Source organism: Filicampus tigris, chromosome 14, assembly GCF_054856515.1.
Source record: "Filicampus tigris isolate MCC_2025a chromosome 14, RoL_Ftig_1.0, whole genome shotgun sequence".
Lineage (NCBI taxonomy): Eukaryota > Metazoa > Chordata > Actinopteri > Syngnathiformes > Syngnathidae > Filicampus > Filicampus tigris.
Window position 1 is genome coordinate 12,730,099 of NC_141230.1, and position 72,089 is coordinate 12,802,187.

The window sequence follows — 72,089 nt, forward strand, 5'->3', positions numbered from 1 at the left end:
GATATTGTTTTTTTTTTTCTTTCTTTTTTTTTTTTTTTTTAAAGATTGAGCCATTTTACCACTGCAGCACAGCACACCTGCAAAAAGCCATAACATGATCTCACTCTTAACAACAGACACTTCAATGGCATTCTTTTATTGAAGGTGATGCATCATAGGTGGTAATTACAGTCACCACTGACAGACTGATGAATAATGACGACAACGGCATCTTCGTCTATAAAACCTTCCGAGGGCCGAGCTGCAGTATTTACTGCAGACGCGCGCGAGGCAACTTTGCCAGCAGCCAAACTGTGCGGCATTTGCGATCAAAAGGTAAGCTGGGACAATTCATTTTATAATTGCCTTTTGATCACTGTATCAAGTTACTTTGCTGCCAGACTCCTAGCAGCTCTGATGCTAATTACTCTCATTTCTAACCCAGTGCTGGCAAACGCATCCGAGGGCCGTTTTTGAAGAAACCGCAGACAATGTGGGCTGTCGCTCTGCTTCTTTGTCTGGGAAATGTTCTCATTAGCAGCGAGGCCGACGATCAGCATTCCCAGCCAGCCGCTGGTGCACAACTCTCCGAGATGGACAACCATAGATCCAACATCTCTGCGAGACCTCCTCCTATGTGCCCCGACTCGGCAGGAATCCAGGCTCCCTTAAAGTATCTCTTTACAGCCATCTCCATAGTGTCTTTTGTGCTGGGAATTGTGGGAAATTCAGTACTGCTGAGGATCATTCACAGGAACAAATGCATGAGGAACGGCGCTGACATCCTGATTGCAAGTCTGGCTTTGGGAGACCTGGTCCACATTGTGGTAGACATCCCAGTCAACACCTACAGGGTGAGTTATTTGCCCCACGACATGTAATTACAAGGCCAACGTAATGCGCCGCCTTATCGGCCTCCTTCACACACGTTCTATTCATTTCAGGCTTATCTTAAATTGATTGTTATTACAGCGAACACGTTTCGTTTTGGGTTTTTTTCTCTCACACGTAGCTCATGGCGAAAGATTGGCCCTTTGGCTTAGTGCTGTGCAAGCTGGTGCCCTTCATCCAGAAAAGCTCAGTTGGAGTTATCGTGCTGAGTCTGTGTACGCTGAGTGTTGACAGGTAAGGAGATGAGAATTTTCTGTTGTCAGGGTGGATAAAAATTCTGATTTTAAAACCAAAACACTTCAGTTAAAGTTTATCTTGTCTTTTTCTTTTTATTAAGCAGTTGTTTTCTCATTAAAATACTACTAATTTAATACTAACATAATAATAATAATATATAAATATATATATATATATACATATATATATATATATATATATACATATATATATACATATATATATACATATACATGTGTATATATATACATATATATATACATATACATGTGTATATATATATATATATATATACATATACATGTGTGTATATATATATATATATATATATATATATCTACATATATATATACACACATATATATATATATCTACATATACATGTATGTATATATGTATGTGATATGTATATGTGCTGTTGGCGACAGGTCTGCGACACATGCCATGCACACATCAGGAATTGTTGCCGCTCTGATCGGTCCATTATGTCACATGCTGCGATGACATACAGTTTCCCACACGGAGAGGAGGAGAGCATGCAGCACGCAGATCGTTGCTGCTGCAAAGCAAACTAGTTTGGCAATAAAATTAAATGCATAGTCAAGTCATCTTGGTTCCTTTATAGTTGTAGCAGGCACGATATCCATTGTTGTCGCTGTCTTTTTGAAGCGACGCTCCCCGACTTGGAATGCAACTGTTTCAAAACAACTTGTGTCCGGGAGTGGAGCTGCGCACACTCAATACTTTTTTTTTCTTTTTGGGGGCCGGGGGGCGGAACGGGGCGGGGAGGTGATAGTTTTTATGAATAAGGGCAGGGGGTCGCGGCCGGAAGGGTACATATATGTATATGTATATATGTGTATATATATGTATGTATATATGTATATGTATATATGTGTATATGTATATGTACATGTGTGTGTGTATATGTATATGTATATATATATATATATATATATATATATATATATATATATATATATATATATATATATATATATATATATATATATATATATATATATATATATATATATATATATATATATATATACACACACACACAGTATATATATATATAAAACCACACCAAAGAGACAACAGAGGCACTGGTTAGCCCATTCCATCCAGAGAAAATGCTGCCCCTCTGGGCCCCCACTGCCCATGCGCACGACATATGCAGACAGTCACAGTCCATCGCATCAGCTCACTGCATCAATCATTTAAAACCAACAAGCAGATGTCGCATAGCTCATCTTTTCTTCAACTTTTTGTGCATCCAAGTTAATTCTATTACGTCATGAGTAACATCAGTGAATAACCGTCCAACGGGTGCAACTATTGCTGGGTGATATCAGCTTAAAATAAAATTCCCGTTTTTTCCTTTGAAATTCTGATTTCTGATATTAATCAATTTTTCCCCCTTTCGATGAATTATTCAGAACTTGGAGGAACTGACTCTTTATCCATACGCACACGCACATGCGTGACACGCATGCATGCACACACTACTAAATACGACTACTACTACTAAATAGCATCCAAATAGTTTGTAAAGTTTGTCAAATGTAAAATTATTACACTGGTGATTCATTGTAAATACATTATGTTTGCATCAAAAGCACATTTTCATAGTTGTCTTGGTGAATTTTTAGGAAGAAAAGACTTCAGATGTTTTAGGCGTCACTCAAGCAAAAATTATTTAAGCTTGTGTTCTGCATTTTTTGAACCAAAATAGGTGATTTGGGTGAAATTAACCTTTGTTTTACGGCTGAGTACTAAAAAATGGAATAAGGTAGAAACAAACCTTTTTTGTGTTTGAAAGATTCTGTAAGACTTAAAAGATCATTCAGAATGCTTTAAATTGGCTGTCATTCAAGGGGTACTGTTTTTAAAAAATGGTTGACATTGAAAGAGTTGATAATAAAAAAGAAATCTTTAACCATTTATCAATAAAATAACGAAAAATCCCTTTGAGGTGAATATTTAACAACAAAACTGTCACTGAACATAACATGAATTAATTGTGCTGGCTCCAAACAAAATGAAACTTTGTCTTGAATATGTCACAAAAATCTTGCATACAGTATTTAGCGCCCGGGTACATGTCAGGTAGGTGGCACAGAAATTAAGCCTGTCTCCAAAATGAAACTTAAAGCAATGCCATGTTACATGTTAAAATGTGGCCCCTAAACTGCAAACTCTGCCTGACGGGGCACTTTGGGATAGAGAGGTATTTTTGGGCTATATTTTTCAGCCATGGGATTTTTATTTCATATTGCCGTAATGTTTGGTGAACTTCCGGATGCTCTTATCGTGAAGTCTCACCACCGGAAGTAGTCAGGTAAAAAGCAATAAACTGTGAGTTGATGAAAATAAACCCCAGTGAAGTGTGTAATGGATTTGGCTAAGCTATAGTACAGCTTGTATGTAGTTTCTCACTACATCTGCTACCACCATTAAAGTGGATCAGTGTGTGGATAAATGGCAGCTTTTGCAATGTAATATATAAACGGGCACCCTGTCTTTGGAAATGTTCAGCGTGGTCAACTCCGTGATTGCCTTCCTCTGGGCTCCTAACAATAATTCCAACAATCGTGTGTTTAGTTGCATGAGTTTTCCCTTCCGTGCCCCTTGCTTAGGTTTTAACAGTTTTTAAAATTTACTTGGCAGCGGACTGTTTGTTGATCTCTGTCTGACGCCGCAAACCAGAACCAATTCCAAATGACTGACAAAACTGTGCTTCTATAGAGGAGTAGCTCATCGCTGTTCGCCGCCGCTATGTCTTCGGAGTAATGAGTGTGCGTCAGCAGGCTACGAAAACTGCTTAGGGGAATTATTTTATTCAATTTTGTTTTGTTTCGTTTTGTTTTAATCATAGGTTACCTTCACAGCAGAGAGTGATGCGTGATTTATTTATTGATTTTTTTTTTGTTAAATCCAATCTTTTTATGTACTGTAAAAAAGATCACACAGCCCAAATCAAAGCACTGGATGTACTTAAAACCTCGACATTGTTGATCTTATATACAGAGCTGGGCACATTTTTGTCAGACTGGTCGGACTAGCAAAAACATTTGAAGATTTCAGAGATGGGCACTTTGTCCCAGACGGACGCCCATTTTGGGGGATGGACAGACGGAGGACGATACGTTTTTTTTTTTAAAGGACGGACTAAGCAAGAACGAAAGTGGGTTTTCGTCTGTCCCTGTAATCGTCCCTAATCGGATCAAGTACTGACCTACGTGTTATGCTGGGTTCTTTTAAAACGAAAGGTCACTGTTCTCTTATGCGATACCACGGAGCCATCTTTATTAACTACCTGCACAACACTGGAGTCCTTTTTTTCTTTTTCATGCAGTAACATTGTACTCACGGGCATAGTCTGCCCTCCAGTGGTTCAACACATGTAATACCATGGATTACGCCCCACAGGACTAATGGAGAAAATGGTAGATAGCATTTTTGTTTTATTATCTAACTGTTAACATTTAGTACATACGTCCAGTTTTAATCTTGAATTGGCAGCACAGCACAGTAGTGGTTAGCATGTCTGCCTCACGGTGGAGAGGTTTTGAGTTTGAAACTTGGGTCGGGTCTTCTTGTGTGGAGCTTGCATGTTCTCCCCTAATGAGGACCAACAATAATGTAACAAGCAGAGCTGGGCACTTGACCCTTTTTTGCCCGACCGGCCATAACCCTCCACCCTTGACCTGGGTACCCTTCCGGCCGCGACCCCCCAGCCATATTCATAAACATTGTCGGCCCCCGCCCCGGACTAAAATCCACTTCCGGCCATGTCCAGCTATTTTTTAAAATGTGTCACCCCCCCCCCCCCCAACCCTCCGCCCCAAAAATGGGCATCCGGCCGGGCCGCAGGGTCCGACTGGTCCGGCCCAGGGACGGACTGCCCAGCTCTGGTAACAAGGTTTACTGGACTGCATATTCTTCATGAAAATGTTGGTGGAACTCCAAATTGTGCAAATTGTGTTAGAACAAGATTTGAGGGATCATTGAACATGTTATAATATTTTGTATGGCATTACCGTTTGAGGGCTGAAAAAACAAAATGCGTGTTGTAGGTACCTCGCTATCATATCTCAGCAACGCCTCAAAGGAACCCAAATGTGTGTGTGGATGTTTCTCACATGGCTCCTCTCCATTACGCTGGCCATACCTGAACTTGTTGGCTTCAGCGTGATAAAATGTGAACTACAAAGAGCGACATCTGAGGATTTGTCTGCTCCATCCGGTGCAGACCACACCGTTTATGCAGGTGACCTGATGCAACCCGCCAGTAACAACCTGCCTTTGATGTCACTTCCTAATCCATTGATGTAATACAGTACTGTGCAAAACCACTGGCTTTGTTGTTTTAATGACAGCTTTCAAAACAGGTATTTGGTAAATAGTAACACAGTGAATTGTAAAGAAAAAACATTTCTTTACATTATTTTTTGCCGCTAATGTCGCACTCAAAGGAAGCTTCCATTTTGCTATTTGTATGCATTTACTTGGTTCAAGCAGTGTGCACAACTCAAAACAGCAGTGTTAGCACAATGCTACAGCTAACAGGTGTCCTGGATGATTCTACACTAATATTACGGATCCTTCTATTATGTTTTTGATGGTCATTATTGCAATCACAGAGCTATTATTCTCTGTTATTAAAAGTATTTACTTATTTGCTTTGTTTAAGCAATAGATACTGCTCTACAGTAATATTAGCACAAATGCTAGTGCTAACCATTGTTATAATAGTTTCAGATTTTTCATTATAGTTTGTTTTTATTTAATTTTGACTTTTGTTTTTTAAATTCAGTTGGTTAATGGCTTTGTTAGGTTTTTATTATTTTTTCATTTTTGGAAAATGTTTCAGTTTAGCTTAGTGTTGGCAATTACCCAACTGTCACTGTCCTCGTAATAAGCACAATACATATGTAGCATAATTTTGATGCCGTTTATAGGGAGACTATAACATGTTGTATGTTGAATGTTGGAATACAATATGTTCATTTCCTGCTTGTATCTTTTTTGGTGAGCAGTCGTATAAAGCCGTCAAGTACTGGTGGCTATTCAGCTTCTATTTCTGCATGCCACTGGCTTGGACTGCCATCCTCTACGCGCTAACGAGCTGGACTGTGTGGAAGAACAAAGACAACACATTCATGCGCGGCGACACTAAGCAGGTATGCGTGTCTTTCATCATTTTTGACTTAACCGTCATTGATAAAAGTGTTGCATTTTCAGAGGCAAGGAGTATCAAGGAGTGTTTTATACTTGGTGCTTGTGTTTGCTGTTTGCTGGTGTCCACTCCACCTCAGCAGAATCTTAATGGCAACCGTATACAATGACAACGATCCAAACAGGTGCCGGCTACTAAGGTGAGTTTAGGTAATATAACACTTTCTGTTGTAAGCATTAGCTATACTGTACTCAAATCGTCCCTTTTCTAGTGTCTTTCTTGTGCTGGATTATGTTGGCATCAGTCTCGCGTCCCTCAACTCATGCATCAATCCTGTGGCCTTGTACGTAGGCAGCGAAAGATTTCAAACCTGTTTCAAGGTGAGATGTTACCTTCTTCCTCCAAATGATGTGGCTCAGTAGAATTATTTTTCTGTAGAACTCAACTTTTTTCGACACTAGAGAAATATAGTAGAAAATATTCATGGAAATATATCGTATAGCACTTCTGGTTAAATTCAATTTGTGGTTTCATTATCTTGCAGCTTTTTTCTTAAAACCTTTATTTTCTTAGTATTGATTCATCTAAATAATAGCATAGTATGATTCCCACCACTCCACAAAAGGTCATCCTAGGATGTTGCAACTTCATCTTTGTAAAATCATGACGCTCATGATGACATTCAAATTTTATGTTGAGAAGTGATAATACGTTTTTAAAATGTACCCTTCGTGTAAAGCTACTACTTTGTCATAATATTTTACACACTTAACTTTACACTCACAAATTGAATTTTTTTTCAAATAATATAACAACTTTATCCCCCTAAAAGTGTTTGTTTTTCATATTCTTTATTTTATTAAAATTAAAACATTATTCCTGTAACATTACGTATTTTAAAAAAAATAAAATGACACCTTTTTCTTGGGAAAATTCTCATTTTACTTTCATAATGTTGCAACTTTATTCTTTATTCTAATATGACGTTATTTTTTAAACTTTATTCCGAATTTTTTTCAACTTTTTTCTTCTCATATTATGACTTTATTCTTGTAAAATTGCAACAACATCCTCATATAATTACAACGAAAATTACGACTTCATTCTCCTAATATTATGACTTTGTTTCCCTCCTCAAACATTGACTCTGTTCTCTGCTTATGTTCTTTATTTATTCATCATAATGTCATGACTATTTTCATAGTGTTAATTTTTGTAACTGCAATTTTATTTCCTTTATTATAGAATATCCTGAATTTATTTTTCAAAGAAATGGCGAATTTAATCTTGTGCAACAACTTCCGCCCACACACACACAAAGACACACCTCTTATCTATAGCAACATGCAAGAAACATCCCTGCCTCTACAAACTTTATTCCAACTTGCAACCCGTTTTTTACTAATTAAATGGCTCGAATGGAACCAAGACATATCCAAACATTTCCAAGGAACGTTTACGGTTTCTCAGCTTCATGAAAGAAAAAAAAAAATGTTGCTGAGGAACATAAATCCTCATTTTTTTCCGCGCTTTCGTTCGGTGTCAGCCATGGCTTCTCCTGTGCTTTATTGTTTGGATCTTTGGTTAGATCAGATTTATAAGGTGTTTTATATGGCGCTGTGATATAATGCTTTTTTGATTTACACAGTTTTTTGCACAAAGAAGTCCGGCAAGCATTAAATGTGCATTGAAAATGTGAAATGCAACACTTTGGATCGTAAATTCAGCGTGAACTGTCGCCGCCTTTTGCCTTTATTTGATATTTGATTTATGGATGTTTACTCTTGCGCTTGTGCAGTGGTGTTGGATTTGCACTGCATCACACCGAGAGCCATACCTAAAATGTTGCCCTCAATAAGGGCAGTAAAATAACACAAACACATCTGTTGTGTAGCCCTACACCTGTGCATGAGCTTCATACATCCTCTGCGTTGTACTGGCTCTCATTAAACAGCCGAGACGTGCCTGAAGAAGTGGCCGGTGAGTGTACATTCCTCCTCCCAGCCCATACACATTGAGTCATGTCCATAAAATGGACTGCAGACTGCAGTGAGCAAGCACCCAGGGGTGCAATAAGTGAAAATGGTCTGGAAAACCATTGTGAGAGGGAAGATGGGGGGGGAAAAAAAACACATCAGCAGATACCCTCACAGCAAATTCCAAGGGACATATTTTAAAAGCTTTTATTTTATATAGCTTTCCAAAAAAAAAGAAAGAAAAAAGAATGCGCGTGTTATGATACACTTTACTGCCAAAGAATCTCTTCCTGGATTTGCACTGCAGGTCCAGGTGCCCACTTCCGATGTAAATATATCCAATATATCCTATAATTTGACTATTTCCATATATGCTGTTATTTAAAGCGGAAGTCAATGCGAACATGTTTTTTTTCAAGAATATGTTCTATGCAAGTCAACTAGTTGAAACAGGGCATTCTGATAAATATTGCGTTTGTGGAATAAGTGTTAATCCACTCGTTTTTAGCCATCTCCTTGGGCGGCTATTTTGTCTTCTGTCGACTGAAAATGACATCACAACTACTCACAACGACCAATCACGGCTCAGATTCAGAAGACAGGTCAACCGTATTTGGTCGTTGTGAGCAGTGGTGAAGTCATTTTCAGTCGACAGAAGACAAAATGGCCGCCCCAGAGATGGCTGTAAACGAGTGCATTTTGCTGCTTAATTTATATTCCACAAACGCAAAATTAATCAGAATGCCGTGTTTCAACTAGTGGGCTTGCTGGGAACATATTCTTGAAAAAAATATGTTTGGGTTGACTTCCGCTTTAAGTGACACATCCAACATCACAGTTTTTACACTAAACACATGAAAGACAACTTTTGAGCAGAAGAGTCCTGAGTATGCGTGGTGGGAGAAAAGACGTAGAAAGACAACCCAGACCACAGATTTCCGATGAAATTTGCACCGCAACTGTTGGCAATCTAATCAACCATATGCTGACAATGAGGGAGGCTGCCAATAGCGCCATGCCTGCTGCCATCTCCAACAATGGGGTCCTCTGCTACATCCCGGCCATTAGTCCTTTCAGCATGGAAAACCTCATCACCTTGCGCAATTCACTGCCGCACAGGCTGACTCTACCTGGAAAGAGGAGCCCGTCCGAGACCTGGCATGACTTCTTATGTCATCATTTGGGACAGTTTTGCCTTCCACCACCTTGTGAACGAATGGTTAGCAGTGCAGCCCCATTTTCATAATACAGTTCCTGCCGGCATTCTCCTGTTTCCTCAATCCCATTGAGGAGTTCACCAGCCATACTGGGAGATGTTCCTGCTGGATGCAATGAATGCAGGTTGTCTGGCAATACATGCGGAGGCCTGTCAGGGAAGGATAAGACATGCGAGAAGATTCTTTCCAAGGTACATCAAAAGAGAAGACATCCATTGCGATGTGGATGAAAACTTGTGGCCTAATGCTCAGGCGCTGCTTGACTAGTTTTTGTGTTAGATATTTCCAGCCATAGGTTGGTTTTGGTTTTATTTTATGATCATTATTTACAATATTATGTATGTCTGAGTTAGTTATTTTTTTTAAATCATAAAAAGATTTATTATTCAAAATGTGTGTCTCAGTTTGGATGTCATTTTCTGCAGCACTTGATATTTTTTCATGCAGATGACGTATTTCAACAGGGCATTTCCAAATATAAAACAGTACAAGTTTATTAGCTTTTGTGAAATAATCAATGAAGAAGAAAAAAAAAAAATCCAATTTTGTGTGCCCACTTTCAGTGGGTTTACATGGAGTTGATACAGAACAAAACAGTACTATTTACATTTTTTTCAGTCCATTGTGTAATCATTGACTCCACGACCTTTATTCCAACACAGGTCATGTTGTTTGAGGGCATCACTTGCACTTGCTGCACATTTTCAATGTTAGTGTGGCAGCATTTTGACAACAAAATCATTTTGTTTCAAACACAATTATAGGAGCAGTTTTGGCCCAATAATAATAATAATAATAATAACAATAATAATAATTATAATGATAATTTTGTTGGTAAATGCACTTTTAACAACAAAATGATTCATTTTGATGATAAAAGTTTACTTTAAATATTTTAAGAATGCACCAGCTGTAGTGCAAGTAGTGATGATGATTGAAAGCATCAAAGGATTGAAAACATAATTGTTTTTCTCTTGTGTAAAAAGAAGTTAACCACTGTAATATCTTGTGAGCAACTCACCTGTTTTCTAAAGCTAAGTTTGCTGAAGCCTCCTGGACGCCTCCCTGAGGTGTTTAAGGCATTTCCCTCCTTGGAGGACGCCCTGGTAACAACCAAGGGCAGACTGTCCCCCGGTTGGATTGGGAGCGCCTCAACTTTCACCTCACAGCAGCATTTGTGCAGGCGAAGTGTTAAAATCATTCATTGTTGACGTGTGTGTGTGGTTCTCCAGGCATGCCTTTGCAGTTGGCGTCTGCCTCTCAACAAAGTTCCTCATGGCGACCCGCGGAAGAGACTGTCAGATCAAACCTGCAAGCTGAGTGATTGCTTGCCCGGCCGAGAGGACGCCTAGCAATGCCAGCAGCTCACAGAAAACACGGCAAGCAAGCATTGGGTGTGCTCTCATACATTTCTAAGTATACGGTAGATATCAAAGCATTTAGAATAGTGTGCTTGGAAACCTTATGGATGACAACTAAAACTGCCTGGGCCATCTTGATACCATCAGAGACTGTCCAAAATCATTAGGGTTCAAGAGTTGGACAGTAAAGTTGAAATATATTCCAAGAATAAAACTGGAATATGAAAAAAAGATTTGTAAAAGTTTGTAACAATTGTAAAATTACAAGATGAAAGTTTGCAATCAATTTCAAGTCTTTCTTTCTAGTGTCTGAATGTTATTCAAATGAGGGTGCGGTCATGAGTGTGTCTTGGGTTGAACTATTTGCCTACTGGGTAGGTTGATGGTGCTCGCTGCACTGACATATTGATCAACCAATAGGCGAATAGCCCAACCCAAGACACACTTTGGACCTCCTTTGAATAAAATGTTTTTTCTGCATTGCAGGACCGAAACTGCCAAAATAAAAAATAAATGAATAAAAGTGAAAATAAAAAATAAATTGAAAAAAATATATATAATACAAAATTAAAGTAAAGATAAATACAAAACTTAAAAAAAGATTTAAAAAATTAAAAATAAATAGCGAAATAAATGTGGATATAAATGCGAAAATAAATATATAAATGCAGCTAAATATCTATTTTTTTTACTTTTTATTTCAATTACTTATTTATATTTAGTTTTATTTTCACTGTTACTTATTTTTGATTTTGGCAGTTTTGGTCCTCCATACTACAACCTGTACAACTCAATTGAAAAAAAATCAAAACATTTTGAGAGGGGAAGAAACAAACGACTGAAATAAAGTGCAAACACCCTCGCATAAATGACGATGTGGCCTAATTCAGAATTAACAAGTTACATTCAAACTCCTGTTAAATGGGAGCCACCTGCCGCCATATAAAGTGCCTCTAATGAACTACAAATACAGTTCAGATATTCTAGTAGGCTTTTCCAGACATTTTTGTATTTACATTTTATAGCTCAAGCGCTTCCATGAAGTTATAAGTCAGGAAGGAGAGGGGTACAAAAGATATGTGTGTTAAACAAACAAACAAAAAAAAAACATTTGGAATATTAAAACAGGAACATTGTTTTTTGCAGAAAAGAAAAAGTTGAGAATTGAACATTTGACCTCAGCTTCCTGGGTTTCCTTATTTCAGACTCCATCCAAAGTCAATCGTTTACTTGCTTTCCTGCCTGAGAGTTTGCCAATACCCCTCTAAATGCAAAGATGGAGCATCCAGGGAAAGTGTCAGTTGTGCCAGGGAGGATAAATGAGAACATTTTGCAGTGTTGATACAATAAAGGCCAAAAAATAACAGAAAACACGACACGATTAGAATCAGCAATTTAATTCTCCTTCCCTTTTGTCGACGCCTGGCGAGCACGCTGGCGGAATGCGAGAATCTTTTCAACTGTCTCAACTTTTAATTGGCGTGGCGACTGACTGACATAGCATTAACGCTCTTATTTGCGCTCGCCTCGTCCTGTGACAGCGAGACCTATCAGGTGCTGGCGTCTACCAAGCCCCCCAACCCCCGCACACATCCATCTCTGCTCCTGACCTCATTCTGTCATCTGCGCTCTTCCTTCCCCCTTTCCACTCGCAGGTCTTTCATAAAGTGTCTCCCAGCATTACACATTTAACAATGCATTAAAAATAGGACGCCATCAATCAGTCATTGCGCGGCGGGCGGAGACGCCGTCGACTTGTGCAGCACAACAACGTATAAGGGGCCGTCAGGGGTGTAATTCAGGATTACCTTTCCTTACACTACTGAAATGCTTGCCTACACACTACTGTAACACTGTCACACTCACCACCAATTTTTTTTTCTCACATAAACTACTAAAATGCTTTCATACGCTATTGAAACGCAAATTTCTGAATATTATATGAGCGCATTCAATATATTATGTGAGCGTATTTCAATATGATGTGTGAAAACATTTCAGTAGTGAATGTAAGAGTGTTTTAATTCAGGGTGAGTGGTACAATAAGGTGTGAGAGGCTGACTGCATTTCAATTGGGTGTGAGAGTGGTTCAATAGTGTGCGTAACAGCATTTCCGTAGTGTATATGATTTGGGGGGAAATCATTAGTGTGTGTGATTAGGAGTGTTTCACCTTTTTTATGTGTGTGCAAAACAAACTTTAGCGTTTGAGAGTTATGTATGAGAGTATTTTAAGTGTGTGTGAAAGTGTTTCAGTAGTGTGTGTGATAGAGTTTTAGTTTTATGTAAGAGTATTTCAGTAGTTGGTGTGAAAGCGTTTGAGTGATATGTAAGAGCATTTCAGGTGTATGTGAGCATTCTACGGTTGTATATTAGTGTGTGTCAATAGTGTATGTGAGTGAAAAACATTCTGTAGTGCATGTGAGAGTGCTTCAGCCATGTGTATGGAAGTGTTTTAGGTCTGTACACTGAATTTTTTTGGGTTGAATTTACTCCATTTTTTTTTTTTCGTCAAATGGTTGCACAAAATAAAATAATCTGGATCCAGAGAAATGTTCTAAGTAGACTATACAAAACAATTTAAAATGTATCTGGACCCAGATGATTTTATTTTGTTCAATCACAATTGAATAAATTCAACACACCATTTTTTTTTTCAGTGTACGTGCAGGCATAAAAAAAAATCAGTACTGTGATTGTGTTTGGGTAGTGTGCGTGTGAGGTACTCCTGAATGATGTCCCTGAGGGCCCCTCACAGCGCAGAGACAATCTTGACACAGGTGGTGGAAGGTGTGACGAGATTAACGGTGATGGGTGCCACGTTAACGTCGCGGCCAAAGGAGTGATTAGAGAGCGGCGACGCATGATATGTGATTGACACTTGCTCCGATCTGATGTCATGGCTGCGAGTGAGTCAAGGGCCTAGCTCAGGGCAAACTGTGTGAACACCAATTCCAGGTTAGTCATGCCAAAGCACATGTTGCCTTGCAATCAAGACAGTCTATTTGACATTGTTATTGTGCGTGGGGGCTGTTAGTGTTTCAAGGTTGCTTCGCTGCTATTCTTAACGCGGAATAGCTAACAGCTATTCCAACAGTGGAATGCTGACTTACGACTTGAATTTGTTCAGTGACCAAATTGCTATTCAAATGTTCTCATAGACTGACTTGTGTGCTTCAAATACCAGAAAATAACAGTTTAGTTTTAATGTCGGGTTGCTAACTTAACAGCATATGCACTAGTCTGTTTTCCTCATACATACATACATATATACATACATAGATAGATAGATAGATAGATAGATGGACAGACAGACATATACATATATAAATATAAATGTCTTGACTACCCTTTAAGAATTAAATTGAGATAAAATGTCTTTCCTCCCAAGAATAGTCTTCAGAAAAAAGTAATATTGAAAGTAAAGTTGAAATATTATGAGGAAACATGTTTTTGAGAATGTTTTTAAAAACTTTTTTAGTCTTGATAAAGATAATAAACTTATAATGTTACGCTATAAAAGTCATCTGCTCATGAACAAAAGACCAACAAAAAATGTAAAATTAATGTTTTAACATTACATGAATACAATTGTAATTTTATGAGGTAAACATTTAGCTATTTTGCAATAAAGTCAAAATATTACAAAAAATAAATTGGTAATATGAGATCAGAATCATAGCTTCTTGAGAGATTGTATTTGTTCCATGAAAAGCCACATTATGACAGGTGGTAATTTTAAGAGAAAAAGAAAATACAAATTTTATGAGGATCTTTACTGAATGGATCACAGAATCAACTTGATTCTCGTTAACCCGATGAATAAGAAACGAGAATGGACGTGCACCATATAAATGTGTAATTGAATATTCCAAACCTCCCCTGTCGATGCCAAATGAAAGCAGCTACTGTTGTTGCTTGTGATTAAAGATCCAAAAATATGTTCCAAAAATATGTTTCAAGAGAACAGAGAGAGCGCGTCGAGCATTGAGGCCCACACACGCAACTTTCCCGCTGCGCCGCAAAAGGCACAAACCTTGTTGCTATCTACAAGACATGCGACATCAGTGTGACTTTGAGCCTTTGACTCGACAACAATGGTGGGCACAATAGCAACTTCTATTGTTTCGTTCACTCTGATGTCAGTCTGCTCCACTGAACAATGTTGGATTGTTTTACAAGCTTTTCTGTCAATCATAGACACACAAATAGTATAACACATACAAACCAATGGCAGTTGAAAGATATTTTTCCAGGGTTAAACAACAGCTAATGTTAGCCAAAATACTCACTACAAATGGCACATTAGCCAGTAAATCTGCGGCTTGCACTGGTGGCTAATATTAGCAGTGGCACTGAGATGCTGAAACTCACAGCTTGCCACGTGCCGGACAGTCAACCGACAACTAGCAGTTAACATAAACCGTACAGCCAAAACATTGCATCTTGCTGCAATAGCAGCCAGCCTAGCTATTATATTGATACATTGGTGATACATGTTGATATAGACTACAATGATGAAAAATAAAGCAGTATGGATACAATAAAGTAGTGTGGATACAAGGGTATAGTAAATTGGAGTATTGTGTATAGTAATATAGTTCATTTCATGTGTAGATAGATATGGATAAGTACTATACTAACAATAATAATATATACTATACTATAATATACTAATAATGAAATAAATGAAGACGATTTGATTATTTCTGTTTTGCTCTTGTTGTTTCCCCTCTTTCTATTTTGTATTTGTTGAAACTTGATATTTTAATTGTGCTGGTGTTTTTTCTTTCTCACTAGTTACTGACTTACTAATACACTCTTATTTTTATGCACGTTCAAAATAAATTGTTGAAACAAAAGTTCTAACGACTACCATTAGCAGAGTGGCTGTACTCCATCTCACACTTTTCTCAAAGCACTGTCATCTTAGAACTATATCGAAGAGAGTTGAGTTGGCTTATGGCATCAAAAAGGCAGTTGTAAACCTTTTTTGCTATTAGAAGCACGGCTGGTCTCTTTCCCCTGTGCTCCTTTTCTCAGCTAGCGAATAACTAGCCAGTCCACTTGTACAAGAGCTGCTACTAACTACGCACTTGCAAGTCAACCTGCGGCTAGCAATGGCAGCTAACTCTAGTATTGGCACCAAATGTTCATTCGAACATCTAAAGATGCATTATTCAATCAACCTGCCTTACTGTGACAGGCAAAACCGCACTAGATGATATGTTGATATATGTCGACATTTTTCCTGTAGATTATTTCTGATGAAAGATGCAAATTTTCCTATTGTGGGACTAATACGTCATCTTTTAAACCCAAGGCTAGCAGCTAATTTTAGCAGTGTTAGCTACCAAAATACTTACATAGTACTGTACACAGCTAACTATAAACAGTCAACCATTGCTAGACAAGCTGCTAATATAGCAGCCTTATTTGCCTTTAACTATTGCAAGACGCTAACTGTATCATTGGTATTAAAATAATCAATTCTCACAATTAATGATAAATCAATCAGTCAACTTGTGCCAATCTCACAGACACTGTAGCGGGTATATGTTAGCAGTGGCACTGATACAGCTGACAGCACACATAGGGCTGCCAACTGTCCCGTATTAGCCGGGACGTCCCGTATATTGGGCTAATTTTGTTTGTCCAATACGGGACATTTACTATCAACTCTTGCAAATACAGAAAACTGCAATTTACCGATCCTGTAATATAAGATGCTTTTAGTAAAGCTTTGGATGGCGATGGATTGTCAATAACGACGTACACAGACGGGTTGGCAGCTCAGTGTCTTTTACTTGTATACTTGCTCGATCATACATTGCTGGTTCTTAAACAGTGATAGCACATTACAGCGCATTTAATGGAGACTCTCGGCACTACATATGACAGATCCTAGATCAGATAAAGGGTCAATCTCAGAACAAGCGTCAATCACTCCACCTGTCATGTAAGGACTTCTCTCTGGCCGCGCTAAAGGACAGAAGACTGCTCGAGTCAGTCAAAAGCAGCCAAAATTATCCATGGAAAAAATTAATTTGGTGAGTCGCACCCCTCTTTTACACTTCAGATTTCTTACACCCGTTTTTTGATGAAAAGAGCCAAATTGGTTTCATATGAGGTGACACATCGTCGCTGTCCTGTGAAAAACACTGTCCATTTTTTTCATTTCTTATTTTTACGTGAATATGGTTTCCGCATTAACGTGAAAATTGGAAAAAAATCCCAAATTCATACGTCATGCTCACACCACCGTGCACCTGCCCCTTATTTAGGAGTGAGAGAGTTGGCAACCCTAAGCGCACTAGACAGTTAAAACTGTGGCTAGTGCTTGTCGCTTGTCGCTAACATTCACATTATTGACACACTGCTGAAGCGGCCCTTGTGTTATATGCTAAACAGTGTCAAGTGATGTCAAACATTCCATCCGCTAATGTAAATGCAGGAAGATAAGTTCCAAATGACAGTGACACTATGATGCCGCAGTGACGTCGGCACACCGCCGCGGGCAGGGTGCAGCCGTCTCAGAACCCCTTTGGTAATCTGGAGGCTCCCCCACGGTGCTGCCCAGACTGTGGATTTAATTAAACAGTGTGAAATTAATTAATCAGCGGGGTGTCAGGTAAAAGAACTCATCACTGAAACGGCTCACGCAAAAGCGCGACAAGCATTTCAAGTGTGCTGACAGTTATTAATTTGCAGCACGCGTCATATTATAGTTTTCTGAAAGTGAGATTAAAATGGTTGGTGGGGTGGGGGGGGGATTTCTTCCTTCATAAAAATCAAAGTGTAAACCTGTGTTTGATCTGTTCTATCAATTAATTAAAAAACAGGGAGTTGTATATAATAATGTGGTGCAAATGAGATGGAGATGAGATAAAATATTCATTTTGTTATCAGGGGAATCAGCCTGCGGGGCTTTTCTGTCTCGGCTCAAAATGGTGTCCATATGGCAACGGTGTACAGTATAGTTTTTTGCAGCAAGATTGGTGCGATGCCTCGTGGCGTTAGAGGAGGCCGCCTGGCTGTGACAAACTGTTGCAGGGATGTGACGTGAGATAATGAGGCTGTTGTAAGCCTTAAGTATAGAGCCAGGCCCCCGGGGCGAACCATCTAAGCGCCCAAGCTTGCTCACTCTTAAAAAGAAAAAATGAAAAAAAAAAAATGCATTGCCTTCACAAACTTTATCACAACTTTTGCTTTCATGCGACAAAACCTCTTGACATTGCTTTTTCCCCCGAACTTCTGCAGTTGTGTCGTCTCAAGCGACTCGACTTTGAGCTATTTATAGCCTCTTCCAAGCACCCCACTGGAGGATCATGTGATCTTGGGTTCTGATGGCGTATTTGATGGCGAACTTCCTGTAGCGACGCCAAGGTCTTTGGAAACAAAATTAATGGGAATGCACAGAGAGAGGTTTGTCACTCCCTTTGATCATTTCATGCCAATGATCCTTTGGTGCTTAATAGTATAAGAAATTGTGGTTTTCATAGTTACACCAAAACCCTAAATGATCATACCCTGGACGTTTTTGGAGTCACAAAAGACTCAAATGAAAAATTCAATTGTACGGCAAGCATAAAATCATGGGGTTCAAATCTTAGCTCCCGCTCCGTCAGCGGCCTTCCTCTGTGAAGTTTGCACGTTGTTCACGTGCTTGCGTGAGCTTTCTACAGGTACACTGACTTTCATTCCATACATTGTAGGCCCACCACACACCGAGTGACGTGGCCAAAACTGAACTGAACTGCGACCTAACTGTCGCAGGGTTCGTGTGCAGGTTCAGTTAATCGGTTTTCATGAGGAGTTTTTCATGAGTGGTTTTCGCCAATGTATACATATGCTTTAAAAAAAATACATATGCAAAGTATATGTTTCCATGTTTGAAGTCAAAGTGCACAGTTAGTGAAAGAGGCGATCACTCTCTGCCAAGAGCATCTCAAACTATCCACACTTTCATCTTATCGCTGATTCACTCTCCATGTGGCAGTCAGCTTCTTTGACAATCGCATTATGTTTTCATGGTTAAAATAAAAAAATAAAAACCCGATTGGCTGGCAACCAATTCAGGGTGTCCCCCGCCTACTGCCCGAAGACAGCTGGGATAGGCTCCAGCACGCCCCGCGACCCTTGTGAGGATAAGCGGTATCGATAATGGATGGATGGAAAATAAAAACCCGATACAGGTTCTTGGGCAGTCAATCGCTTGTTGTCCTGTAAAGAGTTGCTACCTGTAATCCTTTTGCGATGGTCCATTTCAGTCAAGTTGGACCACATTGCTCAGTGCGCGATAGGCTCAGAAGACTCTAAATTGTCCGTAGGTGTGATTGCGAGTATGAACGATTGTTTGTCTATATGTGCCCTGCGATTGGCTGGCAACCAGTTTAGGGTGTACGCTGGAGCTTGCTAGAGACAGCTTGGATACTCGGAGACACAAACTCACTTGCCACTCTAATGAAGACAAGTGCTTTTGAAAATGCATTCAAGGCCTGCACGTTGACATCTGCCGCTGCTCGGCCGAAGCCTCCGACACTTTGTTCAATGAACAGCACGTGCTAAAAAAAATAATTAAAAAAAAACAACCCTTTGTGTGTTCAATTTAGAGCAACAGCACTCTACACATTTTCTATTTGTGCGGTGCTGATTGCGGCACATGGAGCAAAACAATCCTGCTGTGGCTGCTGCACACAGAGAATTGCTATAATGTTTCATTACACAGGGAGTGTAATCCCACTACTGCTACTCCGACTACTGCTAATGCCACAGTATAATTGGAGAGTGCTTTGTGTTTGTTTGCATGCTGCCAACGTGCTTGATGAGTGTTGGCGTGGATACTCGTACTGCGACCTCTCGGGCGGTTATTTTTGGAAGGCAACCTTTCTTTCCCTCTGTCTTTGCCCTCATACAAATATGCCGAATGAGCAGTTTAGCCGACATTCATACGGCTAGAAAATGCAAGATTAGATGCAATACATGCAAATAACTATCAATCCAAATTTGCATTTTCAATTATATACCCATCCTACTTTTTTTGCAAGCGAAAGTATTGTAACCTTTGGAATGACGGGAATTTCTGCATAAACGGAGCATAAAATGTGATCTGATTTTGATTTAAGTCACAACAACAGTCAAACAGTCTGCTAAGACAAAACATTTTGTTTTCATCTTTTTGTCGCACAAACTACAGCATGTCAACATTCGCAAGACACACCTCAGGCCAGTGTCTCTCAACATCTGTTGACGGCACACCACCAAACAAAAATGTCCCAAAAGTATCAATAGTGAAATAATGATGATCTCATCTATCACAAATCTACTTACCTTTATGAATGGCAACAGGTGGATAGACAGGTTAATTGCACATTTTGCCATCTAATGGAAGAGCATTTCATTCATTGTTTAGCCTGTAATTATATGTTGCTGGGATAGGTATATAGATGAACAAAGTTATATTTGTAAATAATTAATTTTGGGACACATTTTGTGCTATTGGATAAACTGTCGTGGCTCATACACACACACGCACAGAAAGAAACAGCATATGGCTTATGATTGCTGTTTATTTTTGAACACCCTGTTCCAAGTAACTGTCAGCAATTATATGTTCATCATCACGAGGCGGCTCAGTGTTAAGCATGAGTTGTGACAGCGACTGTCATGTTAGTCAGAAGACCTTGTAAATTGCTCCCTTGTATATTGAACCCCTGTGGGTTCCTCTAGTACTAACCCACTGGTAGCAGTGCTACCCAGAGGAAAAATGTATAGCTCAAAGCTTGCTCATCGATGGCCCATGAGACAAATTTGACCTCCTCAGTCTCATTTTACTCTCTCTCTTTCGTCTCAAATATTTCGAATGCGTTTCTACTAAAAATCACTAGGAGAAAGAAGTGAGGCATGGTAATTATAGAGGGGAGTCGAACTTGAGACTTGATGGAGATTCCTTGGAGATCTCATTTCAAGGGGAAAATGAGCAATACTGGAGATACTATGGAGTCCTGCACTCAATGTTTGTCCTTAGTCAATAGAGGCGGACCGGCCTATAGAAAAAAAATGGAGAATGACGGACGACCGAAGGGTAGACACGCTGCAGACAGATGATGAATAACAGACGCTCAATTTTTAGTAAAATGCCCAGCTCCGGATGTTCTCATGGAATTGTAGGAAGTACTTGTATTTGCCCAAACTAGTTAAGGTTGTCCAGCAACATTTTTTTTATTATAATTTTGTAATGGCAAGGCAGGTAGTGATAGGACTTTGTGAACAAAATCTGCTCTGTATGACATCTCCTTTCTTGCAAGGAATAAACTACGAAGGCAACTTGGTGTGCTAGTTTTGAAATATTGCCACAATACTGCAACCTTTGCTAATGCCAGTCAACGGAAGAGTATCTCCTGTAGATGATGTATCGGAGAGAACACACCAACACAAGAAATAAAAGCCCGAGCTGGGATTCGAACCCTGAACCTTTTGACCGCAAGGCAGCAGAGTGGAGTACTGCCGTGGCTGAATAATAATTTCAAAATCTTCAAAGGTAGACTCTTCCAGGAAAAAGAGGAGATTTGATCAACTTCATTAAAAATGGCCACGCATGAAATGAACAATCCAGTGGCATGTTTTGTCGTGGCTTCACTGAGCTTTGGTGCCTTTTGCTGTCAGCTATTTCCTCATCTCAGCACTATCTCCCGCCTTCTCGGAATGTGTTGATACAGCGGCGCGAGACAAAGCCGCGCATCCGCACGAGACAAAAGAAGATGAAAAGCACAAAGAAAGACTGAACAAAACCAACAACCGCACACAAAAAGCCCACCATTTCACCACAAGCAACGACGGGAAAATGGCATTCAAACAAACGAGGGAGCAACAACAGTGGAATCTGTTATCCCGAGGCCCTGTTTGCAGAAAGTCTTGTTTTCCCTTTTTCGCCTCATAAGAGGAGACATATAAACCCCTATTGAGGAGAGGAGATGAATGCGTTAGAGAGCGTGCTCAGCGTGTGAGACGGTGCATCCCTCTGGAGCCAAGCTTACCCAGGCAGCCCTGCAGGCCCACGGAACAAACAGAGCTTTGTGAGCACTGACCCACTGTGCCCAGCGGCCACACTGCAAACCTCCACTTGTGTGCGAAGAGAGCAGCAAAAGAAAAAAAAAAAAAAAAAAAAACTCCGCGGCGGCGGCGGGCGGAATCCGCTCAACTCTCCACCTGCGTTTTCATCACTGGGAAACAAGAAAACGCAGGCGGGGGACGCTGCCGCTGTGACAACTGAATTAAAAAGCCACTCGGAATGCCTCTTGTCTGGGATTTATTTTGTGGCACGCTCTAATCAAGGCTCCCCTACGCTCCCTTGAGGTCCCTATAAAGACGTCAATAGCTGCCCATAAATATGCCTGCTGTTGACCAGGAGGCATTAGACGTGTGAAGTGAAGCACTCTGCTAGTCACGACGGCCTACATTTGATTGCATGTTTTCCATTACATCCAGACATGAATGAAATAAACAGTAGTGACAGTCCATTTTGCACCTTAACCACAACACAGAAAACCTTTTAGGCTTTGCTCATTATGTTTTCTTTTTTCTTCAAGAAAGCACGGTGGTACACTCAGAAATGCCGGCAACACACACACCCACACAAACTCACTTTTGCACCAGCAATAAACACCCAAACGCCAGTGATTGTTCCATTTCCTTCTCCCCTGAATAGTCCGAAATAAAAAAAAAAAAGGAAATGGGGGTGATACAAGACTTAAATGCTTTTAATCCCATGGTTGAGTGACCACTTGCAGCCCGACCACTGAGTCTGACATTTGCAGCTCTTTGTATTTCTTGAACATCTGCAGGAGAGCCCACTCGAGACCCCCATTCTCCCCTCCCTCGCTCCCTCCCTCCCTCCCTGCAGTTTTCTCTCATGCTCTACATTTAGTATGCAAGCTTTCTGGCATGTTGGAGAGTCAATAATGTCATCTTCACGCAGTGAAGGCGACATTGCTACTCAACCATGAAACACAATTGTCGCCCCGAGTACGGTATACATCTGCATACGCATTCATACAGGGTGTAGAACATATATGCCATGTATATTACGGGTTGAACCAACTAGTTGAGGCGTAACCTTCAACATTTCGCGATGACATTTCGGCAGCAACATGGACGCCTCACCGAAATCAACAGGTGGTACTAGGGCTGCTAGCGATTTTGAACCGAAACCAAATTTTCTGAATAAAACGATGTTAAAAACGTTCAAATCGGCATGTTTGATTTTTTTATTTGATTATTTTTTGGTGTATCTAAGCCACCGTAGTTTCCTCTGCATTTCCGCTTCCTCCCACCAGCGCGCAGTCCGGAAAAACTACAACACAATCGATGGCGATTCTGCTATTTGCTCAGGCAAGTGAGCGTTTGGTTAATAAATCGGGCAAAAATAGATCTGTTGTGTAGTGTGTGCCCCGCATGTACACTACAACTCGTGAGCAAGTAACTCAACGTCTGAAAGTCATCCCTTTTTTTTTCTCTTCTACAACGGAACTCTGGTCCAGCCGGACAATGCGTCCGTACTTAATCTTGACAGTGCATTATATTATTGAGTGACAGTTTTGCACGAATCATTGATTTATGTTTAAGTAAGACCAGGAAGAAAGGTGAAAGGCTAGTCACTAGCTGGTTGGCAAAAGGACTTGCTGACAGACTGGTTTACAGACTTGACTGTCTACCTTCTCTCACGTTGATGATTTTGTCTCAGATGGTATATGCGCTTTCTTCTTTCATTATTGGTTTAATTAAGAACAGATCTGAAATCTATTGTGTAAGTAAAATGCTGTCACACCCTCCTGTGACAGTGAAAAGACAGGCAATAAACTGCAGTGGTCGATCAATAACCACTTTATTGTAAAAATGAACGGTTAATGTCGATAAAGAGAACATCCAACCGGCGTTTCTCTCATCCGTCAACCTTTTACCTGCAGACAAATGCTCACAATGCTCTTCCTTCTTCTACTTGCCCCAACCCCAGACTCAGTCATCCAATCACAAATCACTGGCACCTTCAGGGTCTTACAGACAGTCAGATCTTATAAAACTCATGCAATCATTCATGTAACACAACTGTAGATTTGCTACAATACATTACAAGGCTCGAAATATTTATTTATTTATTTTTTTCCTGTGCGGAGCAGTTTCTCTAATCAATTATTTAATTTGAGGAGCAATTTAAGAATTTTGAGGAGCACATTTTTGCAGGTTAATCCCAGCAACCTGAAGCATTTTAAACAATAAAAATATGACAACATATCGAATGGACACGTGTTTTTTTTTATATAAACAGTTTCAATTTCTTAAATTCGCACTGCGCTTAACATCAAACTGTATTTTGTGTAGAAACATTTTCAGTGGAATAATTTCAAACACAAATATACATTTGCTTTCTGCTTTGTAAGACTCTCACATAGAGCTCTCTTTCACCAACGTTTATCAACAAAGCATTTGTATCTTGTTCATTTGAGTCCATCTGTGTTGGCACTGCGGTCGACTGGTTAGCACATCCGCCTCACAGTGCAGAGGTTGTGGGTTCCTCCCGTGCCGTGCGTGGGTTTTTTCCGGGTCCTCCGGTTTCCTCCCACATTCCAAAAACGTGCATGGTAGGTTAATTGGACGCACTAAATTGCCCCAAAGTGTGATTGTGAGTGCGAATGTTTGTTTGTCTCTGTGTGCCCTGCGATTGGCTGGCAACCGATTCAGGGTGTACCCCGCCTACTGCCCGAAGGCAGCTGGGATAGGCTCCAGCGACCCTTGTGAGGATAAGCGGTTTGGAGAATGGATGGATGGAATCCATCTGTTTATTCAGTTTGAAAAGAAGGAGAACTGAGTAAAAGAGTAGAAAGCTATGTTCGCTCTTTGCCTACCTCTACCAATTGCATGTGTGTCAAGTTCATTAATGACTCTTAAATTGTCCCTAGGTGTGAACGTGAATGCTTGGTTTTCCTATTTCTACCCTGCAACTGCAGTCCTGGTTGTACCCTGCCTCCCGCCCAACGCGAGACAGGATGAGGGTAAAGTGATATAAAAGAAGAAAAAAAACATGGAACAATGAATATCTCAGACAGTATACGGTTCTATTCTTTCATCTGTTGTGCTGTTTGTGAAGAAGGAGGAATGAGTAGTGGACTGCTGTGTTAGCTTCTTGTGCTAGTTGCTAGGTAGCCACGACCTAGCTGGCTGCCATAACCATTCCAACTTAGTGAAATGTTGCATGATTTTTTTTTTTGTGTGTGTATGTTTGTGTCTGTCTGTCTGCCCAAATTCAGCCAGTGTCACAGTCAAAAACATGCATGTTAGTTTCATTGAATTCTCCAAGTTGTCCATATTTGAATGTGAGTGTCAATGAGTCCAGGGCGTACTCTTGCTTAAAGTCAGCTGGAAAGCAACCTTAATGAGGACAACTGTAGAGAAAATAAATTGCAAGAGAACTCAGTCAGTATGAATTACTTCACCTGTTTGACAAGAATGAGCAGTGCTATGTAAGTTAGCGCAAGCTGCTAGCTGTCCTTCTGTGATCAAAATGTTTTGCATCTGTCGAATTGTGGTACCACCGTGTTGCGTGGCCCTACAATGCCGATTGCCCTCGTTCGGGCATGTCGTGTTTTCGACTTCTCGAGTGATCCCCTCGCATCGCTCAGGTCCGAACGGCACTGTTGTTGTGGGCGACTGCAATCTGCAGTCCACGTATAAGTCGGTGATTGAAGGGAGCAGTGTGACACGTAGCGGGATGATTTAGTTTAATGACCATGGCGGTGACAGTGCTGTGATGGAAATTGGACTCCCCCTGCAAATTTACATCACCGGAGGCTACTTCGGGGGGCTCTTTTGGCGGCTGCCATGCAGCGCACGAGCCGTCAGGAGGTCCTGGATATGTCACACTTGTCACCTTTCTTTAAGTGCATGTGCAGACGTGGGAGAGGGATTAATATTATATAGCCTACGGAAGCACAGAAGACGTCTTATCTGCGGCGCAGATGTGATAAGCACCTCTACCCCCATGAAAACCCGCACAAATCTCCCGCCGAAGAGACAAGCATCTCTTTGTGTCGTTTCCTCACACTGCTGAGTTTCAATGTGCCTCTACGTGTTGGCAGATATGATGCAATTTCACATCTGTTGTAGTCTGATGTGCCTGGATCACACTGTGTGAAATCATCCTGATCGCAACACGGCTCCTCTCAATTATTTAGAGAGGTGGCATATGGCTTTGGAGATAGTAATCAGATTTCTTTTGATTTTTTTTTTTTTTTTTCCTTCTTTTTTGTCACAGCTATTCAGAATAGCCTAAAAGCTCAAATAACAGAGGTGAAATAAAAGCCTGTGATCACATTATTGGGCCGCTCAGCATCCACACCCTCTTCTCCTTTCACCGGGGTGAAGAACAGAAAAAGGCTTAATCAAAATGTCACTTTTATAGAAATATTTTCCATCATCGCCGCGACACTCATCTCACATTAGTTCACATCAATACAGATGTCAGCATGCACAAATTGCATTGCCTTCAAACACATTGGGAGCTGTGAATGGAAGAAGCAGCAGACCTCGCTGTCACTTCGGTTTTATCGGAAAAGTACAGAGTGGAACCATGAAAACAACATGTGACACACAAAAACGCATCAAGGCCAGCCAATACTTAAATGACAATTTATTGAAGACGCTGCACCCACAAGGCTACACGATCTCACGCAGATACCTTCCAGCATGCTGCATAGTACAATAAGGCATTATAACGATACATACAATTGCTAATTGTGGACACTGTTCACCGTGTGTAGATGAGCATGCAAAACGAGAACTACTGCTTTTAAAACGGATACAGTATTACGACGAATACTGGAGATGTCATTGCCCTCCGAAGCTGCTCATGAATGCTGAGAGACACAAACACAAAGCTAAACATGCTCAAGAATAAATAAACGGACACTGGTTATTACGTCATGGCATATCACAGCCATGCAAATGTGAACACTGGCCGAGGCCGTAAATGTTGAAGGTGCTTAAAACCTATCCATCCGTTGCTCATCGATCCTACGACCGATTGTCCAACTGGCTGCCCGTTTGCCTTACTCTTCAAAATTAATTCGTATTTCATTTTGATCACATACAGTTACTTGAACTAAGGCATTCAAAAATAACTTGGGCAATTTCCCACCTGGTGCTGTTCACCAAGTCATTATTTCCGATCATAAGCATCAGAATGCTCAGGGTAATAAAGGATCGATATAGGTAGTTTCATTTTGGGTTGTTTGCGCGAAAAAAATGCTTCTACCTGCAAGCTGCGAAACCTTTTACATGTGTTGTACTTGACACATTTATTTGAGAAGAGGTGTTAAAAGGTCTTAAATTATGACTCCGTCCATCAGCAGATGACATCACTTTTATGTGATTGGATGCTTTGTAAGTGCAATGATCTTTTGGAGATTCCTTGACATGTGTGCTCGTTTGTTTCCATTACTTATTGAAAATGTTTCGCCCCAAAAGAAACCACCACGCTAATGTATGAAACGGTTACTAGCATTGGACATTGCAAATAACTTTCTCAAAAATCTGTGTTAAAGATCAAACAAACAAAAAGGCTACACAACCCTTAATCAAAGCATGTCCTAGGTTCCTTATCTAACATTTAACATTCAAGTAAAAAAATAGGACAATGAAAAATTAAAAGTAACATTTAACAACTAATGTATCATATATTGCAAGATCTGAGATTGTTCTCTCTGATAATGAAACAATTTATTATTGATTACCGATGCACAAGTATGCTTCTCGAATAATTTGAAAATGTCATTTACTTCTTGCCAGATCCACACTGTGGGTGGAGCAACCCTAAAATTAGGGCGGTCCCTGTGAAATGTGCTCTTCTGTGCATTCGCCCATTGACTAAAGCACTTTTCCTCCTACATGCTCCAGAGACTGAAGTAAATCAACCACAAGGAAGGTAAGACATCATATTGCACTTTTGGATTCAGTTACTGGCCACATGTTGTAAGACACTTCCAGAAAGCTATCAAATGTATATTGAGAGACTGAACAAAGACATTTGACTGAGCTCAACAAAGCATAAGCGGACTTATTTTCACCTACAGCTGTGAGGATTCATTCAGTTTCAACATGGCGCCGGCGGCTGGCGTTAAAAGACACGCCTTTGGAGTTTTTGGAAAGCGCGTACAGTACAATAAGTACTGCACATTTGTTATAATGGCACAGTGGTGAGCTGTACATTCAACCCTTTGTTTTTATTTGTTTCAATGCTGATCCATCACAATGGGTCCGTCCAGGTGACTCCATGGCGCAAGAAAGTTGAGGGCCACTGATCTAGTCAATGGCAGGTACACTGCATCCGCCGTGGGCGGAGCCATGGGTGGGCCTGGGTGTGCACAGGCCCACCCAGATTGACAGACTGCCCACCCAGTGAGATTCATGAAAAACATATATACTTTTGAATTTTTAGTAAATTATCAAATTATTTTCAAATTTGTTTTTCTTGAATCATTCCATTGCGTAATTGTGGTTGTCTAAGGAAGATCTGAACTTCATATTATTCAGTTGATCATTTTATTTTAATATACGATGTGTCGAGATAGGAGTATTGCGCTCAGTGAGAGAAATATTCAGGCCCACCCGGATTTTTCCAGACTCACCCATTAGCCACGTTCTGGCTCCGCCCCCGACTACGGCTCATTTTGGCTTTTCCCGAGTTGGAGTCCATAAATACGAGCCCTGGATTTCACCCAGAATGGCCCGACCACCAAATTCCGTGCCGATATTTGACATTTCAAGGCTAGAGATTGAATTTTGGGCAGCTCGTGTAAGGGCACGCTAAAATACTAAACTTTTCACAGTGATCCAAGGTAAAATGGGCGAGTTTTCGGGAATGGTGTCACCAACATGAAAACCAGGGAGCTAGATGTGTATATCAAGAAATGTTGCTTATCTTTTCAGTGGGCGCTACCGAGTGATCAGTATTCACACACTTGTGAAAATGTCTATCCTTTATCCCCTAGTATAAATGATTGTTTGTTTCTCAGCATTCACACAATTACTATCACATCCTAGTTAACGCGCTATCATTCTTTCCATGTCCCGCTTTGCAAGTAAATCTCTGCTAGTCTAACTGAAAAAGAAAGTGTAGCTGCACACAAGCGAAAAGATTTGAGACCTTTAGGGTCTTGGGTGCATTGCGTGCGCGCCTACACGATGCCCAAGATGCGTGCCACCCACCAGCGACAGGGCATAATGACTCTGCAAGCTACCTGGCATCCTCTGTAGTTGTATGGCCAGGGCCAGTGGCCGCGCAGAGGCTCGCATATTCTCTGACAGTGTGTGTAGCTGCGCTGGCATTCGGCGCAGCAGATCCCCTGGTGGTCCAGCATGGAGTCAAAGGTCACGCCGCCTCCCTCATCGGCGCCGGTCCCGGTGTCTCCGCCGCGCTGCAAGTTTTTCAAGTGGCGTTAATTTTGATGAGCGATCTTTTTTAAAATTCATGCTCATTTGCAATTTAGATCGTCTGGAAAAAGAAAAAAAAAAAAAAAAAAAAAGTCCAAAGCTCTCATCCGGCCAAACATGTGACTGGGGTTCTCTTAGGCAATATGAATTTTTATAAGCAATGGGAGTTTTCGCAGCACTTTTATAAGTTCAACAACTTTGGGTGGCAGCTGTTGCCCGGGTGACCTGCAGTTCAGGTTGCTAACGCCACACCATCTCCCACTCGATGCTAAGTGACTTACTAAACACCACACTTTCATTTACTAACAGGCTCGAAAACTTTGTCCCTTTGCATTTTTCCTTGTCGGTGCCACTTTCTGTTGTTAACGTGTCTTGTCTCTGTCTACTGACTATCAGTTGTCTGCATCCGACCGACTTATGGTCTATCCACCGAACATCACTATTCGATCTACTTACAGTATCTTTTGTCTAAACATGACTATGTCCTACTCACCGATCATCATCCATGTAGCCATCCATCCGTCCATCCATCGAGCCATCCTTCATCTCACTGTACTACCAACCTTTTTCCCGTCTATCTATCACGTAATCAAGCCAGTGTTCTGTTTATCTGTCTGTCTGTCCATCCACCCATCCACTCGTGTTCCATATGTCCAGCTGCCCTTCCTTCCATCTGTCTGTCTTTTTTTCTGTTGTCCATCATCAGTCCGTGAGTCTGTTCGTCCAGCCGTTTGTCTGCCCTACTGGCCTACCATCCAGGAGTCCATGCGTCCACGTTCAATCTTTCATCTTTCATCTTTGTGCGTTTGTCCGACCTGTTATCATCCATCCATCGCTCATATATTCGTCCATCTCTCATTTGTCCAAATACATTCCACCTGACCCTGTTTAACTGCCCTTCCATGCAACCAGCCATCGCACGCTGCCCATTGTACCGGCCTCATCCATCCATCCACCCGTCGTTATATCTTTCATCTGTCTGTCTTGTCTTTCTCCTCAATATTCTGTAAGTGTCTTGGTAACCAGGCAATTTCTTTTACACCGTTCTTTGTAACAAGGCAAGACGCCTGCAAAGCAGTCATTTGTAAAAGTGTTGACAAAACACCAAAGTTTCAATGGTTGATGTTGCTTTCAAGGGTTGCTGCAGGGCTCCGTAAATGCCTCTTGATGGCTCATGTAAAATTCAGCAGCTTTGAAGCCTTGTTTCCAGTACGACGTGCTCTACTCACATGATACGGATTCTCAGGGTTGAATCCCGATCCCACATCCGACTGAAGCCCCTCCTCTCCTCCACGTTCCCCCAACCTGGACGAGTCCTCCTTTCCCGCCACCTCCAACACCTCCGCACGGGACTGTCGCTTGGCCCGCTGTGAGTCCCTCCTCCTCCTCTTCCTCCTCACCCCATCTGTCAGGGCGGCCACAAGAGGCGAGAGTATTGGGTCAGTGTTCACAAGACGCCCACCGCGTCCTCCCAAGTGCAATCCCACACGGGCCCGAACCTCCTCAGACGTGGTGAATTATTCAATTAGCAGCAGTGATATGAAGTGGCCTTGCATATTTTATAAGTATTCTTTTTTTTTCATACAATACATCAGCCTTTGTCGCTGTGTGTTCACATGTGTTTCGCACTCTTCTGTTACTGTCACAAGTGTGTCGACATATAGCGTAAGCAAGGCAATCCACAATTCAGACCTGAATAAACCACTGGCAGCTTTCAATGGCGAGCCATCAACCACTCATGTTGAGTTTCATACCAGCAAAACTACAGTTCAAACAACATAAATCCAGTGTGATTTCTTTTTTTTTTTTTTTTTTAATTCAGCAGATGAGGGAGTATAGATCAACAGAATTGTGTAGATTAGTATTCCTGGATGATGTTAGCTGGGGGTGAGTCAATTAGTGAGATTCACATCATGTTAAAAAGTCATTGTGTACATGAATGCATCATTTATCACATTTCAGATAGTGTCAGTGTCAGTATGTGACGTTGGTGTATCGCTGCTGTACTGTAAGACATAACACTGCAGTATATTGTATCATATAGTTTAGTTTTCATAGGACACATTGTCAACTGTCAAAAGATTGGTTATGCCTTCTAAATTTGGTCCTGTCACTGGACGGAGAGAAGAACCAGGAATTGGAAATGCAAATGACTAACCAATCAACACTACAAGGATTTAGAGAAGGAAATGAATAGGCTTTCATTTCAGTAATACCTTGAAGTTCCACTGAAAGGTTTTCTTATTTAGAGTTTGACCAAAGTTTTGGTGAAACATTTGAAAATGTTAATTTTGTCTAAATAAGATCGAAGCCAAATTTAAAGGCGACGGATCTCGCCATGCCATTCATAATGCTGTTCATTGTGTATAGACTCTATAACATTTTCACACTGAGACAGCTTTAATAGGATAGAATTGATGTTTGTAAAATTTGCAGATATGAGGATAGGATGTTCAGATGAGGTATGGATGGGCTGGTGAAGAATAAGCAGAATACCTCAAATCAAATCAATTCATAATGTTTTGCAAAAGAGCTTTTCATCTGCCCCAAATTTGAAACACGCTCAATGTGTGAGGGCAGCACATCATGCCAGCCATTAATGCACCTCAGTCAACCTCTTTCCAGACAGGATTAATGCTGCGTGTTTGCCTGTTTCATTTGATTTATGACATTTATTCCGAACGGAAGCCGAGGATTTGGACAAACAGTAGGAAATTATCCATGAAGTACCCGTGAAATTAGTGAATTTACATTCTCAGTAGTAAAAGACTCTGGCGGTGTGTCAGTACTTCTGTCCAGTACCGTTGTTACTTCCCATTTTTGTAAAAAGGAATTCAATTTGGCTCTTTTGTAATTGCCACTGCGCATATGAGACAATCCTTTGTTGTTTGACAGTTACTGAGTGACTATATAGACGTCTATGTTAGCTTCTTGCGTTGTCCACCAACAAACATCGCAGATTGGAGCGCGGTCCAACTTCATGAAATGCCAAATAAAATAACGATCTAACTTCCCTCATGTAGAGCTCCACTGGGATCAACTATGAAAGACTTTTGAAATAGACCAAAGCCGGCCAATATCAGGTCATTTTTTCCCCAGACTGTGGAATGCTGTGAGTCACTTTATGAAAGCAAACCTTTGGGAATAAGTGGTTGGAGCCAGTAAATAGGTAGCTCTCCGCACAGAGCCAGAATCTTGGGGCTCAAGAAAGCGATGTCCTTCAGCGGCTGCTCTGAAGAAACCCAGATGAGGAACTCTTCATCAAACCTCACTGGCATGTCTTCGTCAGTCTGCCAGAGCAAGCAGAAGAACTCTCTGGGAAAAGCCGGCGCGACTGAAACGTGACTGATAAAAAGTGGAAATTGTGACATTCAAGAGAAAGCAGCGTGCATATACCAGGTCAGACATCAGTGAGTCTTTGTTGTGAGCTCCCAGCCGAGGAAGGTTGCCTTTGATTTGGGATTTTATATAACACTTGTCTCCCCCGAAGAATCGGATTGCAGTTATGCCCTGCGCCAAATCACAGAGATGCCATGTTTACACTCACAGCTCTGCGAAAGCACACAGACTGAATGACGGCTCGACCTTTTTTCGCAACGGGACAAAGTCACTCACACTTTGAAAGTCCCGGATCTCCACGGCCTCCTCGTCTCCGCTGCCCGTTTTGAACATCTCCACGTTGTCTTCGGAATCGATTTCCACGGAGCCCTCCCTCACCTCCCCGTTGATGTTCATGCTGTAATGAGCGCTGTACACCTGCAAGCATCCAACGCAGGACGTTAAACGACTCATTAGTCGAGTGGCAAGCGCTTGGAAGTGCAACGGGGCAGGGAAACGAGCACGGTGCTGCTTTTACTTTCATCCCGTTGGCTTGCATTCAAGAAGTCCTGCGTGCTTTGTGCTCAGCAGGACACGAGTGAGGGGGCGTGGTGGGGGTGGGGGGCGAAGCATGCCGCTGATCTTTGCCTTACAGGTAAGCTCATTAAGATGTGAGTCAATATGGAAATATGTGGTGGGCTCACAAGCATTTGATGTGCTTTGACAAACATTTCAAAATGCACGTTTCACATTTGCATTTAGGTGATTGACAGGTGGGCCTCATTATATTTTTCTTGATAAGAGAGCATTGCAATGAGAAAAAAAGATATTGTCTTTTACATTGTTGGAGTGGGGGAACACTTCGCTAAACGAACTAACTAAAACAGCTATAGATGACTACAAAGCTCTTGTAGTATCGTTCGAGCAGCACGTACATTTTCTACGCCACCCATCACTGAACAAAATGAAATGTTGAATTTACTCGATTATATTTCGTCAGGGTGCCATGGCGGTCGACTGGTTAGCACGTCCGCCTCGCAGTTCAGAGGTCGTGGGTTCGGCCCCGGCCTCCCTGTGTGGAGTTTGCATGTTCTCCCCCGTGCCTGCGTGGGTTTTCTGCGGGTCCTCCGGGTTCCTCCCACGTTCCAAACACATGCTTGGTAGGTTAATTGGACACTCTAAATTGCCCCTAGGTGTGATTGTGAGTGCGGATGTTTGTCTCTGTGTGCCCTGCTGGCAACCAATTCAGGGTGTCCCCGCCTACTGCCCGAAGACTGCTGGGATAGGCTCCACCACTCCCCTTGTGAGGAAAAGCGGTATAGATAATGGATGGATGGATATTTCGTCAGGTGGTTGCACAAAATAAAATCATCTGGATCCAGATAGTGTACATTTTTTAAGGAGATGTATTATCTACTGCAGGGGAAGTCAACCCAAACATATTTTTTTCAAGAATATGTTCTATGCAAGCCTAGACTAGTTGAAACGAGGCATTCTGATAAATATTGCGTTTGTGGAATAAGAGTTAATCCACCTGTTTTTAGTCATCTCTGGGGACGGCCATTTCGTCACTTCTGTCGACTGAAAATGACATCACAACTGCTCAGGGCTCAGATAACGACCAATCACGGCTGACCTGTTTTCTGAAGCAGTATGGTCTGCTTAAAAAAATCAATCTGGATTCAGATGATTTTATTTTGTCCAACCACTTGATGAAATAAAATTGAGTAAATGATGCACAGCATTTTTTTCAGTGTACTTGAAACTTTCAAATGTCCTGTTTTGATTCCGTGAAACTGGAGTCAGAGGCAGTTTTTTTCCCTCAAACTTTCCAAATAGTGCACCCTCTAAAATTCATAAATTTTCACCAGGTTACACACGCTTGCAAAAAATGCAGAACTTTTGGGCATTTATTCTATGGGCCAGATTGGTTCATCGAAAGAATCACAATAAACCCTATGATTCTTAAAGATCCTGCACACTGCCTGCTGCCCTAAAAACGTCTTTTTTTAGCTTGTCATGTAATCATACCTTAAGATTTGAGTCAATGTAGTGGTAAAGAGTGGGTTGCCAGCACTTGAGGCAAGTCAAGGATTTGGCCCCTCGAACAAAAGGACACGCATCATGGGTCGTAGAGTTGAAGTGAGTCAAAACAAGTCTGAGTTTGGCTTATGCATCACTCTCTCCATTGACATGCACACATAACACCAATGTCATCTCAGATGGAATAATGTGCAGAGCTGGATTGTGCCATGACTTAAAATGGTCAAAAACTTTAAGTGTGGGCAACTCTAAAACTATCAGTCCATCCATTTTCAGAGTCACGGGCTAGCTGGAGTCTATCCCAGCTGATTTGGGGCAAAAGATGTGGTACGCACTGGACAGGTCAGCCAAGTGAGGCAGACATACGAACCACAAACCCGTATTGCCCACTCGCAAATGATTTGGAAAATAAAAAAGATTGATTGAGTCTTAAAATAAGATCAAGACCCTATAGGCGATTACGATTTGATCCGGCCAGACAAAATGGCGGATAGACAGACGATGGATGGGAAGGCGATAAACGAAATGTGAAATTTTAGTTAAATGTCCAGTTTGGAAAAAAATCACAAGTTACTCACTAGTTTTTCAATACTTATGTATTTTCATCATTGAACACGTACTTATTCTTACTCAAGTCATTATTTACTACATGAGTACTAGGGATGGGCGAGTACCAATACCAGGTATATGTATCGTGCTTTAATATATTTTGCCTATCACTATACATGAATGGCAAATATAGATGAGCAAAGGTGCATTATTTATAAGTAAATACATATTTCAAAGCAGCCTTCCTTGATTACTTCAATTTCGTGTCTTCACTTTAGCTTCATCGTTATTGAAATGACATAGTGGACGCTTACGTTCCTCCCGTTGTCCTTCCTCAGAAGCAGGGCAGCCATGGAGGCGCAGAGCATCAACACGGCGCCAACGGAGAGAGCCACAGCTCCATATCTCAGCAGCCCGCCGGTCCTTGAGGGAGTTTTGACCTTTGCGGATTTCAAAAGAACCAAGTGAGAAACATCAATCAGATCCTTACATCCGCAGCGTAATACCCATGAAGGCGACGGTTTGTCTTACCCGATGTGTGAAAGGCCCGAAATTGCCACTTTGTTGAGTTTTTGGGTGTCCTTCCATTGTCGCCCTGACACTCGTCCTCCCTGAAAACTCTCCTGCTTCTCTTTGGAGAGTCCCGCTGTGCTCCAAGGTTCTTTTTGACAGGTCAGTGTGAATGACGTGCAGAGGAATTTTTTTCCCTCTTGATGCTACCTGTGGGTTTGTCGTGTAGTAGTGCCAACCGAAAACCACTTTTTTTGTGGGGCGAAAAAAAAAGACAACGAACGGTCTGAACTGAGTGATAAGTGTCATCACTGTGGAGGCGGAAAACTTGTTTCAGTTTGTGTGCTCCAGTGTGATTAATGCTGCCTTTATCCTCTTAATAGTTTAATGAGCTCTGTGATCCGCAGCACTGAGTCGTAGCGTCAGCACGCACAATCAAACACAAGCACGGGGCTTAATTCATTAAGGTTGCACTTGGAAAGCCAGCTCGGCGGTCGGGGCCAGTCGCATGGTCTCGCTCACGCTTCAAATGGAAAAGAACGGGAAAAAAACAAACAGGGTAGGAGAGTAAAATATGCAGTGCTCCTGTTGCTTGGAAACAGATTGAACCTCATTTTCTGGATAATTGGTATGCTGGAAGGCAATCAGAAAGGTGATGGAGTTATTTGACCTTTAGAAAAAAATATGCAATTGTGAAGCGCATTTGATCAACAACGCAGTATTTGCATGCAAATTGAAGGCAGTACACGGAATGACTATGACACTGTCTTATGCATGTTATCAGTTTAGCACAAGACCACATTTAGGAGCCAGATGAGGTTATTTAGCCCATTCTCACAATCATTTTATGGAGTTGCAATGCAAAAAGTAATGAACTGTAATGGTTGGGAAATGGGCATATTGAAAATAAATAAATGAATGAATAATTACAGGAATAACACATAAGGCATTTGCCATTATTCATCAGTTGAGAATTAAGTAGGACTTGGACTAAAAATGTCTTCAATAGAGCAATTTCATTTCATTCAAGTGGTTTTTTTTTCAATCCCCATTAAAGTTTTGGCAAAGTATAGCATTTCTGCAGTAAATTATAGTTTGTGGAGTCAGATGATGTTATTTTGATGGAGTGTCTTCCCTCTGTAATTTAGTAGAATTCTGTCCAAAACATAATGTGCAGTAATGACTGAGAAATTGACATATTTTAGGAGTTTGGGGTTTGTATTGTCATTTCTACTGTAAAAACGAATTGGATAAATGTAATAAGTAATAAATACTTAAATGAAATTAAAGCATTGCTCATCAGTAGTGAATTTAGTAGTATCTTGTGCAAAAAAAGAATGTGTTTATTAGAAATATATGCATTTCAGGGGTTTGAGAGTTTATGTCTATTAAAAAATACTAATGGAAATTAATGAATGGCAAACATTTTGCAGCAAAATGTATTTTACAGCTGCATCTCATTTCTATGCTCATTTAAATGTAGAAACTAAGTAAATGAAGGAATGCATATCCATGTACATAAAATGAAAATTCTGACATTTGTCATTGTTTCATCATTTAACACTTTAGTAGGATTTTGTCTGGTGTTCCACGGGTTCTATTTTGGGGCCCTTGCTGTTCTCATTGCATTTGCTGCCCCCGGGTTCCATCTTTAGAAAACACAGTATTTCCTTCCACTGCTATGCAGATGACTGTCAAATCTATGTCCCGCTGAGCAAAAAAGACGCCTTCTCCTTAAGACCACTTCTGTCCTGCCTAGAAAGAAACTGGATGTCACAAAATGTCTTAAATTTCAACAAAAAGAAAAGAGAAGTTATGGTTTTCGGTCTCCTACATATCGTCGCTGTCCTGTGAAAAACACTTATGTCATTTTTTTTTCATTTTTCTTATTTTTGCATGAATAATGTTTCCGCGTTACAGACATCGCTTTAACATGAAAATTAAAAACAATTTCCAAAAGTGGACATACGTGTTTTTCACAGGACAGCGACAATATAATGTATTTTTAATAATTATATTTATATATTATATAAATACATTTATATTTTTTATATTCATATATGTACTGTATGTTTTAAAATATATAATTTTGATTTATATTTTGATATTATGTATATAAAAGGATTTAAATTCGCAGCAACCTTTAGCCTTTTTTGTAAATGAATTGATTTTTTTTAATGCTTTGTTTGGAGCGTTTTCTCAAGAAAATTTTGTAGGATTTTATACAAAAACTATAATGATTTGGAAATTGACATACATGGAGGTTTGGGGTTTCTTTTGTCATTGAAATTGGTTAAACTAAATAAGTAAGCAAATAAATTCCTAATTATATGAAGAATGTTGCTATTGTAGCATGTCCATTTCTTCAGAGGAGAATTTAGTAGGATTTTGTACAAAATGTGGTGCCACCTATTGAACATGCATTTATGGCAAATTACATTTTGACTTTTGCTTTTTGTGACATTTTTTTAGCACAATGTCATGTTTGTGGAATGTTATGAGTTATCAATAAAAGATATGACAACATTTTTTGGGACCATATTTTATATGGAGTCTTTTCAAATACGTACGAGTTTGTGCAGATGTTCTAAATCAATGGAAATAATAATTTAAAAAAATCAGATTTAAATGGGATTACTTTTATTGCGGTGAGGCGACCATATTTGAGGAATATTTTGGGGTCATTTTAAACTAGTATATTTTTGAGCATTTTCTCTTTTTTTTTTTCTTTTTTTTTTTTAATCTTGATCAGATCGTGCAAACATCCCACAAGAGATGACGGTATTGACCAGTAAGACAAACGTTCATTTTTCACATTTTATTTGTGCAACAACGTGACTAAGAAAAAAAACCACTAACAATGTTCATATTGATTGTTTTTCACAGCATAAGAGCCCCTTGATGCCCCGTGTCCCTTTTAAATAACACATGCTCTTGAAAAGTCATAATAAAAGTCATCATCATTTACACTGAAGCCTTATGAAAAATATATTATTAATGTACAAAATTTTGCATATTACACATGATCTTACACATAAGATAGGTCAACAGACAAATGACATACAACCAATCACAACACACAGTCGAGTCACTTAAGATCTACTGTACAATGAAATGTTTTTAAGAGTTTGTGTACTCGGGAATGGAGAGCTCATCACTTTCCTGTATTCTGGCCGGTGTGGGCGGGCCGACGAGAATATAATCAAACTCCTGGTGTTGGACTTTTTCGTACACGCTTTGCAGGCCGTTGCCTTTGGGCACGTGCGACGGATAGTAGTGTTCCCTCCTGCTGTCCCGAGGAAGCGAAGCCGTCTTGGAGAAGGTTGAGAGGTTGGACCCGGAGGCCATGCTGGTGTTGGGCCTGGTGGCTGACGGGCTCCAGCATCTGTCCGAGTGGCCCAGCACTTTGCACTCGCTCGTGCACGCCCACAGAGCTGCGGGGAGAAGGACATTTATTGTTTGACCTTGATGCGAGATAATTGCCACGGCGCCGCGACGCTCACCGTTTGTGGGGGGCGAGTCTTTTTTGTGCACGTCGCCGCTTATGTCGGAATCGCTGTCGTTAAAGTCGCTGTCCCCTTTGCCGCTGTCCTTTCCGCTGATGTGAGGGTCCCTGGCTGAGATTGTTGTGAATGAATTACCCTTCCATATTGTTATTGGTCTGACGGCTTCCTTCCCGTAGCCGGGTAGAGTGGAATAGCCCTGAAAGTCACGAGAGAGATGAAATGAGCTGAGTTAAATAGCAACAAACACTTCCATTCCCTCCCAAATCCAATGATTCAACCAGTGTTAACCTCTTCAAGGTGAATGGTGAGCTTGAGTCTCACCATCTCAGCTGGGTACACCCTGGACTGGTCCCACGCCAATCACAATCGCATATAGACACAGACACTCACATTCACGGAAATCGGGAAGTGAACCACTACCAGCGATCCATGAATGCATTTCCTACCCAGCTTGTCCTGTTCGGGGTCAAGGGGAAAAGTACACTCTAAAAGCAGTTGGGTTAAAAATAACACTATTTTGGCTCAAAAATGGACCGATCCACTAATTGGCTCCGTTTGACCCACCTTGTGTAGTTTTGTACAAAACAGCCCAATTTTGGGGGTTTGGTTTGTACAAAACTACCCATTTTTGGGCTAGGTTACCCTAACCCAGAAAGTTGGGTCGAATTGGCCCAACTGTTTTTAGAGTGCCTATTCCGAAAGTTGGCCTACAACTTGACTACTCAGCCACAGGGCCCATTTAGAGACATTTAAATCATCAAAGTTAGGCGAATGTACAACTACTACATCAGTGACTTCATACCCCATGACTGACCTACCTTTAATTTGCCCTCCATGACCCTGTTGTTGGGTTCAAAGACGGCCGCCGCCTGGTGCCCGTCCTCGCACGTCATCTCGACCACGTTGCTGGCGGCCATTGGCGGCTGCTCGGGGAAGGGGTGCGGCTCGAAGGCTTTGTGGCCGGCGATCAGAGTGTCCACGCGAGCGCTCTCGGCGCTCTCTGCCTTTTTGGGCACCTCCTCTCTGTCATCGTAGCTCTCTCTCGTCTCCTTCCTGCGGCGGCTGCAAATGGTTGTGATGAGAATGATCGCCAGCAGGAGGAGGGAGCAGCTCCCCGCCAGGACGATGATGACGGCGACGGACGTGTCCCACTCAAATAGAGACTCACCGCCGTCCCGAGCGGACGAGGGCACGCTGGGGACGGTCCCCTCGATGAAATTGAAATGTATGATTGCAGTGGAGGTCAGTGCAGGGGAGCCGTTGTCGCCGACCGACACCACCACTTTGACATTGTCGGTGAGGTCGTACGTCAGCTGTCGGCTCACGTGCACCTTCCCAGTGTCTTTGTCTACCGAGAAGCCCAGGAGCCCCCCTTCTGTGATCTTGTAGGTCAACTGCGCGTTCAGGCCCTCGTCGGCGTCTGTGGCCTTTATGTGTGTAACCACGTAACCTGCAGGGGCGTCTTTAGGCAAGAAGACATCGGCAGAGCCTTTGTAAAGAGGCGGCTCGATGATAGAAGGCTCGTTGTCGTTCTGATCGATTATTTTTAATCGGATGACAGCCGTGCTCTGCAGCTGCGGGGAGCCGCTGTCGCTGGCTTGGACGTGCACGTCCAACTGCCTCATGACCTCGTAGTTAAAACTTCGTAGGGCGTAGATGGACCCTGACACCGAATTGAGTGAGACAAAAGTGTTCACGGGGGACCCCATAATCAGACTGTCCACGAGTCTGTAGGTGATTTTGCCGTTGTGGGCCAAATCGGCGTCTGTGGCCTCCACGGTGGCGAGGTAGGCGCCCGGAGCATTGTTTTCCGCTACCGACACCTCGTAAACTGGCTTGGTGAAGTGCGGGGCGTTGTCGTTCTCGTCGCTGATTCGGACGGTGTACTGGGTGATCTTTCTGAGAGGGGGCGACCCGAAGTCCTCGGCCATGACTGTGAGGTTGTACTCGCTGATCCTCTCGCGGTCTAAGGGGGCCGCTGTCACTATCATGTAGCTGTCCTCGTAGGCTTGCCGTAGTTTGAAGTGGTCGTGGCCGTAGAGGGTGCAGTGGACCTGGCCGTTGACCCCGGAGTCCCGGTCCGAGGTGGTGACCAGGGCCACCAGGCTGTCCTTCGCCGCTGCCTCGCTGATGTGCGCCGTGCCCGTGGTGATGGAGGTCATCGGGGTGATGCTGATGCCCGGCGGGTTGTCGTTGATGTCGCTGACGTGGATGACAATTTTGCACACCGAGGGGGTGGGGTTGGGGCCTAGGTCGGTGGCCTGCACGTCCAACTCATACGTACGCTTGTCCTCAAAGTCCACCGGGCTCCTGAGGGTCAAGCGGCCCGATTTGGTATCCACGTGGAAAAGATCCCGGATCTCGTGAGAAACCTGTTTTCCAAAACCATAGATGACCTCGCCGTTCGGACCCTCGTCGGCATCCACCGCGTTCAGGTCCAGTATCACGCTGCCGACTGGCGCGTCCTCTGGCAAACTCACCGAGAAACTATTCTGATCAAAAACAGGACTGTTGTCATTAAAGTCCGTCACTCGGACCGTTATCTTGGTTGAACCGGACCTGGACGGGTTCCCACCGTCTGTGGCCATCAGATCCAAAGAAAGCGATGCCTGGCTCTCCCTGTCGAGCTCCTTCATTAGTACCAATTCTGCATATTTAACCCCATCCGCTCTCAGGAGCACATCGATGGTGAAGTGACTGTTGACAGAAATCTGATAGCTTTGGATGTAGTTGGAGCCCACGTCTGCGTCCACGGCCGGGTCCAGAGGAATATGAGAGCCCACGGCTGCGTTCTCGGAGATCTCCACCACAGACTCGGCGCTGGGAAACTCCGGGGAGTTGTCGTTGATGTCTTTAACCTCCACCTCGACGTGGATCAATCTGTAGCGCTCTTTGGAGAAATTCACCACATCAAAAGTGACGAGGCACTGTGGAGTGTGTCGGCACATTCTCTCGCGGTCCATCCGCTCGCCGACGCTCAGCTGCCCGTCGCTCTCCCTCACCCGGATGAACGAGTCATTAAACTGCCTCATCATCCGAAAATTGGTCCTGGAGGAGTGAGACAGGCTCAAGGACATGTCCTTGGCCAGGTTTCCGATCACAGTGCCCGCCGCCTCCTCCTCGTTGCACTGGTAGCGGATCGTATTCCCCTCGGTCCGAGCCAGAGAGGCGCATAGAAAGGGATGAAAGGAGAGCACAAATATCCACCAGTGGTAATAAGTAATAAACAGCATATTGATAGTATCCATCGGGGCGTCAGAGGGAGAAATCGGTCCACCTCTGGAGCGAACTCGCCGCGCACTGTCACTCTGCGAGCGGGCTGCGGGGAGAAAGTTACTTTGCGCCTTTACGCACACGCAGCAGCCAGTCACGGGCACGCGTGTCGACGCGCCTCCGACACCTCCGGATTCTGCACTGGCGGGGTTTGGAGCGCTCGCCGTGCTAATAAGACCAAGTGTAGCCAATCCGCGTCTTTACAATTATATATTTATATCGAAGAAACGCACACATGCGAGCCTGTTGTTGGGGCGCATGAAGGCAATTTAAAAACGAGCACAATCGTTATGCACCGCTTTGTGATAGTTTCTAGCGCTCTTTATCGCCTTGTTGCAGCTTTTATTTACTGGAGAAAAACACATTTCTTCTCTCTTTTGATGTGCACTTATTGTCTTCAGCGCTGTGTGTACGTCTGTGTCGTCGTCGTGTGTGTGTTGCTTTTTATATTAAAAAAAACACGCTTCTCTCTGAAATTAAAATATTATCTGCAGATTTGACGATAGAGATCAATGAGGCACTATTGTGTGTTTGTATATATCAGCCACCCCAGATTAAAAAAGAAAGAAAGAAAGAAAAAATATCGAGATACATTCTCTGGTGACCGTTCAACCATTTATTGAAGGCACGGTCACTCACAAGACACACATGTGAGAGAACTGCGGCTTGTTCACACGTTATAAAACCAATATCTTTACATTCTCTTTCATTATGGTTTGATATTTTACAGTACAGTGCTACTTTTCTTCATAAAAAATGTTTAACTATACATTGTGGCATGTGACTCGTGGAAAGGATTAATGGCATTACAATTCATTTCAGTGAGGAAAATTGTAATTGAAAAAGCTTATTTTGGCATAGCTGTTTAAAATAAATGTGTATGAGCAAATTTCATAACTTCGATGTTGTCATAGTTGAGTTTGATTTAGTTTGCGCAATGTGAATGTGTGTCTGACTTCTGACCCTAACTTTAATTGCCACGTAGAGCAGTGGAGTCCACGGGCCCAAAGTTGCCATGGAAACAGCATAGTGGGCAGGAGTGACGTGTCTGATGTCACAATTTGAATGATGCGAGATCGAAAATATCATATTTGGGATCCCACCCTTGTTGAGCTCAGTAGGTATCTGGCAATGGAAGGTCGAAATATCCCCGATGATGCTGATTTTGGGCAATCAGCGGGGAACATCCTGGAATGAGGCTCCGATACATGTTTGGGTATGTATGTGTGTGAGCATGCAACATCATAGGAGCATGTGAACTCGTCAAAAGAAATGTCCATACTGAGATTCAAACCCAGGGTATTTTTGTTGTGAGGCATCAGTGCCAAACACACAACCCCCGCGTTGACCCCTCACACAGGGAAAGCTTCCCAGGCCTTCTGATGGTGGGGGGCCTTCCACAGCAATATGTATTCTTAAATAAAGAAAAAAAGATGTGCATTTGAATAAGAAGTCAGCAAAAGTCAAAAGACAGACAAAAGTTTTTTTTATTTATTTTTTTATTGAATTGCACTTTGAAAACCTCTGCATATTCACAACTTGTTTGCGCGATGCATTATTTTTGTGAAAATGCTTGGGATACTAAATAATAGTCTGACACTGACAGACGTGGTATATGAAGCAAAAGAAAAGTTTGAATATATGCAGTTACTTTATGAAACTATTCAAGGCTGGATTTACAAGGCTGGTGCAAGTGCCCACATTGATTGCCTTTAATGTTGTACATTTGGCTTTACATTTGGAAATGTTCATTTCAAGTGACATCCCGTATGGCTGGGTTTACATTGGCACTTTACTTTGTCATTGACCCACACGCGCAGATTCCCAAATTGCGCCGAGGTACAGTCAGGTCCATAAATATTGGGACATGATCTTCAAAAATTGAAAGAAACCAGCGATGAATTTGAAATGAAACGAACAAGAAGGTGAACGCTGTCGGAAGTAGGTGTTCCTCCAACATCTTAAGGGGCCAAAAGTAATGGGACAAATTATCAATTGTAAATTGTGATTTTTATGGTGCTAACTGCTGAATTCAAGCCCAAGAACTAGCAGTGCATGTACAATGCTGCGGGAAGCACCTTTCTGGGTGTTCTGGACAGCTGATGGTCTATCCCAGGGGTCATCCTCAAGGGCACCTATCCTGCATGTTTTCCATCTCTCCCTGCTGCAACACACCTGTTTCAAATGATCTGTATCTTTATCAGGCTTCTGAAAAGCTTGCTGATGAGCTGATCATTTCAATCAGGTGTGTTGCAGCGGGCAGAGATGGAACACATGCAGGTTAGGTGCCCTTGAGGACTGGACTTGATGACCCTTGGTCTATTCTATTACATGCCTCTGGCGCACCTGACACTTTGTTGACAGAAAGTAGACTAGACATTAGACCTGATGAAATCAGGTCTAAGTTCCGGCGCAGGTGGTGATTTTGGTGGATTATGATCCAGGCACAGGCAAATAGATTCTGAGCTCCATGGATTGTGCGGATGTCATTGTATTTCATCCATAAATATGACATCAGTGTGCATCCGTCCTTCTGGATCATTGTAGAAACTTCTCACTAACATGAGTTAAACCTTACCAAAACACAAAACCAAGCAAGGCCACAACTATAGCCTATTAAAATGAATGGTGTTTATTGACTTGGTTCATTAACTGCAGTGCATTGATTTGAATTAATTTTTGTCTATAGTTCAACATGAAAACGGAGAAAGGACATCATGTCCCCACGATAAAGAGGAATAAGAACGAGGCAGATGATGTCGTTGAGAGAACTGAGAAGAAGCAAGTTAAGAGCACAACAGAGAGAGAGAGAGAGAGCCAGAGGACTTGGGAGACACTGGTTTTCAAAGCGAGGACACAGAACGGGAAAAGCGAGATGTGAAGATCCTGAGAGGAGGCTGAGTATAAAGATACGGCATACCGTTAAAAACTGAGAATATATAGGTACGTGCAGCCACATGCACTGGACCATCAAAACAACAAGAACATTTGTTTTGTGTGCGTATTTGTTACATTTTTGTTTAATGACATTAACATTAACAATAACTTCATGTTTATTAAAAAGGGATGATACAAAACCTTTAACAAATGGGAAAATGTAATGCATACAAGACTTTCCGTTAATTTCTTTGACCTTGTCAGGCTTTAAAATACAATACAAGAATGTACATATACATATATATATATATATATATATATATATATATATATATATCAATTTTTTTAATTTATTTATTTTTTTTTTAAATTTTTTTTATTTTTGCTTTAATCAGAAAAATGCCTTTTTCAGTGGTGGCATACATTAAAGTATCCTGTGGCGTAACTGTTATTTTACTGGCAGGTAGTGTCAAAGCTTTTGAGAAAATGTGAATGCTAGCTCTAATGTGACTACCGGTATCTGTCCATAGTTCAAATGTAGCGTTAGTTTCTGAGGTTAGTTGCACACACAGTTATTTAACCTTTATTTAATCAGGTATGGTAATTGAGAACAGATTCTCATTTACAGTGCTTTGCTGCGCTCAGAAAAGTAATGCTGGGGCATTCAAGGTTTATGTAATAATATCCATGCTAATATACTATTAAGATCTTTTTTTTTTTCAATTGTACTAATGCGAAAGCTATTTTTTCTTCAGGTTACCCTTTTACTTATATAAGAAATGTTTATTAATTGGATGCACAAGCTCAGGTCATATTTAAGTAAACATCATCATAACTGGGAAATGCACAGATATTCCGTCAAATCTTTTTTAATCTACCTCCTCCATTTTGTACTTTTGTCAAAAAGATGAGTTGAAAGGAGTGACAAACACTAAGCATATATTTTTTTTTTACCACTTCAGCCTCTGCTTATTTGCCGCCCATCTCTATTCACACATATTTATTTTCCCCACCTCAAAAATCTTTGTCTGCTATACATCTTAATGAAAAGATGTTGAGGATGACAGATTGTGTCCATTTGGCTGCGAGTGATTCGCCATCAGTCACGGCGTGTGCACACTCACCACGTAAGACAACGACTTTGACAATAATGAAGTGAAACATCGGGAAAAGCCCACAGAGGCACAGTGAAGTGGAAGAGGATGCAGCTGACAGCCGTGTGTTGGAGCCCTTGCAATCTTCATGTTCCTCAATGAAAGTATCACACGGGGAATAAAATGTTTTGGAATAGCATTTCACAATAGCATAGTAATACCCAGAATGCCAACAATTCAGCAGGGTTGGGATGTAAGTGTCATTCGTGGACAGTAAATGAGTTCAGACTGATTCAACAGCGCCTCTGTTGGCCGCAGCCAAGTAATGCACTCCATTTTGTCGTATTTGCATGATTAAACAATCAATACTACATGAAACAGCTGAAGTCCATCACCATCGATTAATTACACCCATACCTACTACATACAAACTCATTCGAACTGTTCGTATATTGGTTTTTAATATCCAGAATGTTTCCCTTTTTGTGCTTAGCGAAGCTGAAAGTTTGACCTGACTCGATTGTTCACTATTGACTATCACTAATCAATCACAGTTAAGAGTCTAGGGCTGGGACGACACACTTTCGTCCCAAACCGATACGGATCCCGATACTTTGGTTGTGATCCGATACGTATTGCGATACCTCAATATTATAAAAATAGATATTAAAAAAAAAACTGAGGCATGTGTTTCCAAAGTTTTAACTGAAGTTCCATTTGACATTTATTCAAGTGTAACGATTGAAAAGTGCATAAACTGTTCCAGAAACTGTTCCTAATACACAGGAGTGCAATAAATAAAACACCATTCACAAAGCTCAATTCTAAGGACCTCAAATGTTCCAAAAGTATGTTATAGAACATGCAAAACACAACATAGCATGAGGTATCGAAAGCATTGATACCTCATCAACGTATCGATACTTGGTATCAGCATAAAAGGTATCACGATACATTGCGATGCGGTATTTTTTTCCCAGCCCTAAAATACCAATACACTACCACGATAAAGGTCTTAACACCGAATGACATTGTAATGGTAATGTAGGAGTCATTTATTGTCACACAAATGTGAGAAGACAACCACTTGTACGTTTAATTTTCCTTGCTTTGAAACAAGGCGTTCTTGCTAATTTCACTTGCTACGTGCAGTCTATTCTTCTTCCCCCATGTTCTTCGACAACACCGCTTCTTGACATTTGGTCCATCTTTCTGAAAAAGGCCTTAGAAAAATCACGTTGTTGTCGGGAAATACTTTACTTTATTATTGTAAAACACGGGAAAGCAACCAAGAGTCATCCTTTTTGTTCATTTTGTTGCAAGAAAGAGGAGAGATTGTACAGTGCATGCACACAAGGTCTTCTGACTAACACATCACCTGAACAGCCGCCTCGCTTATAGCAAACAATCGCTTACAGCCGGAAGAGAACTGATGAGAACAACCTTCGGCAATGAACCGCATGCTGCTTCTAAAGACAAAAGTATGATCTGATCACATGTGGCATGAGTTGGATTGCAAATTGGGGTGCTGCGTCAGAGCTTTCACGATGTATGTCATGCTCCTTTTGTAAACCTTTAAAATGAGTTCTGATTTGGATCCCGAGCAAAAGCTAATTAATTTGTCCATATGGAAGCTCCACACTAAATGTGATCAAAATCTGTTCAAAGTTTTAGTGGTAAACAAAGAACAGGGCACGCACATGCACAGGCCAAAAACGCTAGCTCCTCCGTTGTTGGAGGTAATTATGCAAATCTTAACATTAGGCAAACATTAATAGGTGATGATGTTGTCTGTTTTATATTGAGTGTATTCCCTCGGCAGCACTAATTGAGGACACGTGTAGTACAAGCATAAAATTCTCACCCTGAAACACACTTCTTCCACATCACGTGAGTTCATCTCCAAAATGAACTACAACCAGATAGGTCCAAGCGGTGACTGAAGTTGCAATATGTTCAAACCTGACGACAGATCCTTCAACATCACCGTAATATTTTGAGAACTGGCTACCATTTGAAATCGCCTCTCATTTTGTTTTGTTTGCTTTTGTTTTCGCCAACAACAGAATGCCCTTCCCCTTTCCTTCTGCAAGGAATTGACTTCAAGGTGGACTGTCCTTGCGTCATGCTCTTGAACACACAATGAAGACTATAGCCCACAGCATGTACGGTTAGTTCTGCTGCAAGCTAAAAGCAAATACCACTGCATACCAGAAAGGGAATTTTTTTGAAAACTGATAAGATAGTGACAAATAATAACATAAAAATAATTGCACATTTAAAGCATAATTTAGAGTTGTTTCTTTCACTCTCATTCCTGTGTTAGTTGCGTTTGTTAGTTAGCAAGATTTCTACCATTCTAACATTGATCTTTGAAAGGCAGCACAGTGGCACAAGGCATCCAGACTGCTGGAAAACACAACAAAAAAGAAAGAGGAGTACCGTAGTAGAAGAATAAATAGAAGAAGCTAGGCTACCTACTACTTTATCAGGAAGCTACACCGCGGTTGCAAAATCTTCACCCCAAATTCCTCACCCCGTTAATTGATGCGAATGACTTGTGAGACAAGCGGTTGCGCCTTTATTTGTGCCGGGAAAGGTGCGAGCTTCGGGATGCTTGCTAAGTGGCTATCATTCCATTTCACATCACAGTCACAGAATCCCTGGCTCACACACTTAAGAATTTACGGTGGCAAACATTGAACTTTTATGATTTGCCAGCGCGACCATTTTCCGAGCAGACCGGGGAGGAAAATCGCTCTTAAAAAAAAAAAAAACACACCACACGATAAATTACACAGGGTGATGTTTTCGAGGTATCCAGTTTCGGAAGGAGGGATGCTCAAATTTGGCTCGCTATATGTACAGTCAATACCCTGCTTTGAATAGCTAGCAGGATTTCTCCCATACCCCATAAAAACAATATCCATGCAACAAAATAGATTTTCCGCCCATGCGCGGGGGTGAAAAAACACTTTTTTTTTTGCTATTAAAGTGTCATCCATCTTTCTAGTATATACATGGTTCAAATTTGGTAGCATGGACTTTTCAGGCAAGTTTTCTTTTAGACTATTTCTTATACATCTGATATACAAGCCTACTAAATTAAAGTGCTTAGTGAAACTAGATTCAAGGGCTGAACTTTCTAGAAATCACAGGGGACTCTACCGAGACAAATTTCCAACTCCCGCAAAAGCCAAGTTTCACCACGATCAACACGCCTGCAAAATGCTGTGAGTTGTGCGGAGGGTAAGCAAAGCAAAGCAAGCAATAAAATTGTCTTAAGAATAAAAAATGAAGGATTGAATTACCGCAAACACATTACTTTTGTAGGTCTTTCCCAACATTGGCCGTCAACGGAAACGTGGCCACTCTCCATTGCCTGCTGGAAGTAGCCTGCAAAGAAATACAAGTCGATGATTTTTATTCTTATTTTTGGAACTACTTCGACATTGGCGGATGCCAGGGTCCTCCCATGTCTCAGATTGTTAACAATAGAAATAATCCCTTCTACCAGTATTCTACCTGTCAATCCATCCATATATCCATCCATCGATATTCTCTACTGCTTATCCTCATTACGGCCGCGGGTCAGCTGGAACCTATCCCAGCACTTTGGACCGGTTGCCATGAATGACGCCAACATGCATGTTTTTCGGATGCGGGAGGAAGGAAATGGGGGAGAACATACAAATGACAAACAGGAAAGCCAGAGATTCAAACCCCGAACCTCAGAATTGCAAGGTAGCCACGCTAACTGCCACCTGTCATTCCATACATTAAAAACAATTCCTATGAAAGCAACCTGCGATAGCAAGATCTTAATGTAATGTACTTTTAATGAAGTAAATAAAAGAGCAGAGTGCATTGCGGATGCTTCATTAAACAGGCTGATAAACACTCGCTGCTTGTTTCACCACCATTTAAATGCGTACGTTACGTAGGCTGATTTTTACTTTAATGAGAACAGAGGTGATTATAGCTGCGGCGTAGGCGTTCCTTTTCTTTGGATTACATTGAACCGGGTCAAACGGCACCGGCGCTCGATGGATTATCACACAACAATAGAGCATTATTTTTAACTGGTACCCCAAAGTAGTTGTGTGTGTGAATTTATAACTGCATGATTGTTTTAGGCTGGAGAGAAGCTATTTAGCAGATGGTGGTGTAAAAATGCAGCCTTTGGCGCGAGGCTCATTTGCTTATTTAGTTTTTGACTCTGTTGTCCTGCGATCTAAAATGCAGATGTACTGTATTTCACGCTATGATATTCGAGATGAATTGTGACTCACTCTGACAGAAGCGATAATTACAGCGTGGGGAGCAAACACTTAACATAAATCATTAATCAAGTGAACGACTTTTTTTTTCGTACTTTCCGTATGCCGCACTATACATTACGCTTCATTATGATCATCGAAGCATTCATCCAAATGTTTAGATTGTTCCTGGTAGAGCGATCCATCATCAAAATGAAGCGTGACACAAATGGAAAAAAATTGTGCTTAGCACTCGCAATGATCACTCTTATTTAATCGCACTATTTGTAGCTCTTTCCTTGAAAGTTAGTCATATCACGACGCATCGCCGAGCTAGTTAGGAAGCTAAGCAGCTAATGGAAAATGTAGGCTAATAAAAAAAAAGATCTTTCAAATTTACAGTTGGCCCACAGACACAATTCCACGTTTAATGGGATTGTAAATGCACTCCGTTTCAAGGGGTTGCCTTTGCATTTAAAGTTGTCTAATCACAGTGGTCCGTAATGTGCCTGAAGAAATGCCATGATAGTCTGCGTTTGTGGAGGGCACTCGGCTGCACGCTCTCTCACTGCGATTAGAACTCAGCAGCATATTACAGTGCAGGGGCTCAATTGAATATCGTTCCATTGGGAGCCGCTCGCTTTAAAGAACTCAATATTCTGGCTCTTTGAGGCGCCATAATTCTTTCTTTTTGCACATCTGTCTCCCACTTATGTGCCTCTGCATTGGCCTTCTATAATACCTCTTTTCAATACCTTTTATAATTCTTTCATGTTCAGGGTAAAGTTTGCAATTTTTATTGTATGGTACGGGAAATCTTTTATATATTACTATGATAAAAATCCAATAGAAACACACCTCAATACGAACATAAATATCGCGATAGAAGAATTTCAGACCGCATTATGTGTACCTATATACATTACTCTTCACAGATGCGATTGTGCAAAGCCCCAACTGGCTCATTCGAGAGCAATTAGGGGGATTTTTTTTCTTGCTCGAGGAAACGGCAACATGGTCTCAAAAGGAGCTGAGACTTGAGGCCATGCCGCCCCAACAGCAAATAACAGACAGAATAGCTGAATTAATAAGCATCTGACTTGTTTATGAGCAACTTCTGTTTTTCTGCAACTTGAACAACATTCCAGTTCAGCCACTTTCAACATCAAATGTTTTCCACTCTACAACAGTGGAACATCCAAAATTGACCACAATCCGTTTCATGATGCCGTTTGACTTGAAAGTTGTTGTTGTAATTAAAACAATTGTAAGTTGCCCATTTCGCCAAGTAGGTTGAGATGAACTTTGGCCGCCTCGCGAGCACGTCACACGCATGAGGGGCGGTTAGTGGGCCGGACTAAAATCGCTTTTTAAAAATTTGTCATCCCCTGTCCTCCGTCCGAAAAATGGACGTCCGTCCGGGACGGACTATTCCGTCCCCGGGAGGGAATGCCCAATTCTGAAATCAACCATTAGCATAACAAAATCTATTAAAACAGTATTAAATCAAAACAACTCACAGGTGTTTTCAGAATCACAGAGTAGCCTTTTTAAGTACTGCGTGATTTAATAAAGTCTTGTGTTGTCTGATTATATTATGTTGCTCATATTGTACGAAGCAACCAGATCCTTTCCAATAGCATTCCATTGACGATTCTATGCTTACTGTTACACTTTCTATGGTGACAATATTAAAAAAAAAAAAACACTTAGACTTCATTTCATGCACACTTGACCTCAGTTAGTGTATGTATGATAATGGTTTGAACTTCAGGTTTTGTTCCACTCTAACTATGTACTTGATTATTGTGTGCCAGTTTTGTGTCTTGCTAATAAGCTTGCTGGTTTTTGTGTGCAAATTCTCCCTTGCCCTCGTTCTCAGTCTTCACACAACTAAGAAACACATATCTGCAACAGAGTTTAATAAATCCCTTTTTTTTGCGGTTGCCATGTTGACCAGAAACATAAAATTGGTGCATAATAGAGTGAATAGAGACATGTACACAGTTCCCTGGTGTCTTAATAAAGAACTCATTCTCCGATATTTGCTGACAAACTCACCTATCTGCTGTTTTGTCCTCAGGCCAGAGCCATGTCTAACAGACACATGTGCTTTGCTACCATCTTGTGGCGTTTATAGGCAATTATATACTTTTTTAAGGGACCATCAATTACTGCAGGATTTTCACTATTCAAGGTAGGGCTTGGTCCCTAAAACTGTAATCCCGCCCCATATATCGGGCTGGGCCAATGTTACCATGATGATTGCAGCCCAAGCTTTATACATTCATTTCAAACAAACACGTCACCATGTCCAACTACATGAGCAATCAAGTAAATAACGCTTATCAGAAGCTAATTCTGTTAGCGAATGCTAATCTTTGCGTCCAACAAAAATCAATTCTGCTCAGTTTACCTTGCACCACTGGGTAATTCATCCATATCCAAAAGTCAGTTTTCCACATTTTGACACTGACTACATCTGTTCAAGTCCGCCCTTTCACCACCTTTTTTAAAAAAGCCGGACCCTTCTAATCAATGTTGTTACTCAAGACATTAGCATCATACTTAGCCTCATAGCATAAGAGCCTATGTCACTTATAAAAACTCTCACACTCAAAACAGTAATCCCCTGGATCACAATACGTTTGTTCATTGTGGCAATGCGATTTATCTCCTGTTTTTTTCCTTCCTTTTATATTGGTAACAGGTTGACATTTGAAGGGATTGTTTCAATTTCCATTACTGCCTATGGGGAATTATTCCAAAAATCAGACATTTTAGTTTAAAACCCGACGGTACCACCTTGGAGGACTTTTACTTTTGTGGTTCCACTGTATATTAAATCACTTATATGCTTGTTAGTTCAAAACTGCAGCACTGGATCACCTCCCCCACTTCCCTGCACTTTTGCTTTCTACTAGCCTCTTATTTATCCAAGCCTCAACACATCCAGTGTGTTTAAAACACCGGAGCCATTGTTGTTTGTCATTTGGTTTTGTAAAACATCATTAGGACGACCAGGACTGCTCCTGTAAGCCTCCACTGAAACAAAAACAATGTAGCTTGCAAAGTAGAACTTAACCACAGGGTCTGTAAAGACAACAAATGCGTGTCTGTGAATTTTCCCTGCGGGGAGCTCTGATGTCAAATAAAGATGTGGTGGATCTAACAGCATAGGTGTTGTCACCTTTTTTTCACCCTTAATTAACTGCTATCTTACCCGTGGTCGATTGTGTCAAAATCCATAAAGAAGACTAATTAACACAAATGAAATATGGTTGCAAAGAATGTCAAACTTTGTTATCGACCTTCTAATAAAAAAGGTATGAAGAGGCTTTTGAAAATACTGTAGCAATCATTCAACTGACATGTTTGGGCCCTACTTTTTATCCGCTAATGGGAAAAAACATTTAGTTCAGATAGAGCTGAAATGAGGTCACGACCGCCACCCCCATTGCTATTTGCTTTGTGTTTGATCGATCTGGTGGGGGCTTTATTGCCTATTGTACTGTCACGCAAGGGTTTAACCGTCGCATGACAACACTTTAAAGGTGAAAACCTGCTTGTGTCTTTACTTAAGTCAACACTCTTCATTTCATGAACACTCCATGTGCATTTTACATGCCGAGGGCATGGATTGGGACATTAAAATTCAATGGTGTGTATAAGGGCGGGGGCGAAAGAAGGTTTTGCAGAGTTAAAGCAAACATGATACACCGCCAGACTGCCGTAGCTTATTATGGGCTGTTGAAGTACTCTCTCTTCAAAACATGCGTTTAAATATGGACCGTGAAATCTCCGATGGCTTCGCATCCCAGAGGCAACATCAGATCTTTTTGTTCTGAAGATACTCTCGGCTGATTAATTCACACATCAAAACAAAACTGTGCAGTTTTTTTTTTTTCTTTTTTTTTTGAGTAAAGCCTCCAACGTCACACGGGGGATTCAAAGCCCATCGGAAGTCTTAAACTCAGAAAGAAGCCGGCGTTATGTTTTATTGATTCCTGTCCAGGAGTTTGGAGACAATAAAAGATGGAGGGTAGTTTTTCTCTGTTAGTATGGAGAGCCATGTTGCGGTGTTCAGGGTGTCTCTGCAGACATGTCCCATAGCTGCCATAAACAATCTTATCGGAGGAACAAAACAAGATGAGCGTGTTTTACAGCAAGCGGGGCCCTTTGCTAGCGGTGAACGACAGATGCTCTGTAACGATTGTCGCAATTACTCCAGAAAAAGTCATGAATCTTGCGACTATATAGAGACATATAGCGCGAAAGGCTACCCCAAGAGGTTGGGATGATGGATAAGTCAAATAGCACATCACAGGGGTTTCACAATTTATAGTTGTCCTGACATACGGGGTGGGTCCGAGGATAAGAACGTTGTGTGGTCCAAGAATATGTTGTCACATGGCACACTAGGTCATTTCATTTGATTGTTTTATATTTATTGCCCAAATGGATTTTTTTTTTATACATTACTAAAAGTTAGTCATATTTGACTTATAGGTAAAATTTCAGGATGAATCTAAAATGCATTTACAGGTGAACTTGACCTTCTCTCAACTTTTGAACGCACATATCCATCCGTTCAATTTCTCAGTGCTTTTTGCACGACTTTCTCCTCACTAACGTGGAGCTGAATAGCAATATTCACAACAGGTCTTTGATCCATTCAGAATTCCAAGGACGTCTCCTTTTATGCCATTCTGGGACTCTTCCAGTCTCTCTATAACACTCTAAACTCAGCGCATGGCCTCTTCCATCGAAGAATGAGCTGTGGAAGCCTTGCAATGGTGAGGTACCGCTGATCAATTACCGTATTGGTCTTCGGATGTCAACATGTAAACATCATGATGAAAGGGACTGCTTCATAGCAATCATAAATGAACCAGGAATCTTATTGGTTGATTCACGGATCGCACACCTGTTGTGACATTCAAAAGTTTAGAGAAGGTTAAATTAAGTTATCCTGGAAAGTTTTCGTCTATTTTAGGTCTCATCCAGAAATCTTACACAAAAGCACAATATCTCTACATTTTTGTATGTACTGGAGTGTATATAGTTCAGTTCTGACTTTACTACTGTGTCACACGTACACATTTGTGCTGTACATCTAGTTTCACATTTGCAAAGCACTTTCCAATATTTAACATGACTTGACTCAGTAATGCAAGTCCACATTTTGTTATCTGTCCAGAAGCACGCTTATTATAATACACAATGACTACCTCCGCCAAGGAGATAACAGTTATGCCCTGGAGGCATGTGGAATGGGCCAAGAAAAAAAAGAAATAGAAAGTCCCATTACACAGTCTGTTAAAGCTTGGATTTTCCTTTTTTTTTCTTGGTGGTTTGTTCCCCTTTCACATAGTTCTCTGCTAAATTGTCTGGTGTGATGTATAAAACAGCAACAAATGTTTTCAACATAAGACATCTCCCTGAGTCATGAATCTGTGAATTGTGATGAGGAACAGAATGTAGCCGATTAAAGAAGCGCCCTGACTGACAAACAACGAAGCCACGGTAAATAAAAACAAAATATGTCCTACATGATGATGTCTTTTTTGTGTAAAAATGGGTTTTCCAGATGGCAAGAAGTATTTTCCAAAGCATGCCTTTTCTTGACTATGTCATTTTTCAACGCTCCCACCTCCGGTCTTCTTCGGAAACATTTATGACGCAAATGAGTGTCTGTTGTTCTTCGTTTTTGAGACATCGCATATGGTGGCACGAGACTTCCTCTTTGGAGGCCTTGTATCCAGATTGGTGCTTGAAAAGAATCTGAATGTATGTGGTGCTCTGTTTTGAGAAAATTGGAACAGACCGCACACAATACGATCGAAACTGATCAATGCCTGATTTTCGATCTTATCTTTATGTGCGGGGTCTGTCACAGATGAAAAAAAATCTGTTAAGCCGGTAAAATTACTGATTCCACAAACAAAGGTTTCCATTGCTCTGTTGTCTTGTTGATAAAGCGATGATAAGGGTCGATTGGATTTAATGAGAAGTTATGTTTTCCAATAGAGATGGGCATAATGATCGATGCACTGACTTTTTATTCTGTCGTTGTAGATTCGCAGTCATCCAGATCATGGTAATCCTCGGCCAAACAAACGTCTTCCATATGGGAAGTTGAGATACATCCTCAATCCTCTGGGAGTCAAACAACTCGTACGGAAACAAGAGTTAGGAATATTGAAATTGCTCCAAAATAGAAATGATTGTCAATCATGGCAATATAGTCAAATACCCATTCTTATTTTTGAATTTAGTTGAAAATTTTGCATACTGAGCTTGGATCATCCTAATAACCATATGCGGCCATTTGACAAAATTTTGCTGGTCCGTCATTCGTCGGTTCGTCATTTTTCGTGACAAACTGAATTGTAATCGTCAGTCCGTCATTTAGTCCGTTGGTTCGTCAGTCGGTTCCAGAAAAAACGTCCGAAAAACGGGTGTCCGCCGGTGACACACGAGGTTAGTCACGATTACACAGACTGATAAAAAAAGCGTCCCGTCATTCGTCAGCAAAACGGGCATCCGTCAGTCTGACGGAATGCCCACCTTTGCTCATAACGTACAGTATGCCCAAAGCTCTGCTGGAATTTACCTCATATTTTCTCAGCGTACTTTGTGTGTGGATGTGCTGCATACGTTAAGAGCAACCAGTGTGGACGTGCGAGCACAGACTGACGGGTGGTGATGATCGGCACTCTATTATCATCGTTCCTCAGACTTAATCAGGGATTTTTGGGACGTTATGTGCAATATTGACACAGTGCCTTTATAGTGTATAAGCTTTTTAATTTGGATTGAAAGTGGGCAGATTTTGTCGGAGTCGCTCAGTCAGCAGATCTCATTGTATTCACGCGATGGGAGGAAAATGCTTTAACATTGTCCGTTGTCACTAATGTTAATACGGCTCCCTGCACCTCACGCTGCTGTGTGGCAAGCGGCACCGTGTTAAACGCACATGCTTCACAAAACCGGATGAGGTATAATTATGCAAATTGCATTCAAAGAATTCCGCACTAGCTCGCGTGGAATGGTTGTGTCAACAAGGTGTCCGTGTAGACAGTTGATGATTTGCTAATTAAACCAGACACACTTTCTCTCTCTCCACAACATGAGCTCATTGAGGTGTTACAGGATGCACTGTGGTGAATATCACATTCCCCACTGGAGGATAATCTTTTGGGAAGTAGAGGATTTCACTTTTGCCCCAAGAAGGGTTTCACAACAAGACAGTAATGCCTTACACATATTGTTGACATGTGTGTAATGAAAGTGCCTCAACTTCAAACAACTTGTCTGCACGGCCGCCACGGCGATGCACCGCTGAACAAAGAAGAATGATTTATTACGCCGGTTATTTGTCTGCCTCCCTAAATGCTTGAATTGCATCTGACAGCTGGAGTAGATAAAGTACTCTGGCCCATTGCATGAAAAGCGCCGTACCTGCAAAGTAAAGATTAATCGAGTCCATCAGGAAACAACAGAAACACAATTTGGCCTATTTTGTGAGCTATCTTTTCCCCACTCAGCCAGGCGGAGCAGACCGTTCCTGAGCTATTGTCAACTTAAACGTGCAGCGAACGAGCCGGGCCTAGGGGACGTGGGGGTGGGATGTGGGGGGTGGGATGTGGGGCATGAGTTCCATCTTCCCCAACTGCGGTTGAATTTCAGCCGTGGGTAAAGCACAGACACAATTAATGAAGGAGAGATGAGTGCTCGGAGGGTCTGTGAATGACACTCGAGGGCTGGCAAGCAATGAAAAAAATGAGTTTAGAAGTTTTCTTTTACCCCCACCTCCTTATGTTTGCCCAAGATGAATTGGCTTTTAAGATTTAAGAAAGTCTGCGGCTGAAATACAAAAAGGGGCTCATCTATCAGCCCCTTGAATAGTGAGAAAATCCTCTGTCTGTGTGTGTGAGGGGGGAGGAGGGGCGGCGGGCTCAGGCGAGGTAGGTTGTTGGTCTCTGATTAGACCTTGGGCAACGTCTACGTCGGGCCTCAGCGCACAAATATCAATCCTCACGTCTTCCACTTCAAAATCCTTGGAACCACTTGAGACACTTTCTTCGCAGTAAGCCTCCCTCTTAAAGATTTGCTTTATCAAAAGTGCCAGCAAGCGTGCGTCCACGGCAGGAATGCACATGTTTATTGTGCAAAAAGTCCAATTTGACACAGTCGAACTTTTAAGGATGCACCATTAAGGATGGAACGTTTAAAATAGCAACACTGATGCTTTTGGTGTAATGATTTTGTCCATCATCTTCCATATCCCTGACAGCAAAACAAATAAAACCACAAGACACATCTGCAAACTTGTTCTTTCCGACAACAGGTGATGCATTACTATTGAATGATTGAGATTATGGGGATGGGCGCAACAATCAATTGGACAATAATGCGGAATTCATTGTCTATTAATCGTGTCTTGATGAAATTGAAGCTAAATAGAGTGCACATCTTGCGCTGTTGATTCACCCTTAAAGTGGGTGTCAACCCAAACATATTTTTTTTCAAGATTATGCTCTATTCAGTCCCACAAGTTGTCCAAAAGTAGACAGAAGTGACAAAATGGCAGGAATGCACAACGTAGACAACGTAAACAACGTAGATGGCTAAAAACGGGTGGATTTTGCTGCTTAACTCATATTCCACAAATGCAATATTAATCAGAATGCCGTGTTTCAACTAGTGGGCCTGCTGGGAACATATTCTTGAAAAAATTGTGTTTGGGTTGATTTCCACTTTAACTCATTCACTGCCAGTCATTTTCAGACCCTCTTCTACCCTTCTACCGTTTGAAAAAATCTGAAAAAAATATGAATAAATTCCTGGGATTGAATGACTGGACTGTGAAAAGACAAGTAAATTCGTCAATGGCAGTGAATGAGTTAAGTAACATTTTGGAGGAATTGTACATTTTAGAGTAATTTTATAGCAACATATTTTTGACTTTAAAAAGTAACACTTTTTGATTAGAGGAAGTATTAATTTTAATCTGTTACATGGTGCTCCATTCTGCTTACTGGTTTTCATTATTGCTTGGGCAATATTTTGACTTAATTTGATCAATCAAACAGAGCTCTCCTTGGCCGCACGCAGAACACATTTTTCGAAGTGAGTAATTTATGTGATGCATGGAAGAAATCTATTATTACCTCACAGCCTGCAAATAAGAACAGCTGTGTTATGCACTGTTATCTATGTCTGCCTAAAACGGTCCACATTTCACCCTACAAAAACTCCATTTGGTACTTTGGAATCATATAAGAGACTGTCTTGGTCTGCGTTTGCAAAAATGAATGCTCTGTGGAATAACACTAGCAGGTCAACCACAGCACGTCAATTGCCACTTACAGTCCAACCAACCCACTCAGATCCATTGGAGTTCTGCGATACTCGCTATAGAAAAGATTGTTGTTGCGCATTCAAAAGGAGCAACATGTCAGCACTGCTAATAAATGTGGATGAATCCACCTGTAAAAAGGTTAATATAGTCAAATTACAGTATATGTAATCAATTACATATTCATTCATCTCTGCCTGGTGATATTATTGTGCTGTTTCATGGGTGTAAACAATGAAAGTTAAATTTAGGCTTTTTTCAAGTGGTTGAATTTGCCTTAAATCACGTTATAAAATGTATAATCATAGTTTTATTGTTTCCCAAAATCAAAATTTGCACATTACGATTTTATGTTTTTGTGGAGTGGACGTTCATGCTTAAAGGGCAAGTCAACCCAAACATATTGTTTTCAAGAATATATTCTTAGCAAGCCCACTAGTTGAAACAAGGCATTCTGATAAATATTGCGTTTGTGGAATAAGGGTTAATTCACCCGTTTTAAACATCTCTGGGGGTGGCTATTTTGTCACTTCTGTCGACTGAAAATGACATCACAACCGCTCAGGGCTCACAGCTGTCCTGTTTTCTGAAGCTGAGCCGTGATTGGTCATTGCCTGAGCGCTAAGCAGTTGTGATGTCATTTTCAGTGGACAGACGTGACAAAATGGCCGCCCCTTGAGATGGCTAAAAACAGGTGAATTTTGCTGCTTAACTCATATTCCATAAACGCAATATAAATCTACTTTTTCTTTTACTTGAGTCACACTATTGTAAAGTAACATTATTCTTGCTTGAGTACAATTTTGGGCTACTCTATCATCAGAAGATCACAGGGCACATTGCAACAGCCATTCATTCGGACTCGCACTGTCACAAAGGGAAATGAAACCCACGCTGCCTTCACATCATCAGTGACGGTCGGTTGGGAATATATTAGGTACTAATCAATCATAAAATAATACAAATTTGTTGGTTCCAACAAAGATCTACCTGCTCGGTTAGCTAATTGGAAAGTATTAGTCACAATTGTTGATTGACCTTCATGCTGATACGTTTTTAAGCAAACCTTGGGCCTCTGTAATTGCAGATAAAAAAAAACAACAACGTGTGTTGGTGCACTTCCATCAATCAAACACAAACTGTGTGAGTCAATCCTGATATTGAATAGGAAAAAAATAGCAATAAATTATAAATTGCCTGCCGTACCTTTGCCCTCTCTACACACAAAGACAGCATAGCCAATTACACCCCGAGCAGTGTAATAGAAAGCTTTTATGGTGTTTCTGGGGTGTCAAGATCTTAATTTTTGATGCCTCTCTGTGTGCATCCAGGGCCTCTCTACTTTTTTTTTTTTTTGAAGTGATAAGAAGTAAACACCAAAAACCAATAACCATCAGCCTGACGTTAAATCAAACTGACACTTCTCTAAAAAGGTAAAGCCATGAAAGATGAACTGGCGGGAGATCTGGAAGGAATGTGCTGTATTATCTTAGCTGGCATGAGCCAGTTTTTGTTTACACTGTGGTTCACTTGAGTTTGGCTTTCTTGGCAAGCAGTTTGGACAGCAGTCTTATTTCAATAGCAACTGTGGTAAAGTGGGAAGTCTATATGAATCAAGAGATCAACAAAATATTCGACACTCTATCTCCCAGTTCTGCAAAAATAAGAAGGTAATCTTGTCAATGGGACCTCTCACATTCTATCAACAGTCAAACTAGTCCTCATCCTTGGACGTTGGTTAGTGAGAAAATTCGATTGATCAATTGCTGATATAACAATACTTTACCATAATGATGTAATTTATCACGAGATCAATGTTTTTATATTCAGGAGTCATTTCGGGGCACTGAGTCAGCAGCCTGTTACAGCAACTGCGACTCACTTTTTGCTCTATTTTCGGAAATGGACCATGCAGAAATGCTTGTGTAGTCTCATTGTCTCACTGCATGAGGTCCCCGGACATATTTAAGTCACCACCGGTTATCAGCTCATTCTGTTATAATAAGAGTATCCGGGTACATCACAGCTCTCTTTTCCACACAGAGATGTCTCCATGTGAGCAGTGAGTGCACCACATTTGAAGGGAATAAGAGGAGCCGCTTTGATTGTTAGCAAATGGAGTCAAGTGACCTTTGAAAAAAAACAACAACAAAAAACTGGCGTGCACACATCTGCAATATTACCAACACCCAGTCTAAAATGCCTCTGCGCAGCTTTAGTATACGCATCACGCCGCACTTGGGCTGGTCAGGAAAATAGAGCCCTTTGTCTTTGTTTCTTTTTTCTATCTATTGTATTTTTTCCCCAATTGTTGAAGAATACAAATGGTGTCAGACATTCCCCCCTCTTGTTTATGATGCTTCACCTACAACCCTGAGAAGCTGCCTTTTGCCTCTAAAATGGATCCGACCGGCATCCCCCCGGCCAACAACGCATACGAGAAAAGCTATACAGAGGGATGCGAGACAACACTGAAGATAAGTAAGTTCCATCCGTTTATCATTGTGAGGTTACTTGCCATCAGAGGAACTAACAGATGTTAGGAAACTGCACTTGTTTGTTTACGTTCAACATTTAGCTCAGTGGTCATTAATGATCGAACCCTCCGGGGGTTTCACTGAGCTAGTCTTAGGGGTTCAGCCAGGGTCAAAGCCATGGCGTCCACTCACCCAGCTAGCATGATATGCATGATTACGCTGCGCTTAGCCATCATTGGCCGCAGCTAATCATGCCACATCGCTAGGCCATAACATACCAAAGAGTAGCATCCCCTCTTATTGCTAAGAAAGCCCTGGAGATATCCACTCCCATTGTTTTATTTATTAAATCTTTGTTTATCCAGCATTTGCAATGCCAGGCTGGGAGTAGACAGTCGAGTAAAACAAATCAAAATAAAAGCAAATATAAATAAATAATTTGTCCGTGTAAAAAGGCCTTAACTCTGTCTTGCCAAGGTGGACTGTATTACAGAGTTCTGTTCCACATTTCTTCCTTAGAGTTTTTCCTTGCCTCCATTGCCGTGTGTGAGGTTGAGTTGGTTTTCTTGTGTAAAGCGCCTTGAGAAAACCTCTGCTGTAAACTGGCGCTAAATAATTAGAATTGACTTGACTTGACCTGAGGCAACAACAAAAGTCACATTGATTTGAAGGAAATATTCAGTGAGTTACGTTTTTGGTTTTGGTGTTAAATTCACGTTTTGTTATAGTTTTGTTTTTTCAACTGTGATTTTCTGTGCAAATGTTGCAGTGTTTCATATTTTGCGCTAATAAATGTTTTTGAATTTGGAATTTGGAAAAAAAAAAATCCATTACAAAGCGTTCTGTGAATGCATGTGAAACTTGTCGTGTTTAGTACCTCCAGCAAGGTACTGCTCTAAATCATGGATATGTGAGTGTGAACAGCTGTTTGTTTTCATATGCCCATTTGGCGCCATTGGCCAGTTCAGGGTGTACCCTGCTCCTTGTCCAAAGTCAGCCGGGATTGGCTGCAGTCACCCATGACCCTCGTGAGGATAAGCTATGCAGAAAATAGATGGCTGGATGTTTTATGTTTGAGTTTATTTACGTCAAGCAGTTTTATCTGCTTGTTTTTTTTCTGTTTTAAGTACTCTATAAATAAAGCTGAGCTGAGAATTTATTCTTCATTCCACCAAAACAAACTTTGAAGAGAATTTTGGTCCATTACCTTTTTTTTGCATGAAAGCGTCTCTTCTCTCGACAAAAGTACAGCAACTAGCATTTATCGTGTTAGCCTAAACCAACATTTCTTAACCTTAATTGAGCAACGGCACATGCTTTATTTTACACTGGAAAACCCTCGCACCACACCATCCAATGAAAATGTCTCAAAAATGACACCGCTCAAGACATTTTTAATACATTTTTAAATCAGAGATACAAGTATACTTTCTGCCCTCGTTTTTTTTTTCTCTAACACATCAGGTTTTCTTAACAATGTAAGAACAATTATACAATATTTAATATAGTAATATATTTATTAATATTTATGGATGAAGGGTTAGGTTCAGCAACAGGTGGATTTTTTTTTTCTGAAACGAGCTACAAATTACAACACATTGTAAAATCCGTATTGCACAAACCTTTATGAGGCAAACTTACAAAAACAAAATATGAATATATTTGAAATACCTGATTTGCTAGAAAAAACGTTTTTTAAATCGGTGTCAAAAATACATTCAAGCACACACGAAACCATCTCCGATTAAAATTAGCTTTTGACCAGTTTTATACCTATTGAAACAAGAACGATCTCGTCTCAATTTACTCATAAATTTGATTGTGTCATATGAATGTCAACAGGTGGACAAACAAGTTAAGTTTAACATCTTCCATCTATTGCAAGAGGGCATTTAATTATTCTGCATGTCTCGATATGTTACTTGCATAGATAGGTGAAAAATATACATTATTCACAGTATATGGTCAATTAAGTGATATTAATTTTCCACAGCATATTGAATGATCTCTCACAGCACTCTACTGTGCTGCGGCCCAGTGTTTGGATATCACTGCCCTAAAACAAACAAAAAAAATTCTTAAGTCTTGTGTCACACCATGTGTTAACTTAAAAACCCAAGATTGGAGAGTTTAAGGATTTTCAAAGGCTCAGTTAGTCTCCATCGTAGCTTGGGTTCAAGTAAACGGAGACGGATCCCGACAGCGGCGGATTGACACTAAATCCTTAATAGTTATTGGGAAGATATTAAAGGATTACACCACTATGAGTTGCTGAGCCCAAATGATCTGTCAAACATCCTCTTTGAGATTATCACGTTACATGCTGATGTGTCAGACCGGCCCCTCTGTATACACTGTAATTCTCATCAAAATGTGTGTATGTGGCAGTTCTGGAAATTTGGAGAAGGGGCGCTTCATCGCCCTGACACATGTAGGTCCTGAGTCGCTCGGCTTTACCTCGTCCTCGGAGAGCAATCGCGCGGAGATTGAGCAAAGGTGCGGCCGCCTTAAACAAGTCAGCCAGTTTGAGACGTGTGAAGCAACAGAGTGCCGCAGCACCGCTAGCGGCTCATGGCCTTGGGCCTCGAGCTGTCGGAATCGGAAAGTCACGCTTGAGAGCTCAGCCGGAGATGGAGATGTCGAAATCCTTGATGCCCTGCACAATGAGGCCATTTCATAGTAGATCACGGTAGAGTCTTGCTGGTGGTGAGGGGAGTGGAAAGTCACTTTGACAGGCCACTGAAGAATTTATTGAGATGTCCTGTGGTGTTGAAAGATTTGCATGTCTCTTCAAAAAAAAAAAAAAAAAAAAAAAGCTGCGGGGAGGGGGTGGGTTGGTGGCAGAGGGGGCAAAAATAGGAATTTGGGCGAGCCTTCCTGGTTTAACAACGGCTAATTCACGTTGATCAGTTGGAATATCAGCTTTGTGTTGACGCTCAATTGTCCACTTGGTTGAACACATCATTTTAGAAAAGAAATGGCAATACATCATGGAGAAACAAACAGAAAATAGGGTGAATGCAATCTGTGTTTGGATTCAAACACACAATTATGTAAATTTAATTAATACACTGCAGCATCAAATGTTGTCATCATAAAACTTTTATTTACTGGATATTTTTAATGTGACATTTTAACACTCTTAAAGTGGAAGTCAACCCAAACATATTTTTTTTCAAGAATATGTTCTATGCAGAGGGCGGCACGGTGGACGACTGGTAAGCACGTCTGGGATAGGCTCCAGCACGCCCGCGACCCTTGTGAGAACAAGCGGTTCGATAATGGATGGATGGATGGATGTTCTATGCAGACCCACTCGTTGAAACACGGCATTCTGATTAATGTTGCGTTTGTGGAATGAGATAAGCAGCAAAATCCACCCGTTTTTAGCCATCTCAGGGGGCGGCCATTTTGTCACTTCTGTCGGCTGAAAATGACATCACAGATGCTCAGGGCTCAGATAACGACCAATCATCAGCTTCAGAAAACGGATGAGTGGTCGTTACCCGTGATGTCATTTTCAGTCGACAGAAGTGAAAAAATGGCCGACCTCGGAGATGGCTAAAAATGGGTGGATTAACTCTTAGTCCATATACGCAATATTTATCAGAATGCCTTGCTTCAACCAGTGGGCCTACTAGAATATATTCTTGAAAAAAATATGTTTAGGTAGACTTCCTCATTAAATGTTGAACAAGACTTAAACAAAAATAAACACATTAATACAGTATTTGTGTTAGAGCATGTTCTAAATTAGTCTTGATGTCACCTAGTCATTCGCCTAGTCATTAATCAACAACAAGGGTCATAGATGAGCAGAAAAAAAAAACATTGTTGGCAAAATGTAAGAACAATAAATAGGAGCATGATAAGAAATTACTGCTTTAAAGGTGAGTCTGGTCACATAAAGACTAAATGAAGCTTACTGACACTTTGGCCATATTGCAGCCAGGACAGAGACGTGTTTATTGCTTTTGTACGTTGAAGTAAATTTCCCTCCTATGGTCAACATCCCAATCATCCTGTAAAATAATCATGTCTGTTTTCAACTTACCCAAGCCACCATATCCTCTCTAACTGTAGGAACTAATCATTCTGATGTTTCATGAACATAGTTGAAATGTACTTTGATTAGTAAATTGTCTTGATTTTTCTTCAGCTGTTGGGTATGGGATCACAAGTCTCACAAGATTTGATAAAAATCTCACGTGACATCGTGCACGACAACGAGATTCTCCTTACATTTTGAATTCTGCGCCTGTGACATCTTTATTAAAGGCTGACTGGACACAGACTCACAAATTAACTTCAGACGTGACAAGTTCATTAAAGCTTTGCAACTGGACTTGAACACTATCGACTCATGACTTCACTTGCACTTTAGCCTCGGTAGACTCGATACTCTCCCTGAGCCCCAAAATGAAGCCGTAAGATGCCACCAGTGCGCCACACGCCAATCAAGTGGCGTGAGCGGTAAGCAGAGAAGGAAGTCTCGTCTCGGGGCGGACAAAACGATGCCTGCAGCATTCAAGTGAGGAAGCGCCAATAGCCTCCTAAGATTATAACCTCTGCATACAAAGATTTAAGCTGCAGGATTTAGCCTGTTCATGTTACGTAAAGCTCATACAAGAAGGGTTGCATGAAGATGAGCTGGCTGCTGGCCAAGCAGCAACATTATTTGAGAGAACGGGAACATAATCGCACTATTTAAAAAGCATTCTTGCTTTTGTCTCCTTTAAACCTGCAATGACATTGAATTTATGAAGAATACATTTAGACTGGGACTTGAGCATTTGCAGAGGAGTATATAGCCTCTGCTCAGCCATGGTATTAGGTCTGGGATAGTTTGTTTCATTTCTGGGGTTTTGGTTTTGGGTATCGTTTTGGGAAGTAGGGAGGCTTTATTTTTTCCGCAAACACCTATTTGTAATGATATTGTCACAGGCAGACTGCGTGCATCAAATAATTCGCACAGCTCCATGGATGGCTGGAACGGAAACATGGACACACAACATTGCGGCGTGATGACCACGGCAAAGTTTCATTCTCAGGGCATTGAATCAATCACAACGCTGGACAGCTGTGTTTGTCTTAGAAGAGGTTTGGCCTCTCATCTGAATAGGCTTCATCAGTTCATGCAACAAGGTTTGGCTAGCCAAACCAACCCAACTGTGTATGCTCCAAATTGGAGGCACGCCGCGAGCACGAATGGATGAGAGGCGAAACATCTTCTAAGACCAAGAGAACAGTCCAGCTGCGATCGATTCAATGCACTAGGAATGCGATGACCCGGAGGAATGAGGATATCCACAAGTACGTCTAGTTTGAATGGTATAGCATTATGGATCATCTTTTATAGACGCCAAATATGAGATAATTTTAATATTGTGCGGGGAACTCATTCACGACATGCAGACAAGCTCATTTGAGGCTGTTTTTGTGTTTCGGTCCCGCTGTTTTGCTTAGTGACAGGGTTCCAATACGCGCAGGAAGTCATTTCTTTGTGTGTGTGTGTGTGTGTGTGAAATAAGGTAAATACAGTTACAAACGTTTTTTATAAGGAAAAGAGGAGAAGGCAAGGTGGGTAGCAAATCTGCCTCACAGTTCAAAAACTATGCATGTTAGCTTTATTGAAGACAAACGATGGAAGGAAAAAGGAGGTATCCACTTTGTGTTTGTGTTTATTTATCGAAAGTGGATGGAATTGGAGACGCCCGCTATTTGAGGCAACAATAAGATTGCTAGATTGAAGTGAAAAGATGCGCGGATCTCACAGTGCACCAAAAGCTCACTTTCACCGCATGGATCCATACGGGAGCTGAGACGGCCAGGCGCTACGCGAACGTGCGTTTTAAATGATCAGTCTGTGAGGTTTTGTGTTGATTTTTCCGACTGCAGTAGCGCCTCAAGGCCACACAGACCTGTGGCTGGCTGGCCTGGGTGAAAATCTGTGAAAGTGACAGTATGTACAAGCCAGAGGGCATGTGAAATAATTTACTTTCATGCTGTACTCCTGTCTAACTGTCACTGCCGCTTAATTCTGCTCCGCCACATATTATAATCTTCTAAATAGTTTTTAAGCACAGTGCTGGGGTTTTTAATATTTTAAAGCCTGCTCCTCTGTGGGGTTTCCTGTTGGCACACTGCAGGTTCATTGGGGACACTTTCCATTTAGGGCTAGCACACGATATTGACTGAGAGGAGGTGTGTGTGAGCTGTTTATTTGCACCAACCATTCAACCTCTGTCTCTTGTTTTCAGTCCCCGGCCTTTGACAAAATCATCTTGCCTATTGGGATGGGCGAATAGAAGAAGTTTCTTTCACGTCAGATGGCATCACACAATACATAAAAGGGCAAGCATATATTGACCCTATGTCTGAGGAAGTAGAAGTACAGATACTAGTGCAAATGAACACTCTGCTAACATTCTCATAAAAAGTTAAAGACAGCATCCTATCTTCACTCTCTGCTCACCATGCACACTACCACCCGCACTCACCGTTGCAGCGGCTTTATTGATTTAAAGTGTGAAGTAAAGTCAAGTGAAGTAAGTAAAACAAATAGTAAAACTCAGCTTGTTCATCTCAATATCATTGTTTCAAACGTTATTGAGGGATATCGTATGTGTTTTAGCCTGTTTTTGCATCATGTGCTATGATGGAGGTGGAGGGAGGCTGAGGTTGGTCGAGGGAATCGCTAACGGAAGCCCGTTTAACCCATTAAGGCCGGGAGCGCTGTTGCGTGTTTCTCCCTTTAAAGCCGGGGGAGAGCGTATATGTCATTATCTTTTTTTTTTAATCCAATTCTCGGTCTCTTAGCCAATGAAATGCATCAGAATATACATGTGACGGTCTCGTGAGTTGTCGGAGGATATCTGGGATTTTTTTCAAGGAGTAAGGAGGCACAGTCGATCGCGGGAGCTCTGATGGAAGTCACGGCAGCGATATAGATGACACGCTCGCGGACTTTAAAGCCATCCAAACGTGATGTATGGTTAAGATATATGTTCGTAGACAATGACCTTTTCAACGTCTTTGTAAGAGAACACAGCATGGTGATTACCACTCGATTTTTAAAATGAAAAATACTGCTTCACTGGCTGAGATATGAATTATTTTGTATGTGGCGAAGATGTCAGGTTTTCAAGGGTGACTTCAAAGACGACCGTAGGTTTTGGAGAGATGTCTCACGAGGGGCTTCAGGCTTTAATGGGTTAAAATATTAGACGGACCGACCTATAGGGGATTACTAGATGGTCCGGCTTGACAAAAAGGCGGATAGTTAGACGGCGGAAGGGTACCCAGGCTGCAGAAGGATGGTGATAAATGGACCGGCAAATTTTAGTTAAACGCCTAGCTCTGTTCATTTCTTGCGAGGCCACAAGAGTGTGCCTGCAAGAGCGCAATAAATGATTAACACCTGGTTCGTCACGCTTGTTTTTAGTTGGCCGTGCTGTTTTTTTTTTTTGTTGTTTTGTTTTTTGTATATCAAATTAGAGGGACAAGATGGAGTCAGAGACGGCTGATTTTTTTCATAGGTCATTATTATCATGTAGCTATTACCTGTATGGGCACGTCATATTGACTCTTATAAACACTACAACAAAAAGAGATTATTAAAAACAAAAAAGCAACACACTCCCCCTTTCAGTAAAAGTTTCAAAAGTACAGATGCTGAAATGTATTTAAGTATAAAAGTACAAAAAAATTGTGACTGTCAATTATATACAATACCAATTTCATAAATTGGCAGAACAGAAAAAATAACTTCTATGCCCACAAATAGTTTTTCTCTTTTATTGAGTTGCATAGTGCTCGTACTGAAAAGAAAAATAATTCACTAGGCACGCAATAAAAAACGTGCTCCCACTGCTTTGCTAACATTTGGAACTGACTAACAACAACAACAACAAAAACCCAGCTAAATTAGACACTAATAACTAAAAAAAAATACACCATAGCTGTATGTGTTTTTGAATGCCAGAAGCGTGTCTTTTTTAGGCTGGCACAAGACACCATCCTGTATTTGCCCCAAATCATTGTTTGAGCCAACAATATCAAACATCCATCTATTCATTTCCAATTCAAATTAAATAAGGACTGAACGTGGCTTGGGGAATATCATTCATTCACTCATTATCAGCTACACGTTCCCCCATGTTGCTGCTGTGTTATTCCCCATCTTATAATTCCCCAAGATCTCAATCAATAAGTCGGACACAGTTGATTTGATCTATCTATTTACATCTTTTTTTTTTTTAGGTATATGTGGAAAAAAGTAACAAGCCTATTTTGACAAAGTAGTAACTATTTTCAAATGTAGGGATTAAAAGTCATCAGGAAAAAAAAAAACGAGTCAAGTTTAAGGACAATAATAAAGTATGTGTACTTTGTTATTTTCCACCACTGCCTTACAGCAACTGCCAATGTAATATTTAACAATAGCAGACGTGTGTGCTTTGTCCCTGACCATCTCTCCACACCCACTCACTCCCACAGGTGTACTTCAATGACCTGCTCGGATGGCTTGGAGCATCTTCTGAAGCTCAGCTTGTGTCCTGCTGGCGACGCAGCTTTGGCCAGATTTCAGCTCGCAGCAAACACACGGACAGCCAATGAAATCACTCAAAACAAACATCAGATGTTAAGAAGAAATACAAAACAAAGTCTTCCAGCCCAGCAATAGTGTAGGCCACTGAAATAAGAGATAGAGTACACTTGCTCACAGTTGCCCCTTAAATCGAGGTATCGCCACAATACCGCATCATATGTGTCGCAGTGAAATCAAACCATGTGCTGTAAATTGTTACACGTGGACGTTGCGCCCTTACTTTCTCATCTCCATGTCCTTCAGCTGTTCTATTGATTTGTCATTATTGATTGATTAGCTCGAGCAGCAGAAAGATGTTTTAAATATTAAACTAAACCTCGGTTTCTGTTGCTGAAAAATTGAAACGGATTTCCCACTGTTCACCATCTCTCTGTGTTGTTGAATATTAATTGTATTAATATAATATAATAATATTAATATTAATTGGAGCGATAGATTAAACACCATGGACAATGCAGTCTTGAAAGTATACCATTAAAAAAAAGATTGTTATTTAACCAAAGACACCTATGCAGACTCCACTTTGAGTACTTTTCTGGTTGTGAGTGTGTACGGCTGTCCGCCATATTGGATGTGGCAGGGCCCCTGTAAACTACTGCATGTCAACTTCACTCGATTTCAAAAAGGGACAATACAAAAAGTGCACAAAGTTAATGCCTGTCATTCATTCATTGCACACACTAACAGATTTGGGGGTGTCCACCAGAGAAGATAACTTTACTTAAATTCTTCCCTCCCCCATCTCCTGCTAAGAGTCCAGGTTTAATACCAGGGCAGCGCTGGTATCTTTAATCATCCTGTCCATTTTTTTTCCTGAAAAATGGTTTATGCCACTTTTGAGTCATAAAATGACACACTGAAAGAGCTGTGAGCAGGTTATT

At 41.2% G+C, this 72,089-nt stretch overlaps 3 protein-coding genes across 3 annotated transcripts; 1 reads left to right on the forward strand and 2 right to left on the reverse strand.

Annotated features, from left to right (window-relative positions):
- Positions 1-176: 176 nt before the first annotated feature.
- On the forward strand, positions 177-10,989 carry ednrbb (endothelin receptor type Bb). The gene is given in 9 exon segments (XM_086051501.1): positions 177-315; positions 425-833; positions 992-1,104; positions 5,190-5,313; positions 5,315-5,383; positions 6,153-6,296; positions 6,358-6,491; positions 6,564-6,672; positions 10,718-10,989. Coding segments are annotated over 8 exon segments (1,176 nt in total). The 5' UTR covers positions 177-315; positions 425-470; the 3' UTR covers positions 10,838-10,989.
- An 18,082-nt stretch (positions 10,990-29,071) lies between these two features.
- On the reverse strand, positions 29,072-35,825 carry cnmd (chondromodulin). The gene is made up of 7 exons (XM_086051909.1): positions 35,769-35,825; positions 35,552-35,677; positions 32,943-33,083; positions 32,724-32,837; positions 32,464-32,617; positions 30,557-30,732; positions 29,072-29,311 (listed from the first exon to the last, which is right to left on the reverse strand). The coding sequence occupies exons 1-7, from the start codon at positions 35,823-35,825 to the stop codon at positions 29,072-29,074; spliced, it is 1,008 nt and encodes a 335-aa protein (XP_085908035.1).
- Positions 35,826-38,550: 2,725 nt separating this feature from the next.
- pcdh8.2 (protocadherin 8, tandem duplication 2) lies at positions 38,551-42,730 on the reverse strand. Its single transcript, XM_086050674.1, has 3 exons — positions 40,072-42,730; positions 39,251-39,449; positions 38,551-39,181 (listed from the first exon to the last, which is right to left on the reverse strand). Exons 1-3 carry the CDS (start codon positions 42,499-42,501, stop codon positions 38,868-38,870), a joined length of 2,943 nt encoding a protein of 980 aa, XP_085906800.1. The 5' UTR covers positions 42,502-42,730; the 3' UTR covers positions 38,551-38,867.
- Positions 42,731-72,089: the final 29,359 nt, after the last annotated feature.

Bases quoted from the DNA above. Each gene is read 5' to 3' on its own strand.
- cnmd (XM_086051909.1), bottom strand. From the start codon at position 35,825: ATGGAAGGACACCCAAAAACTCAACAAAGTGGCAATTTCGGGCCTTTC. The intron at 32,838-32,942 runs GTGAGTGACTTT...GATTTGGCGCAG, and splicing joins AGATCCGGGACTTTCAAAGT to GGCATAACTGCAATCCGATT. The intron at 32,618-32,723 runs GTATATGCACGC...TTGCTCTGGCAG, and splicing joins ACTCACTGATGTCTGACCTG to ACTGACGAAGACATGCCAGT.
- pcdh8.2 (XM_086050674.1), bottom strand. From the start codon at position 42,501: ATGGATACTATCAATATGCTGTTTATTACTTATTACCACTGGTGGATA. The intron at 39,450-40,071 runs GTAGGTCAGTCA...CGTGACTTTCAG, and splicing joins TCATGGAGGGCAAATTAAAG to GGCTATTCCACTCTACCCGG. The intron at 39,182-39,250 runs GTGAGCGTCGCG...TTCTCCCCGCAG, and splicing joins AGACTCGCCCCCCACAAACG to CTCTGTGGGCGTGCACGAGC.